Source organism: Sciurus carolinensis, chromosome X, assembly GCF_902686445.1.
Source record: "Sciurus carolinensis chromosome X, mSciCar1.2, whole genome shotgun sequence".
Taxonomy (NCBI): Eukaryota; Metazoa; Chordata; class Mammalia; order Rodentia; family Sciuridae; genus Sciurus; species Sciurus carolinensis.
Window position 1 is genome coordinate 60964992 of NC_062232.1, and position 72089 is coordinate 61037080.

Sequence of the window (72089 nt, forward strand, 5' to 3'; positions counted from 1 at the left end):
TCATCCTAAATCCTGCACTTTCTTTTTTTCATTAGTTAATTTCACTTGTACCTTGGCAACTATTGTACTGAATGATCCATACACTCATAGTTTTTCATTTAATTGCCATGGAAATTTGATAATTTTATCCTAAAGAGAGTTGAGGAAAACCCAGGAAGAGCTCCGATTACTGAAAACTGGAAAAAATTAATCTTGATTAAAGCACTTCCCCCATGAAAATAGGACCTCCTGAACTTTGTAAGGGTTGATTACTGGAGGCCATTCTTTAGGGAATGCATAACTGTACTTATTGTAGGATTTTTCAAAAATATTGAAGTGAAATAGTGGAGACATCAAAAAAGATCTTTAAAGGTGTAATTTAATGGAATGTTGGCAGCGACTTATTTCAGTTCCTCTCTAAAACGAAGTGCCAAAATATGCAAACCACTTTCCAAAACTATGATGGTTGTAAGGAATGTCTGTCAGCTGTCATCGCCAATAAAACTTTCCAGGTGAAAAATTCGAAACTGGAGGATCACAGGAGATTTATTGTTCACTTTAAAAAAGGCAATGCATATATTAATAGTTAGGAATCTTGTGGGTTTCTTTGCTTCATTATATTATTTCAAACATAAGAACTAGGAGGAATTTGCAAAGATTAGTGTACTTAGAAAATTTTGTTTTCATGGCTATTCATCTGGAATACAAAAATCAGTAAATGTAACTTCAAATGTCCCACCACATTAACTCAGTATTACAGATGTGTTGCTTTCCATTACACACACACATATATGCACAGACAAATGCTCATATGTTGCAGTTCTCTTCTAAGGTCTTGATGCTGAATAAACTGAATTAATTTTATTTGTTGGGAAATGTCTCTTTTTTGCTTTACAGGGCAATGACAGTACATAAAATAAAAAGTTGTGATGTCTTATGCCATTGTAGATGATGATGCCTTGGTGGAAAACAGTATTTGCATTCCATTTTTTAATTTCTGCATCTGGCATGAATGACAAGAAAATTTTTCTATTTCAATACCAATTATATAATTTTGCACTGTGTTCTATACAGAGAATTGAAAGCTTTACACCATTCCCATTAAGTTCAATTAATAAATGTAAATATTAGCTTCTTACATTGTAAACATTTGGTGTGTATGGACAGTAAATCATTGAATATATTATACTTGTTATTGATTCCAGATACTCAAAAATTGAAAATATTATGTAAATCTATTCTTGGTAGCAATGAAAGGACAGGGAAGGTAGTATAATCCAGGGTTTCTTTCACATTGCCTGTTTCCATGAAATACTTCTATAAGATTTTGAAAGTTATTTTGGAAATTACAACTAAATGTGTACACAGCGTACTGGAGTTAACTAAGCAATTATGTATTTGAACCAAGAATAATCTTAATGAAAAGAAGAATTTAAGGAGACTCAAAGAATGTTCTCCTATGCTATGATATCAGAAAACACAGATTTTTTTCCAGGAAAACAATAACACAGCAACAAAGAAAACAACATAAATAAGCTTAGGTTCAAAGAATTTTGGTCTTGAAAGAAATATTAGAAGTAGAGCACATATTCTTATTATGTTATGACATCTATAGCATGATCATATTCTAGTTGAACATTCCACTATTTGGCATTCCATTTAATTGAGTGATAGCTTTATTCAGAAATTCTTCTTTAACTGAACTTTTCTTGGTAATTTTTATGCAATTTATGTTAGTGTTTCTTTCCAGATCAACCAGATTATTATCCATCTTCCACAAGATAGTTCTTTAAATAGTCATTGTATCCATAAATTCATTCTTGTATAGATGATATGTTCCAGGTTCCTTCTAACTTTCCTCTTATGACAGTATTTCCAGACCATTTGTGATCTTAATCACCCTTAAGGTGTACTAATTTGTCAATGCTTCTTTGAAACATGATCTAAACCTTCTCCAATATATTGCATATTTCTCAATCAATAGGTTTTGGTGTTAAACTAGATTCTCATACCTTCTATACTCATTTCATATGGACATCAATTATGTGAATTTCCCTATGCCATTTTCATATTATGCAATAATGTTAATGTAATAAAAACAAATTCAGCTTTTCAGTCTTTATAGGAAAGAACAGCTGAAGTAAAAGAAAATATCAGAAAAACAAACCTCTGATGTCCTATTTCCCCAATGTGGGTGTATATACAGAAATTAAGAATTTGGTGAAAAAAATATCAACAGTAGACAGATTTTTCAAGAACCATAAATTCATATTTCAGCTTATGCAGAAATATAAATTGGTTTCTCTTACATTTCATAGGCACTTGGAGGTAGGAAAAATAGCACTCTAAGAAAGATATCCTAGGATGTGGAAATAGCAATAATAAAGCTATTGAGTATGTTATCCTGAACACTGAAACACAATTTGGTTTGACATAATACCTAACTGGGAGAGTCATGGACAACATGGCCATAAAGAGAGGTTGAAAGCAGATTATACAATATGTTGGAACAAATAGAAGAAAATATGAAAATTTTGGACAATTACAAGTATATGAAGAAACAATTTTTAAAGTTCTAAGTCACAAAAATATGGATGCTGAAGGAGAATAATATTAAATCTATATTCTGCCTACTACAAATTTTGCTTCCTTTTTTCACCAAACTCTTGAACAGTAATCTCAGATTAGGTTTTCCACAATAATTAAAAAATATGGACAAATTCAAATGACAACAGGAGAAGAGAAAGGCACATTTAACTGCTAAGTGAACATACAGTGTAAAAATCATTGACCAATGAGGCAGTAAAAGGAGAATAGTGATAGAAAAGATAGAGAAAAAAAACTCTTTAAATGTTAACAATTTACTCAAATGACACAGTTGCTTAAGAGGGGATGACTAAAAACTAGAAATGCCTCGGTTCGGATCCTTTTGAATTGCAAAGGACTGACTCCCTCCACTTCTGGGGTCATTACAAGGGATTTAAACCCAAGGCCTATCATGCTCTACCACTGAGATACATCTCTAGCACTTTTTTATTTTATTCTGAGACAGGGTCTCACTAAGTTGCTCAGGCTGGCTTCAAGATCGCTATCCTCCTGCCTTAGCCTCACCAGTAGCTAGGAATATAGGCAGACTATTCTTGATGCAGACATACAGAAATGACAAAAATAACATGAAAGAAGAAAAAAATCCTCAGAAGAATCCTACTCACACTTTTTTTATCTCTCCCTTATATGATATGCCAATTCAAAATATAAAATATTTCTTAAAACCTGGTCACTTCTTATAAGACATTTCCTTCATTTTAAGGATATATACTCTTATATGCTGCCAAATGTGTTACAAGGAGGTTTTTTGTTTTTTTTTTTTAGTAAAGACATATTTTCTCCAGGGACTGGAGACTCTAAAGTAAGTTAATTATTGCTCACAAATATAATTTGTCAACCGAATGGAGTTGTAGCTCAGTGGTAGAGCACTTGCTTATCATGTGTGAGGCACTGGGTTTGATCCTCAGCACCACTTAAAATAAATAAATAAAATAAAGGTATTGTGTACATCCACAACTGAAAACATTTAAAAAATAAATAATTTGTCACCAATAGTTCACATTATCTGGTTTGACTTTTTATAAAATCTCAATGGTTACACCCCATTTATGCATGATCTATCAAAATGTATAAATGTGTTATACAGTCATGTACAACCAATTAGAACAAATTTTTTAAAAAATCATAACAATTCAATGGTTTCATTAACAAATGAATTTTCATAGATATGACTTGTAGTTTGTACCATCTTCAAGGTAATAGACAACTGTGCAAGAAAAGATGTGAAAATGTAAAAATAAAGTATAAATTAAAGAGTGATTAAATTAAGTTATAACAGCATTGGAAAAGAAGCAGTATTATCTAATTCAAGAACTATCAATTGCCACTTTGCCAAAATTCATTCATCTATAAAATTGAAGCTATTCAACTAGTTTGACAATATCTAATGTAATTTCTAATTGTATTATGCTATGATTCAGAGAAATTAAGAGGTAAATTAAATCCTTTACAAGATTTTCTCTTACTAATAGCATGTATTAAATCTACTCTTCCCACGATTCTTTCTTTTGGTCTAAATGATTCATTCGTTTTATAAAAATGTAAATCACAAACATGAACAGAGTATTCACCTTGACCTGTGATACAATCAAATATAATATACATTCTTAATAATTTAGAGCCAGTTCTCTTCAGCTCCAAGGGTTTTTGTAAACAATATTCTTAAGCTAGGCAGCAATAATAATCCTTTGTATTTCCACATGATCTCAACAATTTAAAGGGAATTTGCTTTTATTTTATCCTCACAATCATCTTGTAAGGACTAATGATAATATCTCTACTTCTCAAATGTGTGAACAGTTTAATGATCTCTCTCCTGTCATGTAGTTAACAAGTCTGAAACCTAGGCCTGTTAATTTCAACTCCCCTGCAATTTTAAGTATTTATCAGTACCCAGCCTTGACTGTTGATGAGAATGATAACTAAATCTGACTAGACTATAGTATACTGCCTAAGAAGATCCCCCAAATCTTTTTTTTTTTTTTTTTTTGCAGTGCTGGGGATTGAACCCAGGGCCTTGTGCATGCAAGGCAGGCACTCTACCAACTGAGCCATATCCCCAGCCCCCCCCAATCTTAATGACATTAAATAACCCACACTTATTTCTCACTCATTCTACATACCAAGTATGGATCTTCAGAGGCTTCTGTATCTTATTGAGTCATTCAGAGACCTCACTGGCAGAAGCTGTACCATCCTACAGCTGTATGACATGGAACACTTGATCCACTTGATCAAAAAGGCAGAGAAGCAGAAGAATATAAATAGTTTACATCCACCAATTTAGGTATTCGTCCAGAAGAGATACACATTAATTTCACTTACAGCCTATATGCTAGGACTGGTAAAATACACAAACTCACCTAATAACAAAGAACCTGGTAAATATGGAGGTATGCAAGAATGTTTCGTAAGTAATAAAATGTGCTAGGTTATATGTTAAACATTGTATGACATCACCTTATATAATGTTGAGTGTAGTTCTGTTCTACAGATATGACCATTTTACTAAAGAGAAGGCTGTGTTTGAGGGTAATAATCCACACAAGTTTATATGAGTGGTAAATTGCAAAACTAAGAGCCAAACTCTTATCTTTCTGATTCTAGAGCCAACACCATTGTGATTGGTCCACATCCACATTTTCTTCACATGTCTTCCTTTAGTCACCTGTTGGTCCTTTTTTTTAAAAATGTAGGCTGTACTTTCTGCTTCTTCTTATACATGACTCCTATTTTTACTTTTATTTCATTTTAAATGTTTTAAGTAATTTGAATAAGAGAAGGCACATGAATGAATGATAAATAAACCACTTTTGTTGTAATTTCCTTCTTTCTTATAATTATACCCTTTCTTCCATAGGAGGTCTTAAAAGCTAGCCAGAAAATGGTCCTTATTCTACTTTCTATTGCTATAATACATTCTGTTCATCTCCCTTATTAGTCCTTCCATGAATATAAAATAATGTTTCTTATTTTCATTGTATTTTTTGTAAGGAGTGTCCAACAATAAGCTTCCTTTTATGATATATATAAATATATATAATATATATAATATGCTTGTAAATATATATATATATATATATATATATATATATATATATAATACGCTTCCTTTTATAACTATGCAATTGTCACTAAGGTCACAACATACAACTGTACTTGTAATTAAAGATAGGTTAATTCGGAAGTAGATAATATTAAATTTTTCACAAAAGGAATTAAAATGAAAGTTCTGAGATGGTTTTATTATTCAAAAACTCCATTATACAGAAACTCACACATCACTTTGAAGAATTCTTGAGTATTTTATTAATTGGGATTTAAAGCATGTCATTCACAGGAAATGGTTGGACTTGGAGGTCGTCATGTTAAGCAAAATAAGCCAAACTCAGACAAGTATTGCATGTTTTCTCTCATCTTTGGAATCTAGGGGGAAAAAAGCAACATGAAAGAAGAATGGGGATTATTATGGAATGGGACTAAAAAGGAATGAGAGGGAGTAAATGTAGGCAATAGGAAGGGTGAATATGATCAGAATTCTTTGTATGTATAAATGAAAATGTTGTACACAACCTGTTACTTTGTACAACTAGTATACACTACCCATTATAATAAAAATAAAACATGGAACTCTGGTGAGTTTGGAAATTATTGGCTTAATAAACAATTGAGTAGTTCAAACAGTAATTGACAATAATATGATTTGAATATGTCCCCTCCAATATTCAGGTGTTGAAACTTAATATCCAATATAATGATATTAAGAGGTGAGACTTTAAGATGTGATCAGGTCATGAGGGTTCTTCCCTTCCTGAATAGGGTTAATACCCTCATATAGAAGGCTTCATGCAGTGTTCAACTCACTTTCCCTTATACCTCACACCATGAGAGAACACAGTATTTCTCCCCTCTGAAGGAAGTAGCAATGAGGTGCCATCTTAGGAGCCAAGAACAACCCTCACCAGACAACCGAGTGTGTCTGCGCCTTGATCTTGGACTTTTCAGTCTCTGGAACTATGAGTACTAAATTTCTGTTTTTTATAAATGATTCAGTCACGGTTAATTTGTGATAATAGCACAAAGGGACTAAGACAACGAGTTTCTCATGGATTCATTTAATTCGAGGACTGAAAGTGAATTCCCTCATTTCACCAATGAGGGGATTATAGTCTATGAGGAGATATTTACTTACAGTCAGGAAAATAGAGTCAATACCCCTAAGTCTCCAGATTCTCAGTCCAGTCTAATTTAAAATAATAGCTGTATGAACAAATTCTTAGAAAGTTAATATTAAACTCTCTTAAAACATGATATATATTTTATTAACAACATATTTCCATTACAAATTTATGACTCATTGCCTAGAATAATTAAATTGGAAAATTCTATTGATTACCAGGAAATAACTAAGGATATACTCAAAAGAATTATAGAAAGACAACAGATATAAACATATGGCTAGATTATCCTCCTTATTAAGAAGTAGTATATTAGTACCCGGAATTTACAACATTTTTCTGTACCTTTGTAGCATTTGACTTGATTGATAAGCATGGGTTTCTTTTATTATTGAAAAGGAATTTTCATAAGATCTTCATACAACATAGTTGCCCATATTTGTCTAAAATCTTTTACAAAGTGACCTCAATGTATATTCTTGATTTGCAATGAAAAAGGTAAAGAATCATATAATACAAAGCTAAAAAGAGGCTGTGTGGTTTTCAGAAAAAGCACCATGCATTTAAAATGTGACAATTTGATTGTTATGACAAAGCATTAGAAGGTTTGAATTCTCTTCTCTGTTTTGTGAATTTAGACAAGCAGGAAGTAATTACCTCATAGGGTGTTTTTTTTTTTTTCATGTGTCAGATGAGGATAAAAATATCTGCTCCTTTAGCATCACAAGTTATATGGATTACATTATTTAGTATAAGTGTGAACCCTTGGGACAATGAAAATTTCTCTACTTACTTAAGGTATGACTTTGCATGTTAATAAAGTAAATAAATAGTCCCTGCATATGTATATGTATATGTAACGTAAATCACATTTGCATTCCTCCATAGCTTGCCATTTTATTAACTCATGAAAGGCAAAGACCAAGAAGTTAGGTTACTTTTGCTAAATTTTATAGTCAATGAAAGACAAACTTGGAAAGCTACTATTCTTTGGCACATTTCATGTACCAGGCATTATGCAAGGTACTTTACAGATATGTTATTTCTTCATCCTTCCTATAACCCTGAGAGGTATATGTTTTTTCCCCCATCATATGTAGAAAGAAATCAAAGAACAGAAGGGTTAAGTAAATTGTTCAAGGTCACACAGCTGGGAAGTAGCAGAGCCAGGATTCGTATCCATGTTTTTCAGACTCCAAAGCTCTTTCATTTAATTTGTGCTGTCTTTCAGAGATCATAGTCACCAGCTGAGGCAATGTTCAATTTCTTTTGGCATGAATGCATGTTTTCTAGACATTGAAGAGGTATAGAACACTGTTTTTTTCTTTTCCTAACACACTTGCTTTCTCTCACAAAATAAATGACTCTCTTTTAATGTCTGCTCCATTGACCTTGTGTCTTTGTGCTGAACTATGTTTTTTAACTTGCCCTTTCTGTAAGACTGAAATGTTTTTGATTGGATTTATCATACTCCAGATATTTGGGGCCTTTTCAAGTTTAAAGTGTTTACAAGGATACCCTTTTCTCCTGGATTTGATTATCTCATTGACAGCAGCTGATATCCTCATGCATAGGAATGTATTTACTTATAGGCACATAAGTAATTCATTTATAAAATTGAATTATCTTACTAGGGAGATTGTGTGTTTTGATTGTGTAGCAGTCCTTCTGAAACTGACTTGCAATTGATAAAAGCCAGATGGAAAGCGGAAACAGTCCATTTCATGACTCTTTAAATGTTTAAGTTTGTTAACCCTTGCTCTACACATTTTTTAAAAAAATTCGTTGGTGAGTTTTAATATGCAAAAGAGCCAGTAAGTACTTATAACATTATATACCATGGGAAAGAGTTTAAGCTTTAGGAGAGTATGAAGAACAACATAAAATTAGCTATTCTTTAGTCTCTTTTTTATAGACCCTTATTTTCTTATTTTATTTTTTCATTAAAATGGCTTTTAATGTGTATATTGTATATGCCATTGCATCTTATTTGAACAGTAACTGATCCTTAGTATCTTGAAAATATCTCACCATATTATCACTCATTCTGTATGATATTTGTTCAAGTGCAACATGTAAATATGTTTCTTATGATGAAATTTTAGTTTTTTTTCTTTTTAATGATTTTATTAGTGCATTATAATTGTAAATAATATGGGCATTCATTTGGACATAATTATACACTTATATATTATAATTTGCTCCATTTCAGTCCTCAGTATTTCCTTTTTATCTATCATCCTTGCTCCTCCTGTTCAACTTCCTCTACTGTATTGGACTTCTATTTATTTATAGTTTTTTAAATTGGTGCTCTCTGTTTCTCCCTCTCTCTCTCTCTCTCTCTCTCTCTCTATATATATATATATATATATATATATATATATATATATATATATAGGCTCTGTACTCTTTACTTCTCTCTTACATTGCTTCTCTGTTTAATAATAGACTAGTCAAGCAGGATGTTACAATGAGTGCCATCCAAAGGAATCAAGAACTTAACTTTTTAGTTTTAATAATGGCACCATCATTCCTCCACTCTCCACAGGACAAAGCAGTAGAGTCATCATACATAAAGTTTTCCCTCACTCCCACATTAAATCACATATTAAGATACATAATATATTAATTAATAGTTAATTCCATTATCTCTACTACTATAGTAAGTTTAAGCCCTAATATCCTATCATTCATATGCTGTCACTGCTTTTTTCTGCATCCATTTGTCTCCTGTCCCAAAACATATTACATAACACTACTAGAGACAACTTTGGTTATATCTATGACACTATCAATAAACTTCCTAAATGTTTTCATACTTAAGTCCAATGCACTCTCTCTGACATTTAAGGCACTCAAAAATTCAGCTTGAGTGTGCCTTTCCATACTTATTTCACAGCCTTCATTCACATGTCTTCTATTTCAACCTAAAGAAGTCACACCATCCCTCAAGGACAGTCTTTATTTTTCTATCTTTTTTCTCTTTCAGTAGTATTCCTTCTGCCTACAATTACTTCCTTATCATTTCTGCCTGATATTCTGCTAAGTTCTTAAAAGCATATTTTGAACTGTACATCTGTCATTTAGTTTCCAGCTCCAATTTATGTATACAGTTTGGATGTACTTTTCCTCAGCCAAACATTCATCAAATTTGTTTGCACATTTCTTAGGCTGTCTTCTTATTAAAGCTAGTAGAAAACTTATTGATTCTCTTTTCTTCACCTCCTTTTAGACCTCTTAATATCAGGATATATGCCTTCCTGATAGTAAACCATGATCAAATGGGTTTGCCCATAGACACAAAGTGTGTTCAACATGCAAATTAATAAATGTAATTCACTGCATAAATAAAATTAGGGAAAATAATCAGCTGATTTTCTTAATAAATGCATAAAAGGTCTTTGATAAAATCTGTCACCAATTTACATTAAAATCACTGGAGAAATCAGGGATAGAAGGAAGAACATCAACATCAAAGAGGCCATATGTGGCGAAACCAAAGCCAACATCATAGTGGCCAGAGAAAAGCTATAAGCATTTCCTCTAAAATCAGGAATAAGACAAGGATATCAAATCTCACCACTCCTATTCAATACAGTCCTTGTAACTCTTGCCAGAGCAATCAGGCAAGAGAAGGAAATCAAGGAATACAAATTGGGGAAGAAGAAGTCAAACTGTTTCCTGACGACATGATCATGTATATATAAGACTCAAGAAATGTCACTAAGATACTTATAGAGCTGATCAATAAATTAATCCAAAAAGAATACAGAATCAACATTCATAAATCTATAACTTTCATGTACTCCAATAGCAAGTCTGTGGGGAAAAACTTTATTGCCTTCAATAAATTGTTGGTGCAACTGCAAATTAGTATGGCCACTGTGGAAAGCAGCACAGAGATTCCCTGGAAAACAAGGAATGGGACCACCATATGACCCACCTTTTTCACTCCTTTGCATATATCCAAAAGAAGTGCAATCAAAATATAATATGATACAGTCACATCAATATTTATAGCAGTGCAATTTACAGTAGCTAGGATATAGTACCAGCCCAGGCATCTCTCAATAGGTCAATGGGAAAGTAAATGTGGTATATGCACACAATGGAATTGCACCCAACCATAAAGAAGAATGAAATTATGGTACTTTCTGGTAAATTTATAAGAGTGGAGAATATTATAATAAGTGAAAAAAATAGAATCTGAAAACCAAGTTTTGAATATTTTCTCTCATGGGTGGAAGGTAGAGTAAAATAAGGGAAAGGGGAATGGTATATCATAAAGGGGGGGCCGTATGTCATAAAGATAGGGGAATGTTCAGTGGAGTAGCAGAAGGAGATTGAGGGGGAGGGAGGAGGGATTGGAAACGTGAGGAAATGTGTAACAAAATTGACAAAAGTATGTTATGTACATGTATAAATACACAACAGTGAATTCCACCTTTAATCTGTAAAGATTAATTAAAAATAAATAAGTGTGTGGGCAGTATAGTAGAGGAAATTAGGGGGATTGGAAGGGAAAGAAAATGTACCAGTGACATAAATGGAGTAAAGTTCCCTGCCTGTATGAAAACAAACTCAACTATTATGTACAACTATAATGCACTATTAAAATAAAAATACACTAAAATAAGTCTTCTTTATCTTTGTATTCTATGCAGAATTAATAAAATCTCTATAACTTTATAAGCACTTAATATTTACTGAAATGAATAGAGATGGTCCCTGTCATCTCCTGTGAGCTCATAGTCTGCATTAAATGAATTATGGTGTTGTAAACAAGTATAAAATAAATTAATCTAACCTTGAAATATAGATATTTTTGAGAATAGATCTCTATGGGATTGTAAAATCAAATAGACTCTCAGTACAGTATAAGTCAAATAACAGAAAATCCTTCTGTTTCTATGGAACTATGGAAGATCCTCCCAAACTGCATCCTTGTCATATGGGATGATTCTAAGTATGAAATACAAAGTAATTACATTACTCCACCAAAAAAACCTTGACCCTGTCTTATGCATGTAGAAGTATGGCTGAAGTAAATTTCAGTTTTCTGAAACATACCTGATATGAAGTTGGAAAGTTTATTCTTCTCCACATCCAGGGGAACATATATCCTCGAAGTCAAAAATGTAATGAAATCTGTTAAAACACTGAACTCTGTTAAAACACTGAACTATACCTGATGATTTGAGGCAAAGAGATGGGAAGGCACTGATATGACAATTTATAGACCTGTGACTGTAATCTAGATTTAGTTTGTTACCAACAAGTTCATCGTGCCTGAGCTAGACTAAAAGAAATTCTTTCCTACACTAACCTTTTGTAAGTCAAACTTTATTTAATAATACATAATAAAAGTATGACATATAGATGCAAATTATTTTGGGGAATGGCATTCAAACATTTTTAGTAATCATAGCAGAGATAACATAGGTATCTTGTTTTTTATCTATGACTTGGAAGTAATAGTGCAGTTGTAGGACATCTAAACTAATATCGCTATGATTCCAAACTCCTAATATATGCATCTTTATCTTTCCCAATCCCATTGGAAGGTATTGTATGGAACAGGTGTTACACAAATAAATTGCTAAGCAACATGGCATTGTAATTGTTGTCTGACCTTAAGACTCTGTATATGATTACCTAAACTCATTATATTAGCCTTTCTTTAAAAATTTTTTTTAGCTGTAGATGGACACAATATCTTTATTTATTTTTTTAATGTGCTGCTGAAGATAAAACCCAGTGCCTCACATGTGCAAGGCAAGTGCTCTCTCACTGAGCTACAGCCTGAGCCCTACATTAGCTTTTATTTAAAACATTTAATTTAGCTTTAAGTTTATTATCAATAACCTCCTGATCTTGAAATATTCTTAAAGCATGTTGCACCAAAGCATAGATGATGGGAAGTGCTATCTCCCCTTTTTTTATTTTTAAATTTTATTTATTTATTTTAAATCAGTTACTTCTCCTTTGTTTCGATTTTATTACCCTCTCTGAGTAAGGGAAATCTTATTGTTGTAGGGGGAAATGGGCAATGACTGTTTTGAGTGTTTTAGGTTAGAGGGGACAAAATGGGTAAGTAGTTTGTTTTTTGTTGTTGTGTTGTTGTTATTTCTTGTTTTTTGGAATGTTTTGGGTCATTGAAGGGGTCTGTGGTGAATTTTTGGTTTGGAGAGAACGGGTTGTAAAGCCATCTGACAGGTACGCGTTTTTATGAGAGAAACAAGAACACATGAGTAATTGGAATGAGATTAATACAAAATAAATGCTGCAGTATCTGGAATATGTCAATGAATATCATGATGATAATAGAGGCCATTAATTTTTTATCAAGAGGTATAAGAGCTAAGACATTTTTTCCATGACAAGGTTGGTGATGACATGGCCTCTACCTGGGAATATAAATCTTTAAGGATATTAGTTACATTGTTAGATTTATCAGAAATGTAAACACAACACTTAGTTTTTAATGTCATAGATGTCCTCAAAAGATGTAGTTAAGATATCTAATGTTATTTGATTTTTTTAAAACATCTGTTTATTGGAATCTCCTCTGTGTTTAGTAGAGAACTCTTTATTCATGTTATTTATGGCTAGATAATCATATGGTAAACACAGATTAAGTCTTTCTATGTAGGAGTTTAGGAAGATTTGTAGAACTTAAATTGACTTAAAAAAAGACTCTGATAGTCTTTTTTGATAGTTACTAGGCACTCTTGTCTAAGAATCTTTTTTATAGTCTCTAGTTTTATTTAATCTTGGTGGGGCTGACACAAATGTACCTCTGAAGTTACACTGTGGCAACACGAATACCACCATAGGTAATAAGAATATTTTGGGGACACTTGTAAGTACAAAGCATTTTGATGAATAGACAAACAAATAGGGGCCTCAGCACTATACCCAGAATAAGTACAATGAAAGTAGTGAGAGGGAATAATATGAAAGCCAGATTGAATTACTCCAGATACTTAAAGAATGTGGTAGCCCTGAAACTCTCAGGTAAAGATTCTTAAAGTAAACACATCATATATATATGCATATATATGAAAAAGATAAATATCATATATATATATGAGATCATTTCATTTTTTTCCCTGTGTTGTAGGGTTTATGGAGGAACTTGGTAATAAAGCACAGTGGCAGGGTGGTAGAGTGTCAGAGCAGATAAGATAGTGAGTCATTTAGGTTCCACCAGTGTCTTGAATTTAAAAGTGACACATTTTTTTCTTTTTATTTTGGATCTTTGTAAGTCTTGTAAGTCTTTAAATCTCTGTGAGTTCTGTAAATCTCTGTAGTTTACATTTTACATGCAATCCTAGGAGAGATAGAGAACTATCAGAAGCTAAGATAGTAAGGAAAGTTTTTGTTCTGAGCTTGAGGGACAAAACCTCCTCAATTTCCTAAGGTGTATTTTCTTTGGAGATTTAATCTCTAAAGATATGTTTCCTTTGGATACCCAAGGTAAATTTCATTGCCAAAACTTAAAAATTTAGCAAGTTGATGATTTTTGATGGGATATCCTCAAACTTTAAGCAATACTCTAAGTATTAGCACATGAAAGTTCCTCTTATGAGAACTGGAATTTCCCATGATTTACACCAGCGGCTGATATCCCGCTACTAATATTAGCCCCTTACCTTCGCCATTTTGTTGCCTTTGTTTTGACAGTGATCTCTTTTAATGTTAGGATCTCAAAAAACATGTACACATTCCAGGAGTGTCTCCTCATCAGATTTTTCTTTTTGTTTGAGTTCCTCTGTACTGGAGTACCTCACTGGGCGCCAAGTGCTGTGAGTCACACAGAATCAACAAAGAATCCCAAATAAGGATGACTGGAGATGGAGAAAAACACCGAGACATTTTTAAGCAAAGCTGGGGTCAGGTGGGGCACTGCATTCTGACGGAGGAACAGTAACCCAGAATTAGTTTTGCAAGTTTTATTATATAGGTTCTAACAATCAGGAAGTTAAAACTATAGTGGCATTGTAAATTGTTCAAGACTTGTGAGTTATCAAGAGGCTTCTTTGTGGGTTAAAAAGTTACAGAGCTAGACACATTATTGCAGCTATCCTGCTGCACCCAGGAAACCCATTATACTGGAACATCTGATAACTGTTAGCATCAGAACCAAGGGTCAAGGTTGTTAATATACCCGACTTTGGCAAGGAATGTTTCCCAGGTTTGACTTTTCTCATACCACAGGATCAGCTGATGACCTGGGGTTCATCGGAGCTCCACACAAAAGAACTAATCAGACACTTCATAAAAGAAGAAATACAGATGATCAACAAATATATGAAACAAATTCTCTAGCAATTAGCAAAACACAAATCAAAAGCATACTGAGATTTTATCTCACTCCAGATAGAATGGCAATTATCAAGAATACAAATAATAATAAATGTTAGTGAGGATGTAGGGCAAAAGGTAAACTCACATATTATTGTTGGAAATTAGGGCAAGCACTCTGGAAAGCACTATGGAAATTCCTAAAAAAAAAAAAAATCTAGGAATGGAATAACCATATGACCCAGCTATCTTACTCTTTGGTTTGTATCCAAAAGATTTAAAATCAGCATACTACAGTTGTGCAGCCACATTAATGTTTATAGCAGTACAATTCATAATAGCCAAGTTATGGAACTAACCTAGGTAAACTTCAGCAGATGAATGAAGAAAGAAAGTGTAGTATATACATATATATGCAATGGAATAATTCTCAGCCATAAAGAAGAATGATATTATGCCATTTGCTGGTAAATGGATGGAACTGGAAACTATCATGGTAATTAAATATGCCAGTGCTCCAAAAGTTAAAGGTTGAATGTTTTCTCTGATATGTGGAACCTAATTCAAAATAGAGAGTGGGGTGAAATATAAAATAGAAGGAATATCAGTAGAGTAGTTGAGTGGAATTGAAGGGCAGGAGGAGGGTTGGGTAAGGAAAAAACAATGAAATGAATCTGAAGTAATTTTTCTATGCACATATATGAATATACCACAGTGATTCTCACCATCATGTATATCCACAAGACACTAATAAAAATTCCATAAGTAAATAGATCAGTAGATCAGAAGGAAGGGAACAGGAGGGAGGAGGTGAGGGAAAGATGGAGTCCTGGGAACTGAATTAGAACAAATTGTATTCCATGCTTTATAATTATGTCAAAATGAATCCTAATGTTATCTATAAGTAAAAACAACCAATAAAAATAAATGTAAATAAAGATTTTGATTATAATATGTTGAATTGAGATCTTTTCTGGTCATATCTACTTGGAATCTTATGGTCCTCTTATAATCGAATGTCCAAATTAACTGAAATATTTCCCAAGATTAGGGAAGGTTTCAGGGAATATTATATTCTGTAGGCTTTCTCTGTCTTTTATGTTTTCTTTTTTTCTTATACATTCCCAAAATATGTGTATTTGTTTAATGATGTCCCAAAGTCTGAGAGACTCTTTTCACTCCTTTCTTCCTCTCCCTCCTCCTCCTCTTCCTTCTTCTTCTTCTTTTGTCTGAGTGGGATATTTCAAAAAGACCTATTTTAATGTTCTAATATTATTTATTATGATCACCCACTGCCCGCGGGGACAATCACAACGCGTACGCTTTTCTTCATCACAGGAACCAAAAGGGGTTTATTCCGCAAGTCTCAGACTTATATTGAGAACATCAGCCTATCAGAGAGTAGACTACCAGGAAAGTCAGCCTATCAAGGAACAGTCTCCAGGCAGATACCAGGATTGCCTCATGTACAACAGCCAACCAGAGTTACTTCCTAAAACTTGTATATGAGTGCAGCTATGTCTGGCAAGCTGCCAGGCGCCATCTTAGAGATCAGGCCACAGTGCGGCTCTGGGGCCCTCAGAGCCCGCCCCTGACATTTATTCTACCTCCTCTAGTCTTTTCTTGAGACTTTCAAGTCTATTTTTATTTGGTTTATTAAGATCTTCATTTTAAAGGCTTCTATTTGGTTCTATTTCAAGATCTTTATCTTTTCTTAAATTTCTCATTCGCATTATTCATTCCTTTTCAAATATTGTTCAGCCATCCATATTTTCTTGAATCTCATGAGTTTCTTTGTAATCATTCTTATATTTATCAGACATTTTTTCAAAATTATTTTATTTAGAATTTGTTGCTAGAAAGTTATTGTATTCTTCTGGAAGCATCATGTCATCATCTTAATTTTTTTCATTTTCTGTGATCCTACAGTGAAATTTATACATCTGGTATATCAATTATCTCTATTATATTTATGGGTTATCCCTTGTAGTACACAGCTTTTTCCTAAAGATATGTCTTGAAATATGAATTTGATTTACAATATTGGCTTGATTCAGATGTACGCTGTAATACAGTCTCTTTGTAGTCTGTAATAAATGATTGTGAGCACAGTGCATACCATGACAGAGTCAGAGCCTCTGTATCTGAGTACCATGCAAGGATGGGGACTCTTGTATGTCTCAGGAAGGTGTACTACACAGAGAGGGGCATGTGAGGTGTCCATTGTGTCATCAGTATAAGAATTCAAGTGGTGATCCTAGTAGCATGATGGATGTTTTCTGGGAGATGGTTTAGTCAATCTTTGATGTTGTCAAGGGCCTCTTGCACTAGCAGCCTCAACTACAGTTGGGGGTCCAAAGCACCAGCCGCCAGAAAAGGCAGAAACTTGGGCTTACACACTGCATAAGGAGAGAGTGTGGGGTGCTACAGCATTCCATCTTTGGCACTTAAACACCCAGCCCTGGCATCAGAGTGTCTCCAGATGTTACATGAGGCAGGAGAGGTGGGACTTAGGGTATTTGCTGCCAAACTCAATGATAAGGGAGTATACATGTTTAGATACGGTGTTTGCAGGAAGTTAGTGTTGTGAACCATAGTATGCTTACTGCTGGGTCCAATGGAATAGAACTGCTCATACTCAAGTTGGAGAAGTTGTGGCAGTCATAGTGACAATAACCAGAGCACTGGCATCTTGCCTCAGTGGGAAAGGAGTGCACAAACACTTAGCACATGGGGAGGATATGACTGGATAAGACATTGGGGTACCCACCTTCCTTTCAGGCATTAACATGAGTCTGCACATGGATGACCACCACTTGCTTACAAAAGGCAAGCCATTTAGCCCTTCATTTCTCGAGGCAATGCTGTCAGTTATCCTATGCTGAAGCATCTGTTCTTTTCAATGTGGAACCCACAATAAGCTAACGTGCTGGGATTATAGCTTCTGTTCTGGAACAATTTAGATCCAAGAGTCAGCAATTACCCATGATAGTGTGGTCAGATGTATGTGGAATCTCAGAGATAAGGAAATATGGAGGTTTATGTTCCTGTAAGGCAGTCTGAATTTAGACAAAAGTTCCCCTCTCAGGAAATAACCAAGTCATAGTTCCCTTGACTCTACATGTTTGCAGAGAGGTGATGTGAGTACCTTCTTCAACTGAGAATAACTGCAGACTACAGATTGCCCCCTAACTAGCCTGCAAGCCTACAATGTCTACAAAACTTTCCACTAGTTAAGACTGCCAACATCTGTAGTGATGGAGTTTTCCAGGATTCTCATTTACTCCTTTCCTCACAAAGATAGTATCCCCCTTGTTTTGTCAGCTTTTCATCACTGTGACCAAAATATATGATATTAAAAATGTAGAGGAAAAAAGTGATTTGGGCTCAATATTTCAGAGGTTCAGTCATCTCCATTGCTCCAGCACTGGGGTGAAACAGAACATCATTGCAGAAAGGTATCAAGGAGGAAAGCTCCTGAACTTATGGCAGATGGGAACTAGAGAGAGAGTAAGAGAAAAGTCAGAGACAAAATATATAATACCCAAGACCTGTCACCTAGTGTTTCAGTCAGCTGTTTCACTGCTGTAACTAAAGGACCCAACCAGAACAACTGTACAAGATGAAAGGTTATTTAAGGGCTCATGGTTTCAGAGGTCTTAGTCCATAAAAGGCTGGCTCCATTCCTCAGGGTTTAAGATGAGACAGGACATCATGGCACAAGAGTGGGTGGAAGGAAGCAGCTCACGTAGTGATCGGTAAGCAGAAAGAGAGGTTCCACTCATCAGATACAAATATATACCCCAAAGCTAAGCCCCCAGTTCCTGCTTCCTCTAACCACTCCCTTCCACTTCAGTTACCACTCAGTTAGTCCTTATCAGGGGATAAATTCACTGATTGGGTTAAGAATCTCACAACACAAGCATTTTTCCTCTAAACCTTCTTGCATTCTCTCACATGTGAGATTTTGGGGGAAATCTCACATCCAAACCATAATGCCTAGTGACCCACTTTTTTCAGTCACACCCCACCTGCCTATATTTACCATGACTTTAGTCTAGTCCACTTAATAATTTCAGCAGATGGATTAATCTACTGATTAGATTATGCCGCTCATTATTTAATCATTACACCTCTGGCATTAACACAGATTTATGGGGATGTCTCATGTCCAAAGCATGACAATATGCCCCTGGGTTCCAAAATTCCATGTTCATATCACAATGAAAAATATATTTAGTTCATTTACAAGAGTCCCTATAGACTTAACACTTTCAGTATTTCCCAAAAGTCTAAGTTCAAGATCTCTGTGATATGAAATATTATCTGTGACTTTCTTTAAGATCAAACACAAGTTAACAAATATCTGATATATAATGGCCAGAGTAAACATTTCCTTTGCAAAGGGGGCAAATAAGTGTAGAGATAGAATGGATATGAACAAAGCAAGACAGAAAACTAACATGGTAAACATTAGGTCTGGTAAATCCATATCCCTTGTCTGGATCATCTATTGGCAAGATCAACAAAGGGCTTGGGCAGCCCTGCCAATTTGGTCTTGCTGTTTCCATCTGACATGGCCTTTCTCTTTGACTTTTTCTGTCCACAGTCAGCAATATTCCTTGTCAAACTTTTCATTTAACTGTCATCTCTTAATACTGTGAGTGTCCATTCCAGTTTTGGCTTCCTTCTCGCAGCTTCATGCATTGTCTTCTAAGGGGATGCTTGCAAATATTGTAACCAAGCCACACTTTTCCTTGTCTTCCAGACCTTCCTTTGAAAATGTGGAGAAAGTCTCCATGACACCTTAAGTCCAGTATCCTGTATTACTGCAGAACCAACATCATGCAGATCACACCAAAGTCTGCTACCACTTTGAGTAGTAGACTGACCCCTTTGGACCATGGCTGCAGTGGTCTCTGAGGGCCTGGATGGCTGAACATGAAGATGTAAACTTTAAGGAAATGGATTTCCAGGCACCCCCATACAAGTAAAGTGCCCCCAGAAACTCGGAAATGAGTTTTCAATTCTATATCATTGAGCGTGCATTGGGTGTGATCTTGCTGATTACTGAGATTTCCTCAAGGCATCATTCCTATTGTCATTGTGTACAGTATGTAGCTTCTCTTTATTAGCAGTAATCTCTTCAGCAAACACAACTTGCTTGCTTGCTTGGCTTCAATATTACCTATGCTTCTACCCTGTCAAATCTGACAGTTTGTCAAACATCTTCTCTCTTCCTTTTACTCCCAGTTCTCACAATAAAATTGATTAAAAGCTTCCAGAAACACCCATTCATCACATAAATATGTGATACTTTGAAATGCTCTCTACCATATTAATTAGTCTATCACCTTTAAGTTTAGCCTCACAGAAAATCTGAGGACATAGAAATATGCAGATGTCTCCACTGACAGAATATTGTATAAGTGGCCTCTACTTCAATTCCAGTAAAGTCCCCTTTCCCCTCTCATAAAACCTCATGGGCACAGTCTTTACTGTCTGAAATCTTTTCAGCATTTTGGTTTTCTGAGCTCTTACCCAGAATTGTGAATTTATTTCTGCTTATAAAATGCTTAGTCTTATCCAGATTACATGTCCTACGTTTTCCAAATCCCCACCACAAACCAGTTCCAAAATTTTCTGAAACTTATGGTCCAGTTAGTCAAAGCAACCACCTTATTTCAAAGTACCAATTTCTGTCTTAGTTATCTTTTGGTCAATGTGTTCAAAATACCTAACAATAACAGCTTAGTGTAGAAAAAGTTTATTTGGACTCCTTATGTCAGAGGATCAGTTCACACAGCCAGGTGACTTCATTGCTTTTGGCCTGAGGTGAGAAAGAACATCATGGTGAAAGGGCACGGAGGAGGAATGTTGCATGGCTCCTGACAGACATGAAGCAGAGAGAGACTGGGGGAAGCCAGCAACAAAATATATAGTCCCTATGATGCAGCCTCAGTGAAACTCTTCCTCTAGTTATTCTCCATCTACCTAGAATTGCCACCCTATTAGTCCCTTCCAATTATTAATCCAGCAAAATTATCAATCCACTGATTAGAGTATTGCTCTCTTAATCTAACCTTTTTGGCTCTTGCATTTACACAGCAACTTTGGGGAAATTTTATATCAAAACCATTCGACCCTACCTTTGCTGGGTTGCCGAGGTAGGAATTGGTGTTTTATTTCTCTTTATATTCTGTTATTCCAGTTATTATAGTATGATAATATTGTACTCTCTTCCTTTGCTGAGTTCCAATGTTCTTCCATGCTCACCCATCTCAAAAGGGAATGTTGAGTTTTGCTATTTTTTAAAAATGTTTGATAAGGAGGTGAGTACTGTGTACCTCTACTTCACTGTCTTAGAAAGTCTATTGACTTGCTCATATTTGGGGGAAGATTTTTTCATGTGTGTTCATCAGAGATACTAGCATATAATTATCTCATCTGGGTTTAATATGAAGGTAATAGTGGGCTGGGGCTGGAGCTCAGTGATAGAGCACTTGCCTAGCATGTGTGAGGCACTGGGATCGATCCTCAGCACCACACAAAAATAAATAAAATATAGGCATCATGTCCATCTACAACAAAAAGATTTTAAAAAAAGAAAGTAAGAGTGACATCATGAAATGTGTTTGGAAGTTCTATCCTTGATTATTTGGAAGATTTCCAGAAAGGTTGGTATTAGTTCTTCTTGAAATGTTAAGTACTTCTCAACTATAGATCCTTCTAGCCCTGAAATTTCCTTTGTGGAAGACTTTTTTTTTTTTCTTTTTAGATGAAAACTAATTTATTGATGTTATTTTTCTTAGTATATATGTAAACCAAAGTAATGTATTCATGGTATCATTTTCAAGATATATCTATGACTGTGACTGATGCTTATTAATACCCACCATAGAAATTCTCCAAAATTCATCTTTTTTTTTTTTTTTTACATAGGGCAATGATGTTTATTTTTTTTTCCTTTCCCCCCAACCCCTCCCACCCCTCTTTTCCCTCTATACAGTCCTTCTTTCCTTCATTCTTACCGCTTTCCTTATCCCTAACACTAAACCTAACCCTAAACCTAAGGCTAACCCCTCCCACCCCCCATTATATGTCCTCATCCGCTTAACAGCGAGATCATTCGTCCTTTAGTTTTTTGAGATTGGCTTATCACACTTAGCATGATATTCTCCAATTTCGTCCATTTGCCTACAAATGCCATAATTTTATCATTCTTCATTGCGGAGTAATATTCCATTGTATAAATATGCCACAGTTTCTTTATCCATTCATCAACTGAAGGGCATCTAGGTTGGTTCCACAATCTGGCTATGTGAATTGAGCAGCAATGAACATTGATGTGGCTGTATCTCTGTAGTATGCTGATTTTAAGTCCTTTGGGTATAGGCCAAGGAGTGGGATAGCTGGGTCAAATGGTGTTTCCATTCCAAGCTTTCTGAGGAATCTCCACACTGCTTTCCAGAGTGGCTGCACTAATTTGCAACCCCACCAGCAATGTATGAGTGTTCCTTTTTCACCACATCCTCGCCAACACCTATTGTTTCTTGTGTTCTTGATAATCGCCATTCTAATTGGGGTGAGATGGAATCTTAGGGTAGTTTTGATTTGCATTTCCCTTATTACTAGCGATGATAAACATTTTTTCATATATCTGTTGATTACTTGTACATCTTCTTCTGTGAAGTGTCTGTTCATTTCCTTAGCACATTTGTTGATTGGATTATTTGTGTTCTTCGTGTAGAGTTTTTTGAGTTCTTTATAGATTCTGGAAATTAGCGCTCTATCTGAGGTATGGTTGGCAAAGATATTCTCCCACTCCATAGGCTCTCTCTTCACATTTCTGATAGTTTCCTTTGCTGAGAGAAAGCTTTTTGGTTTGAATCTATCCCAGTTGTTGATTCTTGCTTTTATTTCTTGTGCTATGGGAGTCCTGTTAAGGAAGTCTGATCCTAAGCCAACAAGGTGAAGATTTGGACCTACTTTTTCTTCTATAAGATGCAGGGTCTCTGGTCTGATTCCGAGGTCCTTGATCCATTTTGAGTTGAGTTTTGTGTAGGGTGAGAGATAGGGGTTTAATTTCATTCTATTGCATATGGTTTTCCAGTTTTCCCAGCACCATTTGTTGAAGAGGCTATCTTTTCTCCATTGCATATTTTTGGAACCTTTGTCTAGTATGAGAAAATTGTATTTATTTCGGTTTGTGTCCATGTCCTCTATTCTGTACCATTGATCTACCTGTCTATTTTGGTACCAATACCATGCCGTTTTTGTTACTATTGCTTTGTAGTAGAGTTGAAGATCTGGTATTGCAATACCCGCTGCTTCGCTCTTGCTACTGAGGATTGCTTTAGCTATTCTAGGTTTTTTATTCTTCCAGATGAATTTCATAATTGCTTGTTCTATTTCTGTAAGGTACATCATTGGGATTTTAATTGGAATTGCATTGAATCTGTATAGCACTTTAGGTAGTAGAGCCATTTTGACAATATTAATTCTGCCTATCCAGGAACATGGGAGATCTTTCCATCTTCTAAGGTTTTCTTGAATTTCTTTCTTTAGTGTTCTGTAGTTCTCATTGTAGAGGTCTTTCATCTCTTTTGTGAGATTGTTTCCCAAGTATTTTATTTTTTTCGATGCTATTGTGAATGGGGTAGTTTTCCTAATTTCTCTTTCTGAAGATTCATCACTTATGTATAAAAATTTGGATTTATGAGCATTGATCTTGTAACCTGCTACTTTACTGAATTCACTTATGAGTTCTAAAAGTTTTCTGGTGGAATTTCCAGGTTCCTCTAAATATATAATCATGTCATCAGCGAACAGGGATAGTTTGAGTTCTTCTTTTCCTATTCGTATCCCTTTAATTTCTATGGTTTGTCTGATTGCTCTGCGTAGAGTCTCAAGGACGATGTTGAATAGAAGCGGTGAAAGAGGGCATCCCTGCCTTGTTCCAGTTTTTAGGGGGAACGCTTTCAATTTTTCACCATTTAGAATGATATTAGCCATGGGCTTAGCGTAGATTGCCTTTATAATGTTAAGGAATGTTCCCACTACCCCAATTTTTTCTAGTGTTTTGAGCATGAAGGGATGCTGTATTTTATCAAATGCTTTTTCTGCATCTATTGAAATAATCATGTGATTCTTAACTTTAAGTCTGTTGATATGGTGAATGACATTTATTGATTTCCGAATGTTGAACCAACCTTGCATCCCTGGGATAAAACCCACTTGATCGTGGTGCACTATCTTTTTAATATATATTTGTATGCGATTTGCTAAAATTTTGTTGAGAATTTTTGCGTCGATGTTCATTAAGGATATTGGTCTGAAATTTTCTTTCCTCGATGTGTCTCTGTCTGGTTTAGGTATCAGGGTGATATTGGCTTCATAGAATGAGTTTGGGAGGGTTCCCTCCTCTTCTATTTCATGGAATAGATTGAGGAGTATTGGAATGAGCTCTTCTTTAAAGGTTTTGTAGAACTTGGCTGAGAACCCATCTGGTCCTGGACTTTTCTTTGTTGGTAGGCTTTTGATGACCTCTTCTATTTCATTGCTTGAAATTGGTTTATTTAAGTTGTGTATGTCCTCCTCGTTCAGTTTAGGTAATTCATATGTCTCTAGAAATTTGTTGATGTCTTCGAGGTTTTCTGTTTTGTTGGAGTATAGATTTTCAAAATAGCTTCTAATTATGTTTTGTATTTCACTCGTGTCTGTTGTGATGTTTCCTTGTTCATTCCGAATTTTAGTAATTTGAGTTTTCTCCCTCTTTCTCTTTGTTAGTGTGGCTAAGGGTTTATCAATTTTATTTATTTTTTCAAAGTACCAACTATTTATTTTGTTAATTTTTCCAATTGTTTCTTTTGTTTCGATTTCGTTGATTTCGGCTCTGATTTTAACTATTTCCTGTCTTCTAGTACTTTTGGTATTGGTCTGCTCTTCTTTTTCTAGCGCTTTGAACTGTAGTGTTAAGTCGTTTATTTGTTGATTTCTACTTCTTTTTTTGAATGCACCCCATGAAATAAATCTTCCTCTAAGTACTGCTTTCATAGTGTCCCAGAGATTTTGATATGATGTGTCTTTGTTCTCGTTTACTTCTAAGAATTTTTTTTTTATTTCCCTCCTGATGTCTTCTGTTATCCATTCATCATAAAATAGTGTATTATTTAATCTTCAGGTATTGGAGAAGTTTCTGCTTTTTATTCTGTCATTTATTTCTAATTTCAATCCATTATGATCTGATAGAGTACAAGGTAGTATCTCTATCTTCTTGTATTTGCTAACAGTAGCTTTGTGGCATAAAATATGGTCTATTTTAGAGAAGGATCCATGTGCTGCTGAGAAGAAAGTGTATTCGTTCTTTGTTGGATGGTATATTCTATATATGTCTGTTAAGTCTAAATTGTTGATTGTGTTGTTGAGATCTATAGTTTCTTTATTCAATTTTTGTTTGGACGATCTATCCAGTGGTGAGAGAGGTGTGTTAAAATCGCCTAGTATTATCGTGTTGTGGTCTATTTGATTTCTGGAATTGAGAAGGATTTGTTTGACGTACGTGGATGAGCTAATGTTCGGGGCATAGATATTTATGATTGTTATGTCTTGCTGATTTATGCTTCCCTTAAGCAGCATGTAATGTCCTTCTTTATCCCTTCTGACTAGTTTTGGTTTGAAGTCCACATTATCTGAAATGAGGATGGATACTCCAGCTTTTTTGCTGTGTCCGTGTGCATGGTATGTTTTTCCCCATCCTTTCACCTTTAGTCTATGGGTGTCTCTTTCTATGAGGTGAGTCTCTTGCAGGCAGCATATTGTTGGATTTTTCTTTTTAATCCAATCTGCCAGTCTGTGTCTTTTGATTGATGAATTCAGGCCATTAACATTCAGGGTTATTATTGTGATATGATTTGTATTCCCAGTCAATTGACTCATTTGTTTTTGACATGATTTGGTTTCTCCTTTATTTGGCTATTCCTTTAGGCTAGCGCCTCCTGTTGCTGATTTGCATCGTTGTGTTTCATCTCTTCCTCATGGAATATTTTGCTGAGAATGTTCTGTAATGCTGGCTTTCTTTTTGTAAATTCCTTTAGCTTTTGTTTATCATGGAAGGATCTTATTTCATCGTCAAATTAGAAGGTAAGTTTTGCTGGGTATAAGATTCTTGGTTGGCATCCGTTTTCTTTCAGGGCTTGGTATATGTTGTTCCAGGCCCTTCTAGCTTTTAGGGTCTGGATTGAAAAATCTGCTGATATTCTTATTGGTTTCCCTCTGAATGTAATTTGATTCTTTTCTCTCGCGGCCTTTAAAATTCTGTCTTTATTTGTATGTTAGGTATTTTCATAATAATGTGCCTTGGTGTGGGTCTGTTGTAATTTTGTATGTTTGGAGTTCTATAAGCCTCTTGTATTTGGTTTTCCATTTCATTCTTCAGATTTGGGAAATTTTCTGATATTATTTCATTGAATAGATTGTTCATTCCTTTGGTTTGTTTCTCTAAGCCTTCCTCGATCCCAATAATTCTTTAATTTGGCCTTTTCATGATATCCCATAATTCTTGTAGATTCTGTTCATGATTTCTTACCATCTTTTCTGTTTGGCCAATTTTGCTTTCAAGATTAAATAATTTGTCTTCAATGTCTGAGGTTCTGTCTTCCAGGTGTTCTATCCTATTGGTTATGCTTTCTATGGAGTTTTTAACTTGGTTTATTGTTTCCTTCATTTCAAGGATTTCAGTTTGTTTTTTTTTTCAGTATCTCTAACTCTTTATTGAAATGATCTCTTGCTTCCCGTATTTGGTCTTTTAACTGTTGATTGGTGCGATCATTTAATGCCTGCATTGCTCTTTCATCTCCTCCTTCAATGCCTGCATTTGCTCTTTCATCTCCTCATTAGCTTCCCTGATCGTTTTAATTACGTACATTCTGAACTCCCTTTCTGACATTTCTTCTGCTGTGCTGTCATTGGGTTTTATTGATGTAGTATCTAGGTTTGTTTGGGACATTTTCTTCCCTTGTTTTCTCATATTGGTCAGCTGTCAGTGGGACCCTGAGATATTGCAGTTTTCCGCTATTGGCTTATAGTGTCCCGGTAGATTTCCAGTGTATCACCTCCCAGCCTTCAGTAGCCTGATGTCTTGGAGGAATCTGATAAAGCAGTGCATCCGAAGAAATCTGCCCCTAGCCCCCTACTGGTTCCACGGTTTGGAACTGGTTCTGTGCGGAAATGCTCTCACTGTGGGCCTGCACCGTGCAGCTGGCCGTGTGGGAGGAGCCCACTGCCGGAGTGTGGAAGGCTACCTTGGGAAGACTCTAGCTGCCCTGCCTGGCTCCGATAAGCCACCTCTATCTGGGCCTGCCACCCGGGCCGAGCTTTACCCAGTGGGCAGACTCACCTGTGGCTCTATTTCAGTCCGAGTCTCTCAATGCCTCCCCTTCTTAACTCCTGGGTTCTGGAGCGACTGGGGGTGCAGTCACCCTCTAGGCCGCCATCTTGGATCGCCCTGTGGAAGACTTTTGGTTGATGATTTAATTCTTTATTTTTATTGGTCCCAGATTTTCTATTTCTTTATGATTCAATTTTGGTAATTTGTATGTTTCTATTAATTTCTCTTTTCTTCTTTGTCATTCAGGCTGATTACATTTAATTTCATAATAGTTGCTTAGGTTCCTTTCATATTGGAGTATCAGTTGTAATTTCTCTTCTTTTATTTATATTTTTATTTGAGCCCTCTCTATTTATTTGGTTGTTTTATTACATATTGGTCAATTTAATTTTTTTTCATTTTTTCATTTTTTAAAATATTTTATATTGTCTTTCTAAACTCTATCTCATTTATTTGGGCTCCAACAGGCATTTCAAAACCTTCTACCTTGGTACTAAATCTTCCCACTATGGCACTGCTGTACATAGGTTGTTAACAAATTCTTACTGCTATGGGTGTTATGAACATGAGAGCTTATTTTCTGTTGTCTTCTTGGCATCACCTTCCTGGTGCAATTCTCTTAATTCAATACAGACTTTGTTATACTTACCTCCTTTTTTGCTATTGTACTTTCATATGTTACATGCACAAACCAAACTGGGCCAAAGTGTAGGCCTAGCAAACCAACAGCTCATGATATAGAGAGTGCTTAAATACTTGTCCAAAAGATGGTCAGAGAAAAGAGGATTTTACGTGGGAAAATAGTAGTCATGGATACCCACATGACTTCCCCTCCCCTTGCGTCTGGTAGCTGGTAGGACCACCTGGAAGAGACATGCCTATCTGGGAATTCAAAGGGTGACAGCAAGAGAGATTGAGTTGGAAACTGAACCCAAGAGATCAGGAACTGTGGAGTCCAGGGATTATTAAGGGAACAAAAGATTGACTCCACCACCATACAAATGGAAGTCAGGAATGGGGTGTAGTTTCTCGGCATGGACCAGAGCCACTGGGCCCTGGAAGTGTGTTGATTTACAATCATCAGACTAATCACCATTCAATAAAGAACCTGGATCCTAACCAGGCTTAAAACCCACCTCCAGGAGCTCCACCTATGGAATCTGTTCTCACACTCTTGCAAACCAACACTTAAGGTAGGGAAATCACACTCCAGCCCATTCCACCTAACACTGATGAGAAGAGAAGCCAGAATTTTTTGAACTCCAACAGAAACAATTATTTAACTTTTATCAAGAACTTTTTTCCCCCTGTTTAAGTGTGGACTGAATGGTTTATGGACACATATGCATATTTGTCTCTTTTTTCTCATTTCTCCCATTTTTTGGGGTACCAGGGATTGAAATAAGGGACACTCAACCTCTGAACTGCATCCCCAATCCTTTTTGGTATTTTATTTAGAGACAGGGCCTCACTGAGTTGCTTAGCACCTCCCCATTGCTGAGGCTGGCTTTGAACTTGTGATCTTCCTGCCTCAAGCTCCTTAGCCACTGGCATTACAGGTGTGTGTCACCATGCCCAGCTCATTTCTATCATTTTTAAAGGCAATTATTTTTCATGCCTCAGTCTTTTGAGGGCTAGGATGTTTGATTACAATATTTAAAATATTACAATTTGATTACAATATTTAAAGTTCTTTGTATGCTTTTATTTTATTTTTTTAAATTTATTTCTATTGTAAACAAATGGGATAAATGTTGTTTCTGATTGTACATGGAGTAACAGCATACCATTTGCATAATCATACATTTACATAGGGTAATGATGCTTGATTCATTCTGTTATTTTTTCCTCTCCCCCACCCCTCCCACCCCTCTTTTCCCTCTATACAGTCCCTCCTTCCTCCATTCTTGCCCCCCTCCCACTCCCCATTATGTGTCATCATCTGCTTATCAGTGAGATCATTCGCCTTTTGGTTTTTTGAGATTGGCTTATCTCACTTAGCATGATATTCTCCAGTTTCATCCATTTGCCTACAAATGCCATAATTTTATTATTCTTTATAGCTGAGTAATATTCCATTGTATATATATATCACAGTCTCTTTATCCATTCATCAATTGAAGAACATCTAAGTTAGTTCCACATTCTGGCTATTGTGAATTGAGCAGCTATGAACATTGATGTGGCTGTATCTCTGTAGTATGCTGATTTTAAGTCTTTTGAGTGTAGGCCAAGGAGTGGGATAGCTGGGTCAAATGGTGGGTCCATTCCAAGTTTTCTAAGGAATCTCCACACTGATTTCCAGACTGGCTGCACCAATTTGCAGCCCCACCAGCAATATATGAGTGTACCTTTTTCCCCACATCCTCTCCAACACCTATTGTTGCTTATATTCTTGATAATCGCCATTCTAATTGGGGTGACATGGAATCTTAGTGTAGTTTTGATTAGCATTTCTCTTATTACTAAAGATGGTGAATATTTTTTCATATGTTTGTTGATTGCTTGTAGATCTTCTTCTGTGAAGTGTCTGTTCATATCCTTAGCCCAATTGTTGATTGGGTTATTTGTATTCTTCATGTAGAGTTTTTTGAGTTCTTTATATATTCTGGAAATTAGTGCTCTATCTGAAGTATGAGTGGCAAAGATATTCTCCCATTCTGTAGGCTCTCTCTTCACATTGCTGATAGTTACCTTTGCTGAGAGAAAGCTATTTAGTTTGAATCTATCCCAGTTATTGATTCTTGCTTTTATTTCTTGTGCTATGGGAGTCCTGATAAGGAAGTCTGATCCTAAGCCAACAAGGTGAAGATTTGGACCTACTTTTTCTTCTGTAAGATGCAAGGTCTCTGGTCTGCTTTCGAGGTCCTTGATCCATTGTGAGTTGATTTTAGTGCAGGTTGAGAGATAGGGGTTTAGTTTCATTCTGTTGCATATGGATTTCCAGTTTTCCCAGCACCATTTGTTGAAGAGACTATTTTTTGTCCATTGCATATTTTTTGCACCTTTGTCTAGTATGAGAAAATTGTATTTATTTGGGTTTGTGTCCATGTCCTCTATTCTGTACCATTGATCTACCTGTCTATTTTGGTACCAATACCATGCCGTTTTTGTTACTATTGCTTTGTAGTATAGTTGAAGTTCTGGTATTGCGATATTCCCTGTTTCATTCTTCCTGCTAAGGATTGTTTTAGCTATTCTGGGTTTTTTATTCTTCCAGATGAATTTCATAATTGCTTGCTCTATTTCTGTAAGGTGCATCACTGGGATTTTAATTGGAATTGCATTTAATCTGTATAGCACTTTTGGTAGTATGGCCATTTTGATAATATTAATTCTACCTATCCAAGAACATGGGAGATCTTTCCATCTTCTAAGGTCTTCCTCAATTTCTTTCTTCAATGTTTTATAGTTTTCATTGTAGAAATCTTTTACCTCTTTGGTTAGATTGTTGCCCAAATATTTTTTTTTGAGGGTATTGCAAATTGAGTTGTTTTCCTCATTTCCCTTTCAGTTGTTTCGTCGCTTGTGTATAAAAATGCTTTAGATTTATGCATGTTGATTTTATAGCCTGCTATTTTGCTGAATTCATTGATGAGGTCTAGAAGTCTTCTGGAGGAGATTTTTGGATCCTCTAAATATAGAATCATGTCATCAGCAAACAGTGACTGCTTAAGTTCCTCTTTTCCTATTCATATCACTTTAATTTCTTTGGTCTGCCTATTGCTTTGGCTAGAGTTTCGAGGACAATGTTGAATAGAAGTGGAGAAAAAGGACATCCCTCTCTTGTTCCCATTTTTAAAGGAATGGTTTCAGTTTTTCTCCATTAAGAATGATGTTGGCCATGGGCTTAGCATAAATAGCCTTCACAATGTTCAGGTATGTTCCTACTATCCCTATTTTTTCTAGTGTTTTGAGCATGAAGTGATGTTGTATTTTGTCGAACGCTTTTTCTGCGTCAATGGAAATAACCATATGATTCTTATCCTTAAGTCTATTGACATGATGGATTACGTTTATTGATTTTTGGATGTTAAACCATCCTTGCATTCCAGGGATGAACCCCACTTGATCGTGGTGCATGATTTTCTTAACATGCTTTTGGATACAGTTTGCCTATATTTTGTTAAGGATCTTTGCATCTATATTCATCAAGGATATTGGTCAAAAATTTTCTTTCCTTGATGTGTCTTTTCCTGGTTTGGGTATGAAGGTGCTATTAGCTTCATAGAATGAGTTTGGTAGGGTACCCTCTTTTTCTATTTCCTGGAATACTTTGAGAAGTATTGGAATGAGATCTTCTTTGAAGGGTTTGTAGAACTCGGCTGAGAATTCGTCTGGTCCTAGGCTTTTCTTGGATGGTAGGTTTTTAATGGCTTCTTCTATTTCATTGCTTGTTATTGATCCTGTTTAAATTGTGTATGTCCTCCTGGTTCAGTTTGGGAGGAGCATATGTCTCTAGAAATTTGTCAATGTCTTCGGTAGTTTCTATTTTGTTGGAATACAGATTTTCAAAGTAGCTTCTCATTATTTTCTGTATCTCAGTGGTGTCTGTCATGATATTTCCTTTTTCATCACAAATTTTAGTAATTTGAGTTTTCTCTCTCCTTCTCTTTGTTAGTGTGGCTAAGGGTTTGTCTATTTTGTTTACTTTCTCAAAGAACCAAGTTTTTGTTTTGTCAATTTTTTGAGTTGTTTCTTTTGTTTCAATTTCATTGATTTCAGCTCTGATTTTAAATATTTTTTGTCTTCTACTACTTTTGCTGTTATTCTGTTCTTCTTTTTCTAGGGCTTAGAGCTGTACTGTTAGGTCATTTAGTTGTTGACTTTTCATTCTTTTCTGGAATGAGCTCCATGCAGTGAATTTTCCTCTTAGTACCGCTTTCATAGTGTCCCAGAGATTTTGATATGTTGTATCGTCATTCTCATTGACCTCTAAGAATTTTTTTATCTCCTCCCTGATGTTTTCTGTTATCCATGTTTCATTCAATAGCACATTATTTAGTCTCCAGGTGTTGGAGTAATTTCTGTTTTTTATTTTGTCATTGATTTCTACTCTCAGTCCATTATGATCTGATAGAACACAAAGCAGTATCTCTATATTTTTGCATTTCCTAAGGGATGCTTTGTGGCATAACATATGGTCCATTTTCGAGAAAGTTCCATGTGCTGCTGAGAAGAAAGTGAATCCGCTCGTTGATGGATGGAATATTCTATATATGTCTATTAAGTCTAGGTTATTGATTGTGTTATTGAGTTCTATGGTGTCTTTGTTCGGTTTTAGATTGGAAGATCTATCTAGTGGTGACAGCGGTGCGTTAAATTCACCCAGAATTATTGTGTTGTGGTGTATGTGATTCCTGAAATTGAGAAGGATTTCTTTGATGTACAGGGATGCACCATTGTTTGGGGCATAAATATTTACTATCGTTATGTCTTCCTGATTTATGGTTCCCTTAAGCAGTATGAAATGTCCTTCTTTATCCCTTCTGACTAACTTTGGCTTGAAGTCCACTTTATCTGATATAAGGATGGAAACCTCCACTTTTTTACTGAGTCCATGTGCATGGTAGGTTTTTTCCATCCTTTCACATTTAGTCTGTGGATGTCTTTTTCTATGAGATGAGTCTCTTGCAGGCAGCATATTGTTGGGTCTCTTTTTAATCCATTCTGCCAGTCTATGTCTTTTGTTTGATGAGTTTAGGCTATTAACATTCAGGGTTATTATTGAGATATGATTTGTATTCCCAGTCATTTGGCTTATTTTTGGTTTTTAAGTTGGCTTGGTTTTTCCTTTGAGTGGTTTTTCTCTAAGGTAGTTCCTCCCTTTGCTGACCTACATTGTTGTTTTTCATTTCATCCTCATGGAATATTTTGTTGAGAACATTCTGTAGTGCAGGCTTTCTATTTGTAAATTCTTTTAACTTTTGTTTATCATGGAAGGATTTTATTTCATCTTCAAATCTGAAGGTTTGTTTTACTGGGTATAGGATTCTTGGATGGCAACCATGTTCTTTGAGAGCTTGAAATATGTTGTTCCAGGCCCTTCTAGCTTTTAGAGTCTGGATTGAGAAGTTGACTGCTATCCATATTGTTCTCCCCCTATATGTAATCTGATGCTTTTCTCTCATGGTCTTCAAAATCCTATCTTTATTTTGAATGTTAGGCATTTTCATTATAATGTGCCTTGGTGTGGATCTGTTGTGATTTTGTGCATTTGGTGTTCTGTGAGCCTCTGGTATTTGATTTTTCATTTCATTCTTCAGGTTTGGGAAATTTTCTGATATTATTTCATTTAATAGGTTGTTCATTCCTTTGGTTTGGATCTCTGTGCCTTCCTCAATCCCAATAATTCTTTTTTTTTTTCCAATAATTCTTAAATTTGGTCTTTTCATGATGTCCCATAGTTCTTGGAGATTCTCTTCATGATCTCTTACCATCTTCTCTGTCTGGGCAACTTTATTTTCAAGATTAAATATTTTGTCTTCATTATCTGAGGTTTTGTCTTCCAGGAGGTCTAGTCTTTTGGTGATGCTTTCCATTGAGTTTTTTATTTGGTTTATTGTTTCCTTCATTTCAAGGATTTCCATTTGCTTTTTTTTTTTGTTTTGTTTTTTGAGAATCTCTATGTCTTTGTTGAAATGATCTTTTGCTTCCTGCAGGTGCTCTTTCAGCTTATTGGTATTATCATTCATTGCCTGCATTTGCTCTCTTATCTCATCCTTAGCTTTGGGAATCATCTTAATCATGTATAATCTAAAGTCCTTTTCTGATGTTTCTTCTAACATACTGTCATTGGATTGTATTAATATAGACTCTAGATTTGTTTGGATCATTTTCTTCCCTTGTTTTTTCATGTTGTTCATGTGTCTTCCCTTCTAGCAGTGCATATCTGGGGTATTGCAGATTTCCCCCTATAGGCTTATAGTGGCCCTATAGGTTTCCAAAACCCTTTCTTTAAGGGGAGATCAATATTAGCAGTGCCCAATTCAGACACTATGCAATCCTAGATCAAATAGCCCCTATGAGGGCAATAACAAAATTGTCATAATAAACAGAATGAGTTCAAGTTCAAATATTATCTTCAATAAAACAAACAGATTTGCTATAAGATCTGCAGTTTCTAATGGAGGACAAAGGGGATGCAGAGGGATGTGGAATGTGGCTGTTAATGGGATAAGAAAAGATTATACAGAAGTTCTAGAAAATAGGAATGGTGAGAGTGTAATCAAAAGAAATTGGATGTTAGCATGCAAAAAAGGGAGAAAGAGACTCTGAGAGAACAGGTAAACAAAAGGAAAAGAGAGCAAGAAAAATAAAGAAATAAAAACTTAAATTTTTTCTATAAGGAGAAAAAAGAAATTCTACAGTATAACAGTCATATATTAAAGAAACCTCCCAGAGTTTAGTAGCAAGATGCTTGAGAGGTACCTGACAATGAGCTTCTAGCCTCCAGCAGGTGTCTCGGGATGGGATTTTCCCCACCTAAATATCGGAGCTAAGGCTTCCAGGATTATCCAAGATGGCTGCTGTGGCTTCCAAATGTGTTGTCAAATGGGCAGTTGCAGTTCAGGGTGTGGACGTGGTCAGCTGGAGGTCCTGGAGGTGGGATGCGGTTGGCCAGGCAGGGGTCGTGGAAGTCCAGTGTGTTTGGTGTGGTTGTGTGATCCTGGAGGCTGGGTGCAATCAGTTGGTCTGGGGTCCCGGGGATAGGGTGAAGTCAGTTGGTCTGGGGGTCCTGGTGGCAAGGAGCAGTCACTCGATGTGAGGGCCCTAGAGGCAGGGAGTGATTGGTCGGGCTGAGGGATCCTGGAGATTGTACTCAGTCAGTCCGGCCAGGGGTCCTACGAGGCCTGGCTGGTGTCTCAAAATGGCGGCAGCCACGTGTAATCAAACCTGCAGGTACTGTATCAGTGAACTTCCAGGCAACAGCAGGCAGCTGGTGCTCCACTGGCAGTCGGCGATCAGTTTGCTGACTGTTTTCAGATGATCGGGAAGTGAACCTCGTGCGTTGGGTGATGGACAGGCGAGAGGCAGGCAAATGGCGGATGATAGGTGCCTGACAGTGAGCAATCTGCACTCAAAAAAGGCGTCGATATGCTGGCAGACTGCAGGTCATCACAGCATTCAAATGGGGTAAACTCCAGGGAATCAATAAGCAGCACAAACTGCCTCACAAAGAAACAGATATCCTCTGCTTGAAACCGGAGTTATGGAGCGACAAGGAACGCAGTCTCCCTCTAGTCCACCATTTTGGATCTGCCCTCATCTGTATGCTTTTATTATTATTATATTTATTTTTAAATTTATTTATTTTTATTTTATTCATTTTTATATTTCATTTATAATTTTTTCCTCTCACTTTTCAATTTCCCTTGATTCTCTCTTCTGCTAACAGCCAAATCTATTGTTCTGTTATTCATTCTTCCTTCAATTTTTTACTTATATTTTCTTTCCTCCTCCTTCATAATTATCACATCCCATATCTCCTCTGTACTCTCCCTGTTTACCATTCAAAATGGTAAACACAGTAAACACTTTTGCCAACTTTCTGTTTGTACTGTGGGCAATAATTGATCATATGAGTTCTGTTTATTGTGACAATTAACTTGAAGAAGTCATAGCAGGGAATATTCAGTTTAATGATGTGTATTGTTTGCATTGTTTGTTGTTGCTATTTGTCTCACCCTAAACTGGGAGATACTGGAAACCTTGAGGGATACTGTAAGTACAAAGGGTAGGAATTCTGCATCCTGAAATACAAACTGTTAGTTAAATACACAAACAACATGATAAAAAAACAAGGAAACAATCTGCCCCAAGCAAACAAAAATATTTCACTAATAATCCATCAATACCATATTGGAAGAAATAGCAGAGAAGGAGTTTAGAAATTTTATAGTTAAACTGATCTGTGAGGTAAGGAACAATGTAAAGAGTGAAATCAGAAAAAAAATACAGAAAATGAAAGATCACTTCAATAAAGAAATAGAGATTCTGAAAAAAAATCAAGTGGAAATCCTCAAAATGAAGAAGTCAATAAACCAAATTAAAAATTTAATAGAAAGCGTCACCAGCAGACTAGACTACTTGGAAGACAGAGTTTCAGGCAACAAAGACAAAAATATAATCTTGAAAATATATTTGATCATGGAGAAAATATGTTAACAGACTATGACCAGAGCCTCCAAGAAATACAGGATAACATGAAAAGACCAAACAAAGATTTATCAGGATAAATGAAGGCTCAGATATAAAAAACAAAGGAAAGGATGATCTTTAAAGAAATAATATCAGAAAATTCCCCAAATCTTAAAAATGAAATGGAAATCAAATACAGGAGACTTATAGGATCTCAAATATACAAAATTACAACTGACCTACAAGTCACGTTATGAAAATGCCTCACATTCTGAATAAAGATAGAATTTTAATGTCTGCTAGATAAAAATGACAGGTAAAATTTAAAAGGAAGCCAGTACAGATCTCAACTGATTTCTCAACCCAGTCCCTAAAACCTAGGGAGTCTTGGAATTATATATAAAAACCTCTGAATTAAGATGAATGACAACCAAGAATACTATACCAAGCAAAATTAAGCTTCAGAATTGATGATGAAATAAAATCCTTCCATGACAAACAAAAGTTAAAAGAAGTCACAACTAGAAAGCCTACACTACAAAACATACTCAATAATATATTTTATGAAAAAGAAATGAAAAATAAAATTGAAAACCAGCAAGTGATTAAATACATTAAAGAATAGTCAATCAAAGGAGAAACTAATTTATAGTAAAAACCAGAAATAAATCAAAATGCCTGGGAATAAAAATTATTTCTCAATATTAATATTCAATGTAAATGACCTAATATTAATCAAAAGATATAGAATGGCAGATTGGATTAATAAATAAGACCCAACAATAAGCTGTACTGGGGATTGGAACCAGAGGCATGTAAACACTGAGCAACATCCTCAACCATTTTATATTGATATATATACATATATATATACACACACACACACGCACATATATATATATATATATATATATATATATATATAAAGATGCCATCAAAAACCTATCAACAAAGAAAAGCCCAGGATCACTTGGATTCTCAGTCAAGTTCTAACAGACCTTCAAAGAAGAACTTACACCAATACTCCTCAAATTATTCCGTGAAATAGAGAAGGAGGCAAAACTTCCAAACTCATTCTGTGAAGGTAGTATAACCTGATTCCAAAAGCAGACAAAGAAAAATCAAGGAAAGAAACTTCAGCTCAATCTTCCTAATGAACATATATGCAAAAAATCTTAATAAAATACTGGCAAATTGCATACAAAAATATCAAGTGGAGATTGTTACAGGGGTGCAAGGCTGTTTCAACATAAATAAATCAGTAAATGTAATCTGCCACATCAGTAGACTTAAAGACAAGAATCACATGATTTTTTCAATAAATGCAGAAAAAGCATTTGACAAAATACAGCATTTACTCATTTTCAAAACACTAAAAAACTAGGGATCGTAGGAACATACCTCAACTTTGTAAAAACTATATATGCTAAATCCAAGGCCAACATCATTCTAAATGGAGAAAAATTGAAAGTGTACCCTCTAAAAACTGGAACAAGGCAGGGATGCCCCCTTTCACAACTTCTATTCAACATGGTCCTTGAAACCCTAGCCAGAGCAATTAAAAAATAGAAAGAAATAAAAGGGATACAAATAGAAAAGATGAGCTCAAACTATCCCTATTTGGTGATAATATGACCCTATATTTAGAAACTCTAAAACATCCACCAGAAGACTTCGAGAACTCACAAATGAATTCAGCAAAGGAACAGTATATAATATTGATCCCAATAAATCAGGTGTGTTCATATGCATCAATGATAAATCAGATGAAAGGGAAATTAGTAAAACTATTCCAAATGTAATAACCTTGGAAAAAATAAAGTACTTGGAAATCTATCTAACAAAAGTAGTGAAAGACCTCTACAATGAAAACTACAGTACACTAAAGAAAGAAACTGAAGTAGACCTCAGAAGATGGGAAGATGTCCCCTGTTCTCGGAGAGACAGAATTAATATTATGAAAATGGCCTTTCTACCAAACGTGCTTATACAGATTTAATGCAATTCCTATGAAAATTCCAATGACATTATTCATAGAAATAGAAAAAGTCATCATGAAATTAATTTGGAAATACAAGAGATCCAGAATAGCTAAAGCAATCCTTAGTAAGAAAAGTGAGGCAGGAGGCATCACAATACCAGACTTTATACTATAGAGCTATAGTAACAAAGACAGCATGATATTGGCACCAAAACAGACATGAAGATCAAAGGAACAGAACAGAAAACACAGAGATAAACCCACATAAATAATGTTATCCCATACTATACAAAGGGGACAAAAAAATACTTTGGAGAAAAGATAATGTCTTCAACAAATGGTGCTGGGAAAACTGGAAATTCATGTGTAGCACAATTAAATTTACCCCCTATCTCATACCCTGCACAAAACTCAACTCAAAGTGTATCAGAGACTCTGGGTCTCCTGAAAGAAAGCATAGGCCCAACTCTCCATCATGTTGGTTTAGGAGCTGAGTTCCTCAACAAGACTCCTAAAATGCAAGATCTAAAACTAAGAGTCAATAACTGGGAGAGTATCAAACTGAAAAGATTCTTCACAGCAAAGGAAAAGTCAAGCATATGAAAAGAGAGCCTACACAATGGAAAAAAAATTGTTTGCCACCCATACCACAGATAGAGCATTAAAATCCAGGACTTACAAAGAACTCAAAGAACTCATAATACATGCAAAAAACAAATGATCTAATAAATAAATTGGCAAAGGAACTGAACAGGCCCTTCACAGAAGAAATATTAATGGTCCAAAAATACATAAAAATATTCAACATCTCTAGCAATTGGAGAAATGCAAATTGAAACTGCACTGAGATTTCATTTCACTCCAGCCAGAATGGCAACAATAATGAATACAAGTGACAATAAATTTTGCCAAGGATGTAGGGAAAAGGTTTTATTCATACATTGCTGGTGGGTCTGCAACTTGGTACAACCACTGAGGAAAGCACTATGAAGATTCCTCAAAAAACTGGGAATGGAACCGTCATTTGACCCAGTTATCCAGCTCCTCAGTATATATACAAAGGAATTAGAATCAGTATACTACAGTGGTGCTTCCATATCAATGTTTACAGCAGCTCTACTTACAATAGTTAAACTATGAAAACAAACTAGGTGTCATTCAACAGATGAAAGGATAGAGAAAATGTGGACCATATAAACACAGAAATATTACTCAGTCATAAAAATAATGAATTTATAACTTTTGCTGGTAAATGGATGGATTTGGAAACTACCATGCTAAGTGAAATAAGCAAATGAAAAAAAACCAAAGGTTGACAGTTATATCTGATATGTGAATGCTAACATACTACAAGGGTGGGGGAATAGAAGTTCAGGGGATTGGCCAAGGGGGGATGAAGGGAAGGGAGAAGAGATGGGATTAGGTAAGACAGTAGAATGAATTGGACATAACTTCCCTATGTTTATATATGAATATGCCACCAATGAAACTTCACATCATGTATGACCATAAGAATCAGATTCTAATTGGAATAAGTTATACTCCATGTATGTATAATATATCAAAATACACTATACTGTCATAAGAACCTAAAAATAACAAATACATTTTTTAAAAAATGAAATATCCTATATAATCAATATTAAATTTTCCTTTCCACAAAGTCCTAGGACACAGATAAACATACACTAAGATTTTTGCAATTGTATAATATGCATGGGCTTTACTTGATTTTGAAATACCTCATTCTTCATTTCATCTGAGACATCATCGAAAAGTTTTTTATATGTTCATCAGATCCTTGAATATTCTGGGCCATATATTCTTCCAAAATTTATTTTAGGTTGGTTTTTTCTAGTTTTGTGAGGAATGAAATTGATATTTTATTGGGAATTGCTCTGAATCCATGTAAGGTTTTTGATTATTTGACAATTTTTACAATATTAATTCTGCCTATCCAAAACATCAGAGATCTTTCCTTCTCCTAACATATTCTTCAATTACTTTCTTCAGCGTTCTACAGTTTCACTGTAGATGTTTCACCAACTTGGTTAATGTGTTTCCAAATATTTAATAAGAAAAACAGCATGATACTGGAATAAAAACAATTCAGGGAGACTAATTGAACAGAATAAAAAACATAGAGACAAACACACATAAATAAAGTCATCTGATACTCAACAAAGTTATCAAAAACATATGTTGGAGAAAAGATATCTTTGTTAACAAAAAGTGAAAAACTGGAACTATTCCTGTCTTTCACAGTGCACAAAAGTCAACTCAATGTGGATCAGAGATACAAGAATTAGGTCGAAACTTTGCAACTCTAGATTAAAACAAGCTCCCCAATTCTGCATATTGCCACTGGTATTGACTTTCTTAAAGAAGACTTCTAAAGCACTGGAAATAAAAATGGAAATCAATAAATTGGATGGCATTGAATTTAAACAGCTTCTGCACACTCAAGGAAACAATAAAGAGTGCAAAGAGAAAACTGACTACATGAAAAAAATTGTCAGCTACTCTTCCAACAGTGGATTAATATCCAGAATTCATAATAAAGTCAAAAAACTTAACATCCAGAAAATTAACTCAAATAAAAGGGCAAAAGAACTAAATGGATATTTCTCAAAAGAAAAAAAAATATAAATGATCAACAAATAGGTAACAAAATGTTCAATATCCCCAGCAATCAAGGAAATACAAATCAACACTACACTGAGATTTCATTTTGCTCCAGTTAGAATGGCAGTCATCAAGAATACAAAAAATAAATACTGAATAAGGTATGGGAAAAATGTACAATCATACATTGTTGGTGGGACTGTAAATTAGTACAACCACTCTGGAAATCAGTATGGATATTTGACAAAAGATTAAAAATAGAGTTCCTGTCATCTTGAATCTGTGGAGGCCTGCTGGGATTAGAACTTCGAAAAGGCAAATATGCCTGGAAGGTATCAATGCAAGGCCATTTTTGCTCACTATAAGCGAGAACTCTGGAACCAAAGGGAGCTCATAGCTCTTCTTTAAATGAAAGATATTGGAGCTATGGTTGTGACTCAGTGGTACAGTGCTTTCCTGACATGTGTGAGGCACAGGGATCAATTTTCAGCACCACATATAAATAAATGAATAAAGTTCTATAAACAACTAAAACATTATAAAAACACATAAATTAAAGATATTTATATAGATGAAAGTGAATCCTAATTGGGCAAGAGATATGCCTATGTGCAGAAAGTGACAGACAACACAGTGACTTCTGACAGCAAAGCAAACAAAACCAGAGTAATCTGGGGAAAGGAAATATATGCCAATGAAAACAGGAGCATGGTTCACAGCAAATCTCAAAGCAACCTTCTTGCTAAGGCCATTGGACACAGAATTTATGTGATGCTGTACCCTTCAAGGGTTTAAACTAATGACAAATAAAGAAAAATGGATTTATGCTCTTATAAAAATGATTAGAAATAGAACCAGCATATGACCCAGTTATCCCACTCCTCAGTATTCATCCAAAAGAACTAAAATCAGCATACTATATTGATATAGCCACATCAATGTTTACAGAAGAGCAAATGACAATAGGAAAGTGGTGGAACCAGCCCCTGTACCCATAAACAGATAACTAAATAAAGAAAATGTGTTATAAATATCCAGTGGAATTTTACTCAGCTATAAAGAAGAATGAAATTATGCCATATGATTGTGAATGGATGGAATGGGAAAACATCATATTAAGTGAAATAAGCCATACTCAGAAAGCCAATGGACAAACATGTTTTCTCACATGTGGAAACTAGACCAAAATAAGGGAACATAGGCAGGATCCCACTAAAATGGAGGGTAAATCAGTGGATTCCAGGAAGGGGAAAAATAATGAGGGAGAAGGGACTGGAAAAGAGAAGAATAGAGGAATGAACTGGACCAAACTATGCTTTATACATATATGGATATATCAAAGTGAATTTCACCTGTATGTGTACCTATAAAGCAATAATTTAAAGAACGATATGTAAATAGAAGACCAGTAGAGTAGACCAGAAGAGTAGAAGAAGGGGAAGTGTGCAGGAAGGATGGAAGAGAAAGAGTGCTAGGTACTGAAGTGAAACAATTTATATTAGCTAGTATAATTATGTCAAAATGAACCTCAATATTATATATAACACTAAGTAAAAAGGAGTGTCCTTTCTCAGTTGAATATTCATGGTGTCCTCATCAAATTTATTTTAATCCAATGAGAGTTTATTTCTGGGAATTTTATGCTATTTTATTTGGCTACATGAATTTCTTTATTCCAATGCTATAGTCTTTGGAATACTGTAGCTTTGCAGTAAGTTTTAAAATCACAAATTCAGGACTAGGGATATAGCTCAGTAGTAGAAGGCCTGCCTATCATGCATGAAGCCCTGGGTTCATGTAAATAAAATCACAAATGTGAGTTTTCATCATTGTTCTTCTTTTTTAAGACTGGTTATTCGTGATACCTTGAGATTTCAAATGAATATAGGGATAGGTTTTTTTATTTCTGCAAAAATGCATTGGTAGCTGCAATTTGATAAGTATTGCACTGAATTTGTAGATTATTTTGTGTAGCATTCATGCTTTCAGAATATCATCCAATCATCCATAAACAATTTTTGTGTTTCCATTTGTATATTCTTTTTACAGTAATATTTTGATGAAGGTTTCATGTACAAATCATGAGCCTCCATTATTGAATTAAATCATTAGTGTTTCTTCTTTTTTAGATTTCTTCTAATTGGTTGTACATAACAGTAGCAGGTAAATGGATGGAATTGAAGAATATCATGCTAAGTGAAATAAGCCAATCCTAGAAAACCAAAGGACAAATGTTTTCCCTGATAAGTGGATGATGATACATAATGGGAGTGGAGGGTAGGGCATGAGAGGGGAACAGAGGAACTTTAGATTATATAGAGGGAAATGAGAGGGAGGGGGGTATGAAAAATGGTGGAGTGAGACAGACATTATTACCCTATGTACATGTATGATTACATGAATGGTGTGAATCTACATCGTGTACAACCATAGAAAGGAAAAATTGTACCACATTTGTGTACAATGAATCAAAATGCAGTCTATAAAAATAAAAATATAAAAGGATACATTTTGAGAAATCATCCATAAATGGAGTATAATTTCTCATTCTCCTGATTACTGGTCATGTAATTATATATGTACATAGGTTAATAATGTCCAATTCATTCTACTATCCTTCCTAACCCCATACCTCCTCCCCTCCTCTCACCACATCTGACTAATGCAAAGTACCTCTATTTATCCATACTGCCCCTTATTGTTAATTATCGTCTACATATTAGAGAAAACAGCTCTTCTTTGGTTTTTTGAGATTGGCTTATTTTGCTTAGCATGATATTCTCCACCTCTATCCATTTGTCTGTAAATGTTATATCATTCTTCAAGGTTGAGTAGTATTCCTTTGTGTATATACACCACATTTTCTTTATCCATTCATCTGTTGAAGGGCATCTACGTTGGTTCCATAGTTTGGCTATTGTGACTTGGGCTTGTATAAATATTGATGGGGCTGCATCATTGTAGTATGCTTACTTTAACTCCTTTGGGTATAATCAGAGGAGTGGAATAGCTGAGTTAAATGGTGGTTCTATTCCAAGAATTGTGAGGAATCTCCATACTGCTTTCCAGAGAGGTTGCACCAATTTGCAGTCCCACCAGCAGTGTATGAGTGTATGAGTTTTCCTCCACATCCTTGCCAACATTTATTATTGATTGTATTCTTGATAATTACCATTCTGACTGGAGAGAGATGAAATCTTAGAGTAGTTTTGATTTGCATTTCTCTAATTGCTAGAGATATTGAACATTTTTGATATATTTGTTGATCAATTGTATTTCTTCTGTGAAGTGTATTTCTTCTGTGAAGTGTCTGTTCAGTTTCTTAGACTATTTATTGATTGGGTTATTTGTTTTTGAGTTTTTTTTTTTGATGTTTTCGTAGTTCTTTATATATCCTAGAGTTTAATACTCTATCAAAATTCATTTGGCAAACATTCTTTCCCGTTCTGTACGCACTCTTTTCATGTTATTGATTGTTTCCTTTGCTGAGAAGAAGCTGTTTAGTTTGGATCTATCTCATTTATCGGTTCTTTATTTTACTTCTTGTGCTTTAGGATTCTTGTTAAGTAAGTCAGTTCCTAAACTGACATGGTGAAGATTTTGGCCTACTTTTTCTTCTGTTAGGTGAAGGGTCTCTTTTCTAGTGCCTAAGTCATTGATCCATTGACAGATGAGTTTTGTGCAGGGTTAGAGATAGGGTTTTAATTTCATTTTGTTATCTATAGATTTCCAGTTTTCCCAGCACCATTTGTTGAAAAGGCTATTTTTTCTCTAATGAATGTCTTTGGTGACTTTTCTAGCATGAGATAACTGTGTTTATGTGGGTTTGTCTTTATGTCTTCCAATTCTGTACCATTGGTCTATGTGTCTGTTTTGGTGCCAATACCATGCTGATTTTGTTACTATGGCTCTGTAGTGTAGTTTAAGGTCTGATATTGTGATGACTCCTGCTTCATTTTTCTTGCTACAGATGTTTTTGGCTATTTTGGGTCTCATATTTTTCCAGATGAATTTTATGATTGCTTTATCTATTTCTATGAAAAATGACATTGGGATTATTTGGAGTTACATTAAATCTTATAATGTTTTTGGTAGTATTTGACAATATTAATTCTGTCTATCCAAGAGCATGGGAGAGCTTTCCTTCTTCTAAGATCTTCTTCAATTTCTTTCTTTAATGTTCTGTAGTTTTAATGTAGAGGTCTTTCACCTCTTTTGTTTGATTGATCCCAAAGTATTTTTTTGAAGCTATTGTGAGTGGGATAAGTTTCCTAATTTCTCTTACTGTGGATTCATTATTGATATATAGGAATGTGTTTGGTTTGTAAGTGTGATTTTTATAGCCTGCTACTTTGACTCTAAGCATTTATTAGTTCTAGAAGATTTTGGTGGAATTTTTTGATCTTCTAAATATCGAATCATGTCAGCAAATATTGATAGATTTATTTCTTCTTTTTCTACTCATACCCCTTTAATTTCTTTCATCTAATTGCTCTGGATAGATTTTCCAGGTCTATGTTGAATAGAAGTGGTAATAGAGAACATCCTTGTCTCCTTCCAGGGTTTACAGGGAATTATTCCAATTTTTCTCCTTTTAGAATGATGTTGGCCATGGGCTTAGCATAGATAGCTTTTATAATGTTGAGTTATGTTCCTACTATCCCTAGTTTTTCTAGTGTTTTGAATATGAAGGAGTGCTATATTTTGTCAAATGCTTTTTCTGTATCTATTGAGATGATCATATGATTCTTGTCTTTAAGTCTATTGATGTGATTAATTACATTTATTGATTTCCATATGTTGAATCAACCTTGCAACCCTGGAATGAACTGCACTTGATTGTGATGCAGTATATTTTTAACATGTTTTCATATGTGATTTGCCAGAAGTATGTTGAGAACTTTTGCATCTATGTTCATCAGGGATATTGATCTGAAGTTTTCTTTCCTTGATGGGTCTTTGTCTGGTTTTCTTATCAGGATGATATTAGCCTCATAGAATGAGTTTGGAACAGTTCCCTCATTTTCTCTTCCATGGATTACTTTGAGGAGTATTGGTGTTAATTCTTATTTGAAGGTCTTGTGGAACTTGCCAAGAATTGCTCTGGTCCTGGGTTTTTCTTGTTTGGTAGGCTTTTGATGGCATCTTTCTATTTAATTACTTGAAATTGATGTGTTTAAATTGTGTATGTCTTCCTGATTCAGTTTTGATTGGTCATGTGTCTGTAAAAATTTGCTGATGTCTTTGATATTTTCTATTTTATTGGAGTATAAATTTTTAAAATAGTGTCTAATTATCTTCTGTATTTCAGTAGTATCCATTATGATATTTCTGTTTTCATTACAAGTTTTAGAAATTTGAGTTTTCTCTTTTTAACATGGCTAAGGGTTTACCAATTTTATTAATTTCTTTAAAGAATCAACTTTTTGTTTTTCAATTGTTTGATTTCTTTTGTTTCAGTTTCATTGATTTAAACTCTGATTTTAATTATTTCTTGTATTCTACTGCTTTTGATATTGATTTGTTCTTTTTCTAGGGCTTTGAGATGAAATATTAAGTCATTTGTTCAATAACTTTCTATTCTTTAAATGAACGAGCTCAATGCAATGAACTTTCTTCTTAGCACTGCCTTCACAAGTGTCCCAGAGAATTTGATATGTTTTATCAGTGTTCTCATTTATCTTTAAGCATATTATTTAGTCTCCTGGTGTTGATTTCTAATTTCATTCCAGAACTATCAGACAGAATGCAGGATAATATCTCTATGATTTTGTATTAGCTAAGAGTTGCCTTGTGGCATAAGATATGATCTATTTTAGAGATGGTTCCATGTACTGCTCAGAAGAAAGTATATTCACCCTTCAATGGATGAAATATTCTATATATGTCTGTTAAGTACAAATTATTGATTGTATTATTTAGTTTGATAGTTTATTTGTAAATTTTTGTTTGGAACATGTATCCAGTAATGAGAAATGTGTGTTAAATTAACCAGTATTATTGTGTGTGGTCTATTTGATTCTTGAAATTGAGAAGGGTTTGTTTGATGTACATAGGTGCTCCACTGTTTGGGGCATAAATATTTACATTTGTTATGTCTTGTTGATATATAATTCCCTTAAGCAGTAATCTATGTCATTTTTTTTCCCTCTGACTAACTTGGGCTTGAAGTCCACTTTATCTGATTTGAGGAGGAAAATAATTGCTTGTTTGTGTGGTCCATGTGAGTGATAATGTTTTTTTCCCATTCTTTTACCTTCTGTCTGTGGATGTCTTTGCCTATGAGGCAAGTCTCTTAGAGACAGCATGTTGTTGGGTCTTGTTTTTTAATGCAATTTCCCAGTCTATGTCTTCTGATGGATGATGGATGAGTTTAGGCCATTTACTTTCAATGCTTTATTGAGATACTACTTGTATTCCAGGTTGTTTTGATTTATTTCTGGTCTTAAATTTGACATAGTTTCTCCTTTGATGATCTTTTCCTTTAGTAAAGTTTCTCCATTTACTTGTTTTCACTATTTTTTTTTTTTCATTTCCTCCTTATGGAGTATTTTGCTGGGAATGTTCTCTGTTGCAGACTTTCTAGTTGTGAATTCTTTTAACTTTTGTTTATCATGGAAGGTTTTTATTTCATCTTCAAGTCTAAAACAATTTTGGTGGATAAAAATTCTTGGTTGGCATTCATTTTCATTTTTTTAATTATTAGATTTTTAAGTCATGTTGTGCTGAGTATAGTGCTTCACATGTGCTAGGCAAGTGGTCTAGTTTGTTGGTGATACTTTCCATTGAATTTTAAATTTGGTTTATTGATTCCTTCATTTTGAGGATTTCTGTTAGTTTCACTTTCATAATCTCTTTCTCTTTATTGAAGTGATCTTTCACCTCCTGATATTTATCTCTGGCTTTACTCCTTAAATCATGCCGCATGTCACAGATCAATTTAACATGTACATTCTGAACTCCATCTCTGACATTTCTTCTACCGTGCTGTCAATGGACTCTATTATTGAAGAATCTTGGTTTGTTTGGGGCACTTTTTTCCCTTTTTTATGTTGTTCATGTGTCTTCCTATCTAGCCATGTGGATCTGAGTTAGTACAGTTTCTACCCTGTAGAGTTGAAGTGTCTCTGAAGGTTTCCACTACCTCACCTTTAAGAGGGAGATCAATATTATCAGGACCCAATGCAAACCATATACAGCCTTAAACAAAATAGCTTCTATTAAGATGTCAGACTCTTCATTCCCAGATTGTTCTGAAGGCTGAGCACTGGACTCTGTGCCTGTCACAGAAAGCTGTTCTGTGTTGGTTGGATCAAGACCAGGCAGTGAGTGCTGTGGGCTGGCCACACAACTTTGAGCATTATGCCAGGTTGTTGACTAATGAGCGTTTGGGAGACTGGTGACTGGGGAGTCAGAGAGTCCTGTTGGGTGTCAGACTGATGCCAGATCTGGAAGGACCAGAGGATTGGTGGGTGCTGGATTGTGGAGGTAGTAGGGAAATGGGCTAGTGCTGGGGTCCAGGCTAGCATCAGGCCCAGTGAGTGCCAGCCCAAGTTGGCCCTGGGAATCCATGGGTGCCAGACTGACTGGCTGGACAAATTGAGAGCAAGATGTCCTCACATTTCCTCCAAACTTCCAACCTGCTCCAGCCAGTCCTGTCAATACTTCAGGACTCATGGAGTTGGGGAGGACCAGGCACACTCCAGCCCCTGCAGCAAGATGCTGACCACAAGCACAACCATCAGGAAGACCCAGAAGGTGCAACCAAACTCACAGGAGCCTTGATAATTTACCTCCAGGCCCCAACAGAGGCAGCCACATCCTGAAAAAGCAGTGGTAACAGCAAACCTGCAGGTATCTTGATATTCCAGGACCTGGATGGTGTCCCAAGATGGAGGCTACCATGTCTTGAGATGGCAATGGCAGCAGTGGCAGTGTCCCCTTTTATTCTTTCAATACTTAGTCAATGGAATTGTTTTCCTAATTTGCTATTCTGGTTGCTCCCTATTGTATTTAACAGAAATGTAATCAATTTTCTATGTTTCTTTTGTAACCTGTTGTATTACTAAATTTATGTATCTGTTCTCATAAGATTTTTTGATACTCTGGATTTCAGTAGTGTTTGTACTGATATTTCCTTTTTCTCCTTCAATTTTGTTAATTTGAGTCTTCACTCTCTTTTGATTAGTTTGGCTAAGGGTTTATCAATCTTGTTTATCCTTTAAACAAATCAACTCTTTGTTCCATTAATCTTTAGGTTTTTCTTAATATTCTACATTTCATTGATTCCAACTTTAATATTAATGATTTCCTTTAGTTTACTGATTCTGGTGTTGCTCCATACTTTTCTAGGACTTTGAACTATAATATTTGATTATTTATTTGGTTTCTTTTTAGGTTTTTAATGTAGGAAACTAGTGTTATACACATTTCCCTTAGATCTGCTTTCATACTGTCCCAGAAGTTGATAAGTTATATCAATATTCCCATTTTTGCAAGAATTTTTAAATTTCTCCCCTGATTTCCTCTCCTATTCTTTTGTCATTCAAAAGTGTAGTATTTAATTTCCAGATGTTAGAATGTTTTCTGTTTTTTATGCTCATTAATTTCTCATTCCATTCCATTATGATCTGATAGGATACAAAAATTATGTGTGTATTTTTTACTTGTTAAATTTTTGAGATCTAAAATATGATCTATTTTATAAAATGCTCCATTTTCTGCTAAGAAAGTAAATTAATTGATGTACAAAATATTCCATTTATATCTGTAAATTTTGTTTGATTAATAATATTTTAATTTCAGAAGATATTTACTTAGTTTATATTTGAGTGATCTATCTGATATTAGGAGGTATGTTGAAGCCATCCACTATTTTGGTATTGTGGTTTATTTCATTATTCATATTGAAAAGAGTTTTTTCATGTACATAGATGTAATATTGTTTGGGGCATAAACATTTATAATAATTATGTCTTATTGGATGATGCAGGTAGCTAGTATGAAGTGACTTTCTTTGTCTCTTCTAATTAATTTTGGATGGAAGTTAATTTTGTCTGATATGAGAAGAGCTAACCCTGTTTGTTTACAGGTACCATTTTCATTGTATATTTTTTCCCATCCTTTCACCTTCAGTCTGTGGATGTTTTTACCTGTAAGATGTGTCTCTTGTAAGCAATATGCTGTTGGTTTTTGCTTTTGTTTTTGTTTTAGGGACTGGGGATTGAACACTGGGTACTTAACCAGTGAGCCACATCCTCAGCCTTTTTTTGTATTTTATTTAGAGACAGTGTCTCACTGAGTTGCTTAGGTCCATTAAGTTGCTGAGACTGACTTTGAAGTCCCAGTCCTCCTGTCTCAGGCTCCCAAGGTGTGGAGATTAGATTTTTGTGTCACCATGCCTGGATAATAATTTTTCATTTTTATTTTGAGGCAGAGTCTCACTAAATTGCTGAGGGTCTCCCTAAGTTGGTGAGGCTCTCCTTGAAGTCGTGATCCTCTTGTCTTGACCTGCTACATCTCTGGGATTACAGGTATGTCACACACCCAGCTTGATTTTTAATCCAATCTGCCATTCTGTGTCCTTTCATTGAAAAGTTTAGATGATTACATGTTATTATAGAGATAAGTTTTTATCTCCTGCCATTTTGATTCATTGCTGATGTGTAATTCAGACTTGGTTCTGGTTTCATTTACTGTTCTTCTAGTGTACTGCTTCCCTATCTTGACTTTCCTTTTTATTTTTATATTTTCTTCTTCATGAAACATTTCACTGAGTATCTTTCACTGAAGGCTTTCTGGTTATAAATTCTTTGTAGCTGTTTATCATAGGTGTTTATTTCATTCTCAATTCTGAAGGATAATTTTCCTGGTTATAGTAATCTTGTTTAGCACCCATTTTCTTTCAGAGCATGGTATGTATTATTCCAAGCCTTTTTGGCTTTTAGGATCTAGGTTGAAAAATCAGTTGAAATACAAATTAGTTTACCTCCAAATGCGACCAAACATTTTTCTCTTGCAACTTTTAAAATTCTGTTCATTCTGTATGTTAAGTGCTTTCAGTATAATGTGTCTTGCAATATATCTATTATGTTTCTCTTTATTTGGAATGCTATATGCATTTTGTATTTAAATTTCCCTTTCATCCCTAAGATCTAGAATATTTTTTAATATTATTCTAATATTATTTGAAAGAAAAGATTGAGAAAAAGTTTGTATTTCAGTGCCTTCATCTACCCTAATAATTCCTAAATTTGGTCTCTCGATGTTACCCAGATTTCTTGCGTATTCTGGTCATGGTCTTTAAACATCTTCTATTCATGATTATCTTTATTTTCAAGATTACATACTTCATCTTCAAGTCTTGAAAAATTTATTTAAAGCAGACTAATATATTGGTGATGCTTTCTACTGAATTTTTAATTTGGTTTGTCAAATATTTTATTTCCAGAATTTCTGTTGGGTTCATTTTCAGAATATTTATCTTGTATTGGAATGATCTTTCACTTCCTGTATTTTCTTTCTAATTTTACTCCTTATGACTTCTGTCATATTTAACATATAAACTATGAAGTTTCTAAATTCTTTCTATGACATTTTTTTCCACTGTGGTGTGGAATGATTCAGTTGTTGATAAACTATGTGCTGATTTTGGTGGGTTTTTTCCCAGCTTTTTCATATTGTTTGTATGCTAATCCATGTATTGGGATGGTTATTGCATCTCCTTTCAATCAAGGGACTACTTTATGAGCTTCTTTATCCTGGGAGCCCTGAGTTGCATGAGTATTCATGTTTTGAGAGTTTAACTCAATGTGTGGTCTCTGTTGATCTCCAAACCAGCACCTTTTTGAGAGAAACCACTGAACCTTATTGACTACAATCACTTCCGAACCAAGTCATATATTAGTCAACCTTATAAATAGCAAAGAACTTGCTGATATTGTCTTCCATAGTTCCTCTAATTCAGGTACCAATTTTTCATAAATTTCTGGAACATATTGAAAAATTTGTTATTAAATATATTAAAATTTCTATAACATTATATGCGGGTTGAAATGGGGCAGATGAAAGTTTGGGCAAAAGAAGAGAGAAAAAGAAAGATAAGTTAGAAAAAATGCACTCCAAGGAAAAAAGGAGAAAAAGACAAATGGGAGGTATTTGGGGGTAGTTCCAGTTAATGTAAGAGGAGAATGGTGGTAAGAGGAGCAGGTATAAACTAAGGTTAGGAAAATAAATTGGAAATAATTATTCCAACTAATGCTTTAATCTATTAGAAGAAATACATTTAAATGGATTGATGTTACAATGTTGGCTATTAGGATAACAAATATCAAAATATAAAGGATAATACATATTTTCAAACTTGATGTTAGATTTATTTATTGTAACAATGCCAAGGTGAAAAAAGTTCTTTTGATTCTTGATTTGGCTTTCATTAGGATTTGAAGATATTTAGAAGATATTTAGAAAATGTCTGTCATTCTTTGAATCCTGCCAAGGATGTTGGAAGCAGTAGCCACTCCTCAAATTGCTATTGACCTCCAACCAGCCAATGCTTATTTTTCTGATCAGGGGCCTGCAGCAGACTGTTCAGAGGGTCCACTGTTGTATCTGTTGTTTCTAATGTGTGCAGGAGTTTAGAATGCAGGGCTGTGACTGTGATAACTGTGGGCTATCCATGTAGCTGCTCCTCTCTACAGGATCCTTTTCCTCATGGTGTAGAGACTGGTAGCTGTCTAGTGGCACAAGTCCTGTGGGTGTGAATTCTGCACAGGTGATATGTGGTACAGAAATGTTCTGCATGACTGATGTAACTCACTGTGGTCTGTACTTACTACTGAGTAAACTGACTCAGCAGGTTTACCTGAGTTCTACCTTCCATTGCCCCATGTTGTGAAAGGAAGGTGCTGATTCCCTCTGCTGCCTGAGGCAGGGTCCAGAGATCTAACACTCAGCACTTGTGGTCAAAGTTCAGCCTGGGAGCTGGATCAGGCTGTGAATTGTTGCTTTCTGCTGCCTTGGACTCAGGCGACTTTCTGCCTTGACTGACCTACCACTGGCTATAGTAACTTCCTTTTAAGTTTCCTGGGTACTCAGGAAACTTCGATTTGCAGTCTTCTGCCAGCCGCCAATTACTGCCATGATCTAGGAATTGTCCCTCTATGCCACTTGATGTTTAGGTAGCTTCCGTCTGGGAGAGGTTCCATGCAGACTGCAGCCATGATCAGGGAGATATTCCTCTAGGCTTCTTAAGACTCAGGCAACTTCCAACTGTGCCTGACCCCAGTCTCAGCAGGTGGTTGCAGTGAACCTGTTTGTTCATCTTTCCCCTTTCCTCTGTTTGGGGTCAAAACTGCCTTACTGTTTGGATCTGAGCTCTCACTTTCACTGCCACAAATTGCAAGTTTCTGCTCCATCTATGCCTGGAATCCTGTGGAGGTTGTCAGGAGTGCTGAGTTGGGTGAATACATCCCAGACAGGGCTGCTCCACCCCACTCTCTGAGGGAGAGGGGTTTCAGTGATTTTGTGATCCCTCTACAAGTTATTTGTACATGAATTCTTAAAAAATTCCATTGCACAGATACACCCTCTGTTTTAATTTGTTGCTGTCTGGAGATGGGGAGATGCTTTGTTGATTTAAGGGGATGATTGGTCAGTTGGGGCTCCACAAAATGGCTGTGAAGGCCAGCACGGGTTCCTATTCATGATTTGGTTTTAAACTGCTTGATCTACTTCAAAGACACCACAGGTCCCATCACACATTTTTTTTTCCTGAATTTCTTTCCAAATTTTGTTAATGGGGTGAGTTTACCTGCTTTTCCACTCCCTCTTTTTTATCTGTTGTCCCTCCCCATTCCCTCACTCTGGTTCAAGTTTAGGGTTAGGGAACTCTGCATTTATTCCTAATCTAGTAACTAATCCTCAGGTCTCTCCAGGTCTCAGTCTTTGTAATATTGGGTCATAAAGCATTATTTTGTCACCTAACCCTCAGATCAATTACTCCTTCACTGCATCACTTCTGTGTTGTGGTGAGATGGGGAATCACTGCCTAACTTCATTCTGCCATCTTCAATCCCTCTTAATTCTTATAAGATTTTATGTTGTCTTTTCGTCTAGATGTGTGAATCTGATTTTCATACTTAGAGTTCCTCAAGTTTTTAATGTGCTCAATAATATTTCTGAATCAAATTTCAGTCTTTCAGTCATTAATTCTTCAAATATTATTTTGTCCCTTCCTCCCTCTACTCTCTTCTTCAAACCCAGATTTCATGTATATTCTTTTGCTTAATGATGTCCCACATTTCTCTAAATCTCTGTTATTTTTTTTCCTCATTGTTTTTCTCTATGTTCTTCATATTAGATGGACCATATCTAATATCAATTGTGCTTATTCTTTCCTCTTTTATTTGAAGTCTACTCTTAAACTCCTCTTAAAAAATTTTAATTTTGGTCATTATTTATTTCATCTCCAGTATTTTTACTTGTTTCTTTTTTATAACCTCCTTCTTATATTTTATTATCACTGTACTCTAACAACTGAGGTTTCAGCATCATGTTTTTCTTTAATTATTTAAAAGTATGTTTCTTTATTTTTAAAATATATTTATAATTATTTTAAAATCTTTGTTTGCAAAGTTAAATGTCACTCAAATGTTGTTTGTATTATCTATTTTTTCCTTTGTGTGGTTCATACTTCCCTGTTTCTTTCCATGTATAATACTTTTTTAAAACTAGATAATTTAGAAAACATATTGTAGCAAATCTAGATATTATACACCTTCTTGAGTTTTCCATGTGACTTGGCAGAGGTTCAGTGAAGTGTACTTTCCCCACAATGTGTTGCCTCTGGTGTTTCTTTCCAGAAAGTCATAACCTTGAATGTGCATAGTAGTCCAAACACACTTTCCTCCAGGGATGACTGTGATTTTTTCTGGGTTATCTTTAAATATCTCTTTAAACATTAAACAAATCTTCAAATATATTTTTTCAACAACTAAACATGTCCATGCCTATGTTTAGTTGTTGATGATTTGTGTTGTTATTACACTTGTATTGGAGCCTTCCATATGTGCTAGCCAATTGTTCAATTTTACTTGAAGCTTCCCCTGGGCACAATTTCCTCACATTGTGTTTCAACTAAAGTAGGATTCCTTTGTAGAGATTTTGAGGATTACTGTGACTCAAGCATGGCTCTTGGTAGTTGTCCTTGGTCTCTTTCTCTCTGTGGAATTTATAAATGCTCTAATATTCCACTTTTCATTTTTATGAAGTTACCAGACCATTTTAATTGCTCACCACCAAAATTTTCATTGTTTTCAAAAGCACACTTAGGCTTAAAGTATTCCACATCTGTTACAAATAATGATATTCACCTTAAGAAGAGCATTGTCTATCTATAATTTTATTACCTGACATTCCTTCTAAAGAAGGCTTTAATTAGTACTCTGAACCTGGAGATGTATACAATGGCTTGCTTTACTTAGAGCACTTACTACTCCAATATAAGCAGACATATGAATAGGAGAGATATCCTTTTTTTTTTTTTTTCCGGATTATCTCTATTGTCCGGGAGCCCTTTCCTTTGAGCAATATGGGAAAACAATAATTGGTGTCTTCACATTGTGTAGAGTATCTTCTCTATAAGTGTAGATAAGGTGGAAGAAAGGAACTTTGATTGCTTGGAATAGAGCTTCTGGATCCCACTGGGAGAAAAAATCTTGACTGTTTGCTTCTCTCAAGGAGAACCATAACATACAAGTTTAGTTCAGTAGATTGATAATTTTATTTTCTTGGAAATCACTTTCCATAGTAGAGCTTCACTAAGGCCCTGGGTTCGATTCCCAGCACCAAAAAAAAAAAAAAAAACATAGTAGAGCTTTTGTTATACTCAGTTTTGTGTGGATAGGGAGAATGTTGTGGATTGAATGTATCTCATTTTTCTTAGAAAAGATTTCATGGATTTTTTTGAATTCATATTTCTCCATTTACTATGTAAAATTAATTTACAGAGAATTTAAGCTCTATTTCTTAAAAATAATTTTACCATTTATGGTTGCTTTGTGAAGTGAGGGACCATGGAGCTCCATATGACCCTGTTATGGAAGTAATTTTTTCAGGTAATCATTTAGATACAAATTGGAATTTTTTATTATTTAGACATATTATATATATAATATATATCAGGCACTGTTTTGGACGCTGGGGTCTCAGCACAGAACAAATATACAACAGAATTACTCTAACAGGGTTCATGTTACATGATGAGATAATAACAATAAACTAGTAAACAAATAGTGTTATTTTACATCATTATTTAAAATTATTTGTTCTAATTAGTTATATATGAGAGCAGAATGCATTTTAGGCAAATTATACACAAATGGAGCACAACTTCTCATTCCTCTGGCTATTCACAATGCAGAGTGTATGTTTATGTAGTATAATAATGTCCATCTCATTCCACTATCCTTCCCACACCCCAACTCCTTCCCTCCTCTCACTCCCTTTTGCCCAACCTGAAATTCCTCTACTCTTCCCTAGCCTCCCCCCCATTATGTATCATTTATCAGAGAAAACATTCAGCTTTTGCGTTTTGGAGATAGGCTTATTTCACTGAGCATGATATTCTCCAGTTCCATCCATTTACCTGCAAATGCCGTAATTTCATTTTCTTTAAGGCTGAGTAATATTCCATTGTGTATATATACCACATTTTCTTTATCCATTCTTCTGTTGAAAGGCATCTAGTTTGGTTCTATAGTTTACCTATTGTGAATTGAGCTGCTATAAACATGGATGTGGCTGCATCACTGTAATATGCTGATTTTAACTCCTTTGGGTATAAACCAAGAAGTGGTATAGCTGGGTCAAATGGTGGTTCCATTCCAAGTTTCCTGAGGAATCTTTGTACCACTTTCCAGACTGGTTGCACCAATTTTCAGTCTCATCAGGAATGTATGACTATTCCTTTTTCCCCACAAACTCATTTAATGTTGCTTGTATTCTTGATAATTCCCATTATGACTGGAGTGAGATGAAATTTCAGAGTAGTTTTGATTTGCTTTTCTCTAATTGCTATAGATGTTGAACATTTTTTCATATATTTGTTGATCAATTGTATTTTTTCTGAGAAGTATCTGTTCAGTAACAATAATATAAAGAGAGAGCCTACAGAATGGGAGAAAATTTTTATCACATGCACCTCAGATAGAGCACTAGTCTTCAGGGTATATAAAGAACTCAAAAAACTTAACACCAAAAAAACAAAAAACAAAAAACAAATAACCCACTCAATAACTGGGCTATTTTATGTAATATTTACTGATGCAAGTCTATTGTCAAGTTACTCCAGCAATAGTAATTCCTACTTTTAAACCACAGTTGTGGTAATTTTTTTACAGAAGTAGTAGGAATCTATACTGTTTTAAGGATTCAAATTCTATTTGTTTAGACCTCAATATGATGACTAAGATTCTTTGATTTTCTTGGAGATTTAGTCCGTTGTCCAGTCATTAACTCTATTAGAGGAAATTTTTGCTTCTCTAAAGACAGTAATCTTTTATGAGTGATCCTAATAACTACAATGATGACTTTAATTTTTGTTTCAGTTGTCAAGTCAGAAATGTTCTGGAATCTCTCTCTTCTGATTATCATGCCCAGTTTTCCCAATGAAAGGCTCAGATGCTCAGATTAATCCTAGTTTTATGTTGTTATTTTTTGGTTGTTCGTTTTTGCACTGCATTAAGTCAAGGGGCACTTAATCACTGAGCCATATTCCCAGCCTTTATTTATTTATTTTTATTTATTTATTTAGAGACAGGGTCTTTGCTACATTGCTCAGGGCCTTGTTAGACCAGTTTTATGAGCAGGTAGCATGTAGAATTTCTCATTCAGGATTCATGACCTGAATAATGAGGTAATAATTCCCATCATATTCCTGTTTCAAAGCATCTTTTTATTAGTCTTACCCTGATTTATTGCCTGTTACATTCAGGTCACAAATACATTCAACACTACGTTAATATCTGGGTGTTTATCCCTGAAGCTCCACATTATTTACTTTATTATTTGGTATCTGTTCTCTTAAATGCACTAAATTTTTTTCCTGATTATTATTTATTCAAACACCACTTCCACCTTTATCTCGATGAGCAGATTTCTGAATAACCAACTTTGTCATGTTGACAAAAAATAAATAACTACTGTTAATCTTCAACTTAATGCATACCATGTTATTGTGGGAAATTGAAGTATTTTCCTTTGTTACAAAATTGAGAATCATAATTGAAATATCAATGTAAAGATATTCTCATTGAATAAATGTTCAAATGGTGACACAATTTACCTGTATGACTTTGCCATCATTAAATTATCACTACATCTATTTATTCCCATATACAATCACATACAAATCTACTAAATGGGAAACTTTAAAAACTGATAAATATCATTTTTAGTGTATTTAAGTTATATATAATAGTGTCCTTCATTTTTGTATTATCATAAATGCTTGTATAACATTTTGCTTGTTCTCAATTCTGAGAACTTTCCTTTTCCCTCAATTTTTCCCTCACCTTTTTTTACTTTCTCTACTCAACTGGTCTTCCCTCTATTTATTTGCTGTTTTATACTGGTGCATAACAGATATACACAGAAAGGAAATTCACTGATTTATTTGTACATGAATATACAATAAGTAGGTAAATTTCACTCCACAGTTGCTCCTGGTATATATGCTTCTTCATTTCCTCTCAGACCTTTTCTGTACTTCACTATTCTCCTTTTTATTTTAATGACATATCCTTTCCCCCTCATTCCTCTCTAGCTTCTACAAATGAGAAAAAAAAAACATTTAGTCTTTGGATTTTGAGTGTGGATTATTTCACTTAACATGATTTTCTCCACTTCCAAATGTTTACCATCAAATGATATAATTTAATTTTTATTTGTGACTAAGTAAAATCCATTGTATGTATGTACATGTGCATATATCACATTTTCTTTATCCATGTATCTATTTATTAGCACATAGACTGGTTCTATAACATGGATCTTGTGATATTCACTGTTACAAACACCGTTATGCCTTTATAATATAGTATGATGAATTAAAATATTTTGGGTGGTATGATGATTTAAAATATTTTGGGTAAATACCAAGAAGTGGGAGAGCTGGGTTGTATGGTGGTTCCATACTGCTTTCCAAATTGGTTGTAAAATTTGCAGTTCCAACAACAATTTGTGAGTGTATCAGTTTCCCCACATGCTCACCAGCAATTATTGTTTTCTTGGTGATTGTCATTTTAACTAGAGTAAGATTAAATCTCAGTGTAGTTTTAATTTGCATTTCCCTGATTAATAAGGATGCTGAACATATTTTCATTTATTTGTTGGCTACTTCTCCTGTGAGAAGTGACTATGTAGTTCTTTAACTATTTATTATCATTTTTAGTGTTAAATTTTTAAATTTTTTTATGTATTATGGATATTAATCCCCTGACAGAAATGTAATTGGCGAAGATTTTCTCCCATTCTGTAAGCTCTCTCTTCATGCTTTTAATTTTTTCCTATGTTCTGCAGAAAACTTTTAATTTAATACCATTCCATTTATTGATTCTTAGTTTTATGTATTGAGTTTTTTGAGTCTTATTTAAAAAGTATATGCCTGCATCAATATGTAGAATCACTGATGCTATGTTGTCTTCTAGAAGTTGTAGCATTTTTGGTCTAATTTTGGTCTAATCAGGTCTTATACCCACTTTTATTTGGAACTTACCTCAACATTGTGAAGGCTATTCATGATAAACCCAGAGCCAACATCATACTAAATGGACAAAAACTGAAAGCATTCCCTCTAAAACCAGAAATGAGATAAGGATGTGTACTCTCACCATTCCTATTTAATATACTTCTTTAAATCTAGCCATATCAATCAGGTAGTAGAAGGAAATTAAACAGGACACAAGTAGGAAATTTAAAAGATGCAATTATTCTTATGAATTTTACTGTCCAAATTTATATAGTTCAATGCCATTTCTAAATGCAAATATGATATTTTTAGTTCATATGTAAAATTTAAAAGTTGATATTTTATAACCTATATATGAATATGCATTGTTTCTGACCAGAACATTAGAAATAATTAAAAAAATCTTTCCCACCTAATTTTATTTATCTTCTTATATGCACATGTTCTACCAAAATATTCTATGTTCTGCTTTCTGGTGAGTAAAATAGGAGGGAAAGGAAAAAGATTTATGAATTTTCCTATTGTTCTGTATTTTCTGTTTCATTATTTTCCATGTCAGTGGTTGGCTGTTACACTGAATAACAAAATTAAGGAATTATATGGTAGGATTAATGTGTTCATGCTTCTTAGAAAACCATTGTTTCTTTATTTTACATGCACGTTATGTATTTTATTCTGATCATGTTCCTTCTCCATAATCCATCAGATTTCACTTTCAAACACAAGTTCAAACATAAATTTATTTAAAAATAAGCAATTCAATATTAAACTAAGGATGGTCCCTTCTCAACACATAGTCCTATTTAATAGCATATCCATGGAGCTAGTCCTGGTCCCAAAAATCTATCAGCCAGTGAAATAAAAATATATTTGTAATGTTAAAATCTAGTCTAACTGTTTAAAACAAATCCCCATTTCAACCATCAAAAGTATTTCTCTGCTTTCTGGGAATTTATTAGAAGTCTATCTCACATTTCATGATCACAAACAGCATTTTTTGTTTTATATCACTGTTTACCATTTTGTCTGACGTCAATGTTCTTAATGAGATTAATTCTGCAGATGATAGTTGATGACTCTGTGTACATCATATAAGTGGAATTTGCATTTTTTGTGCCTATTATATGCCTTGAAAGTCCCTTCCAAATCTTAAGGAAAAACATTTCAGCATTCCCTATTCAGTATGATTTTAACTGTTGGTTTATTATACCTAGACTTTATGTTGTTGAGAGATATCCTTTGCATATCTATTTCAGTCAGCATTTTTTATCATAAGGGGATATAGAATTTTATCAAATGCTTTTTAGGTCACTATGGAGATGTTTATGTTGTTGGTCCTTTATTCTCTGGATGTAGTGTACCATATTTGAATTTGTTGAACCTAACTTTCAATATTGGAATGAATCCACTTGATCATGAGGAATAATGATTTTAGCAAATAATTTGATTTGGTTTTCTAGTGTTTTGTTGAGGAGATTTACATCTATCTTTATCAATGATCTTGACCTATATATTCCTTATTTCATTGTGTCTTTGTCTGGTTTGGGTGTTAGTATAACAACGGACACATAGAACGAGTTTGAAAGAATTTGACCCTTTGATTTGGTTTTCTAGTATTTTGTTGAGGAGATTTACATCTATCTTCATCAATGATCTTGACTTATATATTCCTTATTTCATTGTGTCTTTGTCTGCTTTGTGTATTAGGATAACAATGGACATATAGAACGAGTTTGGAAGAATTTGGCCCTTTTGAATTTTTTGAATAATTTAAGAAAATTGGCATTAGGTATTCTTAAAATGTTTGGTAGAAATCAACAGTGAATTCATTTGGTATTCACTTTTCCATGCTGGTAGACACCTTATTAGTGATCAATATTGTTACTCATGAATAGACATTTCATTATTTCTGATTCTTCATGATTCGATCTTGGTAAGGTATACATGTCTCTAAAGCTATTCGTTTCTTATAAGTTAACAAATTTGCTTATGTGTAAATGCTCATAATAATTTCCATTGATCCATTAAAATTTGGTGGCATCAGGTTCAATGTCTCCCTTCTCATTTGTAATTTGTTTTTTGTGAATTTTGTTTTTTTTCCTAGGGTAATCAGGTTTATATCAATTTTGTTTATCTTTTAAAAAAAAACAGTTCTTCATCTGGTTAGTCTTTCATATTTTATTTTAGTCTGTATTTTACTTATTTCTGCTCTGATCTTTATTCTTTTTTCCTTCTAGCAGTTTTGGATTGGTGTCATATTATTTTACTATCTCTTTGAGATTCAGAGTTTCTTTATTTGAATCATATAGAAAAATATATCTTAAACAGATCAGTAACAAATAATTAGATTGAAATAATATTATAAAATACCCCAACAAGTAAAAGCATAGGTCAGATGACTTAACTCCTGGGTTCTATGAAATATTTAAAGAAGTACAAACAATTCTTTAAAAATTATTCAAAAATTGTACAGGAGGAAACAATTCTTCTAAATTCATTTTATGAGGCAATCATTATCTTGATACCAAACCAGACAGAGCAACTACAAAAACCAAAGCAACAATACCAATATACTTGATGAACACACATGCAAAAACCCTCAGTAGAATACTAACAGAGCAGATGCAATAGTATATTAGAAGTTGTATTATCTATGATTGAATGGGATAAATTCCAGATATACAGGATGTTTAGCAACAAACGAGATACACCAATCAACAGAACAAAGGACAAAACCATATTAACATTTACATAGAAGTAGAAAATGCATTTGATAAAATTTAATATTCCCTCATGATAACAAATTGAACAAGTTATATATAGAAAAAATATACCTCAACATAACAAAGGCCATGTAAGACAATCCAATGTCATATTGAATAGAGAAAAGTCAAAATCTTTCTCTCCAAGATCTGAAACAAAAAAAGGATACCAACTTTCACCACCACGATTCAGCAGTTTTTGAAATTATAACCAGAGCAATAAGGCAAGAGGAAAAACAAAGGGTAGCCAACTTGTAAAAAAGGAGGTCAAATTGTCATTTTTAAATGTAGACATTCATTTCTATAAGACTTTTTGACAGCTCATAAATGGCAATTATCAAGGATACAAGCAACAATAAATGTTGACAAGGATGTGATGAAAAGGGTACACTCATACATTGCGGGTGGGACTGCATATTAGTGCAACCCTTCTGGAAATCAGCATAGAAATTCCTCAAAAAATGAGGAATTGAACAACCATTTGACCCAGCTATCCCACTCCAAAGTATTTAAATTTAGCATACTATACAGTGACACATTCATATCAATATTTATAGCAGCACAATTCACAATATCTAAGCTATGAAACCAACTTAGATGCCCATAAACAGACAATTGAATAAAGAAATTGTGTATATATAGGCAATGATGTATTACTCAGCCATGAAGAAAAATGGCTTTATGATATTAGCTGGCAAATGGATGGACCTGGAGACTATCATGCTAAGTGAAATAAAGCAATCCCAAAAATTCAAATGTCAAATGTTCTCTCTGATTTGTGGATGCTAACATACAACAAGAGGGGTGGTGAGAGAAAGAACAGAATTTGTTTGGATTTGACAAAGCGGAACAAAGGTAAGGGAGGGGGAACAGGAATACAAAAGACAGTGGAATTAATTGAACAAAACTTTCCTATGTTTATGTATGAATACACAATCAGTGAAACTCCACATCATGTATACCCAGAAGAATGGGGTTCTAATTAGAATAAGGTATATTCCATGCTTGTATGCTTTTATAAAAATAGATTCTACTACCATTTATAACTAAAAAGAACAAATGAAATAATTTCAAAAAAATGAAACATACCCAAGGATAAATAAGGGATAGTGTCAAATTAAAAAGAATTGCACAGCAAAAGAAACAAGAATGTGAAGATTTAGCCTACAAAATGGAATAAAATATTTGCCAACCATTCTTCTGAAAGGGGATTATTAACCAGAATGCAAAAGTAACTCAAAAAACTTGGCAATAAAAAAGAATAGAATTTCAGTGGAGTGGAAAAAGGTGAATGATGGGAAGGGAGGAAGGATGGGAAAATGGAAAAAGAAAAGAATATACCACAGTGAATCTCACCATTATTTACATCCACAAGATATTAATTTAAAAAATATCTATGGGTAAATGGCAGAAAGATCATAGAGGGTAGAGAGCAGGAGGTGGGAGAAAGGAAGGCAAAGGAGAGGTACTGGGAACTGAATTAGAACAAAATATACTCCATGCTTTTATAATTATGTCAAAATGGATTTCACTGCAATGTATAACTAAAAAGAACCAATAAAATTTTTAAAAATCATCAAATCAATAAAAAAGCAAGTTATCTAAACAGACAGTTCTCAAAAGATGAAATGCAAGTGGTCAAGAAAACATTCAACATCCTTAGACAAGCATGGAAATGCAAATCAAAACTATGCTGAGATTTTGTCTCACTGCAGTTGAATTGGCAATCATCAAGAATACAAATAATTATTGCTGGAAACAATGTGGGGGAAAAGGTACACTTACACATTTTGGGGGACTGTGAATTAGTACAACAACTTTGTAAAGCAGTGTGTAGCTTCTTCAAAAGTCTAGGAATGGAATGACCATATGACCCCACTAAACAAATCCTTGGTAACTATCTAAAAGAACCCAAATCAACACACTATCATGATATATGCATACCAATATTTATAGCAGCACAATTCACAACAGCCAAATTATGGGACCAGCCTAGGTCTCAACGTTCCCCACATAAATAAATTGTCGTATACATACACAATAGTGTTTTAGTCACCCATAAAGAAGAGTGAAATTATGTTATTTGCTTGTAAATAGATATTATTGGAGGACATCTTGCTAAGCAAAGTACACCAGATGCAGAAAGTCATGGGTTAAATGTTTTCTCTCCTAGACTGAAGCTACAGAGAAATGAGGAATATTAGAGGGGGTATCATGAAAATGTAAGGAAGAACAGTAAAGTAGGAAAGGGGATTGAGGGGGAGAGAGGAGAAATGGGAAAGAAAATTTCAGAATGAAACTGGCCATATGATGCTGTGTGAGTGTATGAATGTATTATAATAAATTCTGCTATTATATATAACTATTACTCACCAATTTAAATAAACAAATAGGAGAAAGACAAATAGAATGGAGGAAGGATATTAGGCAAAAAGAAGAGGGGAGGGAAAGGGGTATAACTGGGGATTGGAATGGCAAAAATTATGTTACATACATTTATAATTATTTCAAAATTAACCTCACTCTTATGTATAAATATATTAACTAATAAAAACATAACATTATAAGAAATTAAAAGTATTCACTGTTTGCATATATTACTTTATTGTTTCTTATTAGTTATATATGACAGTAGAAACCATACTGATACAATTACACAACTATGGAATATATCTTATTCTAGTTAGGGTCCCATTATTTTGGGCATATATGGTTGTGGAATCACTTAAATATTTTCATATGTCTACATAGGAAAGTTATTGTAGATTTATTCTATTGTCTTTCCCATTCCTATCCTTCCTTCCATCTCTTCTATCCCCCTTTGTCTAATCTTCTGAGCTTCTTTTCTTCTCCTCCTATATTTTATTGTGGTTTAGCTTCCACATACTAGCAAAAACATTTGGTCTTTGGTTTTGGGATTGCCTTATTTCATATAGCATGATACATTCCAGATCTACTTGCCAGCGAATGTCATAAAGTCTTTCTTCTTTAAGGCTGAGTAATGTCATTATGTATATATACCATAATTTCTTTATCCATTCATCTGTTGAAGGGCATCTAGGTTGGTTCCACAGCTTAGCTATTGTGAATCATGCTGCTATATAAACATTGATGTGAATGTGTTGCTGTAGTATGCTGATCTTAAATCCTTTGGATGTATGCCACAGAGTGGGATAACTGGGTCAAATGGTTGTTCTTGTCCTCAGTTTTTGATGAATCTCCATAGTGATTTCCAGAGGAATTGTGCCAATTTGCAGTCCCACCAACAATATGAGCACTCCCTTTCCCCACATCCTTGACAACATTTATTGTTACTTGTATACTTGATAGTTGCCATTCTGACTGGATTGAGATATAAATCTCTGTGTAGTTTTAATTTGCATTTCCTTAATTGCTAGAGATGTTGAATTTTTTTTTATATATTTGTTGACCATTCATATTTCTTCTTTCGAGAAGGGTTTGTTCAGTTCCTTTTTCCACTTACTGATTGGGTTATTATAATTTTTTGTGTTAAGCTTTTCTATTTCTTTGTTTATCATGGAAATTAATGCCCCATTGAGGTGCAGGTGGCAAAAATTTTCTCATTCTATATGCTCTCTGCACACTCTTTAATGTTTCCTTTCTATGAAGAAACTTTATAGTTTGACCCCATCCCATTTATTGATTTTTAATTTTATTTCTTGTGCTATAGGAATCTTGTTAAAGAAGTCAGTTCCTGAGGCAATATGTTGAAGTGTTGAGACTACAATTTATTGTAATGTCTGCCAGGTTTCTGGTTTAATTCCTAGGACTTTGATGCACTTAGTTATTTTTGTGCAGGGTAGTAATAGGGGTTAACTTTCATTCTATTACACATGAATTTCCAGTTTTCCCAGGACCATTTGTTGAAGAGGCTATCTTTTCTCCACTGTATGTTTTTGGTGCCTTTGTCTAGTGTGAGGTTACTGTGTTTGTGGGTTTATCTCTGTTACTTCTATCCATTTCCATTGATCTTGCCTATTTTGGTGCCATTACCATGCTGTTTTATTACTATAGGTCTTTAGAATAATTTAAGTTCTGGTATTTTGATGCCTACTGCTTTTTTTATTTCACTAAGAATTTCTTTACCTATTGTGGTTCTCTTGGTTTTCCAAATTAATTTTATGACACCTTACTCTATATCTATAAAGAATGTCACTGGAATTTTGATGGGAATTGCTTTGAATCTGTATAGTACTTGTGGAAGTCTGACCATTTTGAAAACATTAATTCTGCCTATCAAAGAACTTGGGAGGTCTTTCCATCTTGTAAGTCTTCCTCAATTTCTTTTAGTGTTCTGTAGTTTTTATTGTGGAGCTCTTTCACTTTTTAAAATCACATTGATTTCTAAGTGCTATATATACTTCCAGACTAGCACACTAAAGAACATCCTGCTATTGGTATCCCTCCCTCCTTCCAGAGTTCTGCTTCTATTTGGAAACATCTCACTCCTTCTACTCTTGCCTTCCATTGTCTATGAATTTACATCTTTAGATTTGTGAGTCAAGAACCTTGAAAATTTGGCAATGAGACACTGGGGTCTGCTGCAATATATGAGGGCATAGCCCACTGTTAGTGCTGCAACAGATTTATTGGTTTTAGAGACCTGCAGCTTATGCAGATCCAACCTGCTAGAAGAAGCAGAGAAATATTTATTTTACTATTACTAATATCTAATAAATTGTATCACTCAGTGAAATATCACTTAAAGGGAATCTGGTACACATACATAATCAAATTACATGAATAAATAAAAAATAAAATCCTGTTACTCCTAATATCAAGGAAACTTGAGATCATTATGTTAAGTGATCTTGGCATAAAAAGATGTATACTCAATTTTCTAACTAACATGTATGATCTTAAAAAGTTGATGCCTTAAAATTTGAGCATATAGCATTAGTGATGGGGGAGAGCTTGATCAATGAGTACTAAATTATAGTTTGACAAAAGGAAGAATTTCGGGATTGCTGCTCTTTGGTGCAGGGACTGTAGATAATAAATCATGTTTTATTTATAAAAGCTACAAGAAAGGTTTTTGAAAATTTTCACCATAAAGAAATGAAAAATGTTTGAAGGGATAGATCAGTTAGATCTGATTTAATATTATATAATGTATATATGTATCACTACATCATACAATATACTGTATATATACATTCTCTTTTATATGTTAATTAAAAATTTATTGTTTTATTTTAAAAATCAGAAATAATATGCAAAAATGAGTCATGTTAGAAAAATTATGTAAAAAGAAATTAAGGTAAAATAAATTCATAGATACTTTATCATCAAGAAATTATGTGAGAAGATGGCTGACTTTTTCTATAAATAGCCAGAGAGGAATTTTTATGTTTCCATGTCATTTTTCCCTATAACTAATACTCAATACTGTTTTAAAATAAAATAACCATAAAAAAGACATGGGCATGACTGTTCTGTGTTCCAATTAATCTTTATTTTGAATGCTGAATTAAATTTCATATAATAATTAATAACCAAATGGGAATTTTACCTGTGGATTTTTAATGATAATCAATTTATCTATAGGTCTTCCCTATGACTGTACCATATTTTGTAACTCAACCGTTTAGTAAGCTTTGAAATATGAAATTACATATTTTCCAACCTTGTTCTTTTGCAAGATTTTGTTGCCATTTGAGAAATAACTTACATTTCCATGTTAATATTAAGATCATCATATCAACTTTGACAGAGATGACTGAAATTCTGATAGAGATTATGTGGAATATATAGATCAATTTGGGAATTATTGCCACTTAACAACATTAGGTATTCTGAACTATGGACATTAAATGATTCAATTTACTAGTTCTTTAATTTTCTCACAAATATTTCATACTTTTCGATGCACAAGCTTGCATTTTGTAAAATATATATTTTATTATTTATGATGCAATTATAAATATAATTACTTTTATAATTTAAATTTTGATTTTCCACGGTTAGTGCAGGGGCACTATAATTCCACAAGGTAGAGACTCTACTGCCTCAAAATCAACTGTTAGATGGGTAGACATACAAACAACATTAAAAAGCAAGGGAACAAATCACCTCCAACAGGTCAAAAATGCCTCAGAAACAGAATCCAGGAATACCACTGTGGAGGGAAATATCAGAGAAGAAATTTAGTATGTTCATGGTTAAACTGATCTACAAAGTAAAGGATGATGTAAGGGAGCAAATACCAGTAACAAAATATCATTCCTTAAAGAGACAGAGATTCTGATAAAAAAAATAGAAATTCCTGAAATGAAGGAATCAATAAATCAAATAAAAAACTCATTGGAAAGAATCACCAGGAGACCACCAGGAGACTAAACCACCTGGAAGACAATGTTTCAGGCAATGAAGATCAAGTATATAATCTTCAATATAAAGTTGAGCATGGCAGAAAGATGTTAAGAGACCATGAATAGAAATTCCAAGAAATATGGGATAAGAAAGACTAAACTTAAAATTCATTGGGATAGATGAAGACTCAGAGATACAAATCAAGGGAATGCATAATATTTTCAATGAAATAATGTCTGAAATTTTCCCAAACATTAAGAATGAAATGGAACATCAAATACAGGAAGCTTACAAGACTCCAAATATACAAAATTACAACAGATCCACAAAACACATATTATTATGAAGATGTCTAACATACAAAATAAGAATACAATTGTAAAGGCTGCCAGAGAAAAAAATAAAGTAACATTTAGAGGGAAACCAATTTGGATCTCAGCTGATTTTTCAAACCTTAAAACTAGGAAGTATTGGAATGATATGTACCAAACTCTGAAAGAAAATGGATGCCAACCAAGAGTACTATTCCCTGCAAAACCAAGCTTCAAATTTGACACTGAAATAAAAAAACTTCTATGATAAACAAAAGTTGAAAGAATTCACAAGTAGATAGCTTGCACTACAGAACATTCTCAGCAAAATATTCTATGAAAAACAAATGAAAATTAAAAATGAAATCCAGAAAATGGGGGAAAAACATTAGGAGAACAGTCAATTAAAAAAGAAACTATTTCAAATTAAAAACCAGATATAATTCAAAATGACAAGGAATAAGAATCATTTCTCAATAATACTACTGAATGTAAATGGCCTAAACTCATTCATCAGAAGACATATACAGGCAGATTGGATTAAAAAAGAAGATCCAACAATATGCTCTCTCCAAGAGACTCACATCATAGGCACAAATATCCAGACTGAAGGTAAAAGAATGGAGAAAAATTTACCATTCTCATGGATCTTACAAACAAGCAGGGGTTTTTAATCACATATCTGATAAAATGGATTGCAAGTCAAAATTAATCAGAAGGGACAAAGAAGGCCATTTCATACTGAATAAGGAAACTATACATCAACAAGACATATCTGTCTTAAATATTTATGCCCCTAATAATGGAGCATCTACATACATAAAACAAATCCTTCACAATCTCCCGAATCAAATAGATCACTACAAAATAATACTGGGTGACATCAACAAACCTCTCTTACCAGTTCAAAGATCTTCAAATTAAAAAACTAAACAAAGAAGCCATAGAACTACAAAATACAATTAATAATTTAGACTTAACAGACATATATAGACTATGTCATCTATCAACAAATGAATACACTTTCTTTTAAGCAGCATAGGAACATTCTCTAAAGTAGACCACATCTTAGTTCACAAAGAAATTCTTAGCAAATACAAAAAATAATTAGAGATAATACCTTGCATTCTATCAGATCATAATGAAATGAAATTAGAAATCAATGATAAATAAAAATAGAAGCTACTCTAACACTTGGAGACTAAATAATACACTATTGAATGACAGATAGCTGAAGAAATCAGGGATGAAATAAAAAAAAAATACTTAGAGGTAAATGAGAATAATGAGACAACATATCAAAATCTCTGAGACCCTATGAAGGCAGTTCTAAGAGGAAAGTTCATTGCATTGAGATCATTCATTAAAAGAATGGAAAATCACCAGATAAATAATGTAACTTTGAGCCCTAGAAAAAAGAACAAACCAACACCAAAACACAAGAAGATAGTAATAAAAAAATCAGAGCCAAAATCAATGAAATCAAAACAACAACAACAACAAAAATAAAATAAAAATTGATGAAACAGAAAGTTGGTTCTTTGAAATAATAAACAAAATTGATAAACCCTTTGCCATGCTAAGAAAGAAAGAGGCTCTCTGCTCCTCCCCATTTGACAGGCAGCCACTTCCTCTCAACTTGTGCAGTGCCACCTGCATCCCTGAGGCACGATGTTGAAAGTTGGAGTGAATGGATTTGGCCATATTGGGTGCCTAGTCACCAGGGCTGCTTTCAACTCTGGCAAAGTGGATATTGTTTCCATCAATGACTCCTTCATTGATCTCAACTACATGGTTTACATGTCCCAGTATGATTCTACCCATGGTAAATTATATGGCACAGTCAAGGCTAAGAATGGGAACCTTGTCATCAATGGAAAGTCCATCTCCATCTTCCAGGAGCGAGATCCCACCGACATCAAATAGGGTGATGCTGGTGCTGAATATATTGTGGAGTCCACTGGTGTCTTCACTACCATGGAGAAAGCCAGGTGTCTTTTGAAGGGTGGTGCCAAAAGGGTCATCATCTCTGCCCCTTCTACTGATGCCCCATGTTTGTGAAAAGCTTGAACCAGGAGAAGTATGACAACTCTCTCAAGATGGTCAGCAATGCCTACTGTACCACCAACTGCTTAGCTCTCCCACCAAGGTCATCCATGACAACTTTGGCATTTGGAAAAACTCATGACCACAGCCCATGCCATCACTGCTATTCAGAAGACTGTGGATGACCCCTCTGGGAAACTGTGGTGTGATGGCCATGGGGCTGCTCAGAATATCATCCCTGCATCCACTGGAGCTGCCAAGGCTACTGGCATGGTCATCCCTGAACTGAATGGGAAGCTCACTGGCATGGCTTTCCGTGTGCCCACCCCCAATGTGTCAGTTGTGAATCTGATCTATCGCCTAGAGAAAGCTGCCCAATACGATGATATCAGGAAGGTGGTGAAGCAGGCATCAGAGGCCCCCTCAAGGGCATCCTGGGCTACATGGAGGACCAGGTTGTCTCCTGCAAGTTCAACAGTGATACCCACTCTTTAACCTTCAATGCTTGGGCCGCATTGCCCTCAACACCCACTTTGTCACGCTCATTTGTTGGTATGGCAATGAATTTGGCTACAGCAACAGAGTGGTGGACCTTGTGGTCCACATGGCCTCGAAGGAGTAAGAGCCCCTAGAACATCTGCCCCAGCAAGAACACAGAGAAAGAGAGAGGTCCTCAGCTGCTG

General features: G+C 34.6%; 2 pseudogenes; both read left to right on the top strand.

The window, feature by feature from the left end:
* The first annotated feature begins 41527 nt into the window (after nucleotides 1–41527).
* LOC124972602 (60S ribosomal protein L35a-like) lies at nucleotides 41528–42001 on the top strand (annotated as a pseudogene).
* A 29030-nt stretch (nucleotides 42002–71031) lies between these two features.
* Nucleotides 71032–72028, top strand: LOC124971949 (glyceraldehyde-3-phosphate dehydrogenase-like; annotated as a pseudogene).
* Nucleotides 72029–72089: the final 61 nt, after the last annotated feature.